At 45.7% G+C, this 72,089-nt stretch overlaps 1 long non-coding RNA gene across 1 annotated transcript; it reads left to right on the forward strand.

Moving 5' to 3' along the window:
* Positions 1 to 7,525: 7,525 nt before the first annotated feature.
* On the forward strand, positions 7,526 to 20,868 carry LOC122927720. Its single transcript, XR_006387816.1, has 3 exons — positions 7,526 to 7,617; positions 16,157 to 16,223; positions 20,760 to 20,868. It is a non-coding gene; the product is annotated as an uncharacterized LOC122927720 (long non-coding RNA).
* Positions 20,869 to 72,089: the final 51,221 nt, after the last annotated feature.

Consider the following 72,089-nt stretch of genomic DNA (forward strand, 5'->3'; position numbering starts at 1 on the left):
CTCTGCCCAATGACTATTTAAACTCACCAAATCCGGCCTAGCACTCCTTGTGCTCTCACACCGTAGTTATTCTCCCTTAGTACCCCCTTCACAATAGATATGCCTCCTTTGTGCTCCAACACAGTAGTTATGCCCCTAGTAAGAAATGGCCATAGACAATAGCTCAATTAAACCCCCAAACAGTGAAAACGCTATTCCATTAATGAACAAAAGAACAAATATTTATTGAAAGATATATTTTTTTTTTTTCAATGAACTTTTCTGTAACTTCTGTCTGTGTAGATGTGGTATATCAGATGTTTTTTTCCCCATGCATTTAAATATGTTTTCTACCAGGAAGGAATCACATGTTCTTTGCAGCTAGATCCTATAGATGAAAACAATGTAAGTACAAGCATTCCAGGATTTAACAATAAATCACAATAGTAAATTCCTGCACCTTATTTTAGGGTTTACTGTTTGGGGGAGCTCACATCGGTCATTATGCAGTCTCCGTCCTTGTCAAATTGGTATTTTAGTTCTACATCTTCCATTTCAATATCATCTGGGTACTGTCACGGAATGTGTACAGGTAACAAGGCAAAACAACATGCATAAATGACTCGCTGGATCCAAAAGCTAAGGAACAAAAGGGAGACCCCTGTAGAAGACCTGGCACTTTCCCTGGCTGCTCAGCCTATGCATAGATCCGAATGGTGGAGGTATGCATATCCACGTACCTTGACTATATAACCCCTGAGCACCCTACAATAGTGAGGGGACACGACCTCCGGCTCCCTACACCAGACACGGAGGGAGTCAGGGTCACCTGGGATCCAGCAAACAGAAAATAACAGATAACAGTATAACACTTAACTTTGTAGAGGAGAGGAGAACCAGATGGGCATGCACACATACTCCAGGAAGAAATATAAGCCGCCCAGAAAAGCCTTCTGGGGAAGAATTTAAAGGGAAGCAATTAGTCCAACACATGACAGCTGAGAGAGACTAACGAGAGGAGGAGCTGAATACCACAACACAGAAACTCAAGGGGGAGGTTCTGAAAGGCCTCTGTCAGAGCTTCTCAGCTGTCTGGTTGTGACAGGTACTGCCTTTCCCCGACCTCCATATCTTCTACTACATCCATCTCTACGCTTGCGAGGGACGACCTCTTCCATTTTCCAATGCTTCACCAATATAGCCTCCATTTCTTCTATCTCTACTCGGCGTCGCTTGCGTGAGCACATTCTGAGCCAGACTAAGACTGACACAGGTGCCAGGAAGTTAGCCGGAACTATCCACATTCTACATTGACATCACAAGAGGTTTACCTCATCCAGATTCTACACATCATGACATCAGAATAAGTGTGGCCAGACCAGATATTGATTATGACATCATAAAGAGTATGTTAGCTTCACCAGGCCTGGAGATTCTACATGATGACATCACAGGGTGTTCTATTTCAGCACCAGATAGTGATCATACATGGATTCACCACATTGTGATACTTTTTATATGTTCAGTAACAGCACTCACTAATTCATGTATACTGTATCTATGTGGTTTATGTGATATACACTACGTGCAGAATTATTAGGCAAATTAGTATTTTGACCACATCATCCTCTTTATGCATGTTGTCTTACTCCAAGCTGTATAGGCTCAAAAGCCTACTACCAATTAAGCATATTAGGTGATGTGCATCTCTGTAATGAGAAGGGGTGTGGTCTAATGACATCAACACCCTATATCAGGTGTGCATAATTATTAGGCAACTTCCTTTCCTTTGGCAAAATGGGTCAAAAGAAGGACTTGACAGGCTCAGAAAAGTCAAAAATAGTGAGATATCTTGCAGAGGGATGCAGCACTCTTAAAATTGCAAAGCTTCTGAAGCGTGATCATCGAACAATCAAGCGTTTCATTCAAAATAGTCAACAGGGTCGCAAGAAGCGTGTGGAAAAACCAAGGCGCAAAATAACTGCCCATGAACTGAGAAAAGTCAAGCGTGCAGCTGCCAAGATGCCACTTGCCACCAGTTTGGCCATATTTCAGAGCTGCAACATCACTGGAGTGCCCAAAAGCACAAGGTGTGCAATACTCAGAGACATGGCCAAGGTAAGAAAGGCTGAAAGACGACCACCACTGAACAAGACACACAAGCTGAAACGTCAAGACTGGGCCAAGAAATATCTCAAGACTGATTTTTCTAAGGTTTTATGGACTGATGAAATGAGAGTGAGTCTTGATGGGCCAGATGGCTGGATTGGTAAAGGGCAGAGAGCTCCAGTCCGACTCAGACGCCAGCAAGATGGAGGTGGAGTACTGGTTTGGGCTGGTATCATCAAAGATGAGCTTGTGGGGCCTTTTTGGGTTGAGGATGGAGTCAAGCTCAACTCCCAGTCCTACTGCCAGTTTCTGGAAGACACCTTCTTCAAGCAATGGTACAGGAAGAAGTCTGCAAGGTAAGAAAAACATGATTTTCATGCAGGACAATGCTCCATCACACGCGTCCAAGTACTCCACAACGTGGCTGGCAAGAAAGGGTATAAAAGAAGAAAATCTAATGACATGGCCTCCTTGTTCACCTGATCTGAACCCCATTGAGAACCTGTGGTCCATCATCAAATGTGAGATTTACAAGGAAGGAAAACAGTACACCTCTCTGAACAGTGTCTGGGAGGCTGTGGTTGCTGCTGCACGCAATGTTGATGGTGAACAGATCAAAACACTGACAGAATCCATGGATGGCAGGCTTTTGAGTGTCCTTGCAAAGAAAGGTGGCTATATTGGTCACTGATTTGTTTTTGTTTTGTTTTTGAATGTCAGAAATGTATATTTGTGAATGTTGAGATGTTATATTGGTTTCACTGGTAAAAATAAATAATTGAAATGGGTATATATTTGTTTTTTGTTAAGTTGCCTAATAATTATGTACAGTAATAGTCGCCTGCACACACGGATATCCCCCTAAAATAGCTAAAACTAAAAACAAACTAAAAACTACTTCCAAAAATATTCAGCTTTGATATTAATGAGTTTTTTGGGTTCATTGAGAACATGGTTGTTGTTCAATAATAAAATTAATCCTCAAAAATACAACTTGCCTAATAATTCTGCACTCCCTGTATGTATCTATGTGTATCACATGTAAGTGTGTGGTAATTGAGGTAATCCATTCCTAATTTCACTATGGAGTCCCATGTTGACCGGTTATGAGATTTAGTCTCCTGTCTTTTGTGTGTTGTGTACTGTCCACTTCGGTGTGTACACAGATCCACGGTGGGGAACAGATTACATCCATGCAATAACTTGTAAAACATGATTATATTACAAGCCATCATTAAGAGCTTGAAGTCAATGGAAAACCAAGAACTGATCAGTGATGGCGACATGAAACCAGCGAGTAGTGGTGGGATGTTCATTCATCACCAATCCAAGCCACTGAGATGGGATAATTGTGTTCTCCACACTTCACTATTATGATACTAAAGGGGGAATTTATCATTCCCCCCTACTCCAGGCATGAAAAAAAGGCAAACATTGTTTGTGACATTTTAAACGCCACTTGCACAAACAGTTTTTGAGCAAATTGCATTTCTCCACCTCCCTGTCACTGGCATATATGATATAATGATTTAAGACTGCTATCCCACAAGTTACTTCTCACTATAGAGCACATAGATATAGATGTAAGAGGTGGGGGATATACTAGACCCAAGGGGGAATACAGATGTCATGAGTCCCATGTAGAGTATAAGCTAGTGTTGATCGAGCATGCTCGGCCAAACACCAGTTCGGCCGAATATCGCGTTTGCTCGAGCGCGATGCTCCAGTCAGTGTATTTAAATCTAATTTAGCCTCTATTTCTATAAAAGTATCTGGCAGGATTCGAACTCACAACCTTCTACATTACAGCCAAGAATGTTAACCACTACACTATAGAGCTGCATGGCCACACTGGGTGTCCCCAAGAACTGACTCCATATATGGACATCGCTATATATGGAGTCAGAGCAGGGACTCCTAAGCCAAACTAGAGTCCCGACACCCTCCCCTCTTCAGAGCAGGGGGTGCCTGGTTTAATGCTCGGGTTCTCTCATTGACTTCCATTGTGCTCGGGTGCTCTGTAGAGCACCCGAACATCAGGAAGTGTTCTACTCGAGCACCAGAGCACTTTGGTGCTCGATCAACACTAGTATAAGCCCTATACAGTATGTCTCCTTGTGGTCCCAATACAGTATAATGTCTCCTTGTGGCCAGTCACCCCATACAGTATAATGTCTCTTTGTTGGATGGGTATTTTTTTTTTTAAATTCTGTTTATTTGAAAGCAGATTCACAAGAAAAACAAAATAAAAGTCATGTACCCAGACATCATACATTTTACATACTTTTCCCCACGTGACCTCCAAGGAAAGCCAGAGAGTCAAATACAGCATCACAGGGAACATGAGTGCGGTACTTACAAATCTGACTGCATTTTTTATTTTAACTGAAAGTAGGTGAAAACAAAAGTAGTAAAGAAAAGAAGAAAAAGGGAAAGAAATGGGAGGGAGAGAGACATGGGGGGGGGGGGAGGCAGAACTATACTGCCAGGGGTCCCAAGGTATTACCCAGAGATTCTTTAAGATACCACGAGGTATACTGAAAGGGTTTGACCAATTCCCCAATCTCTGTCGGGCTAAGGTGCGCCGCAATAAAAGTACGTTGGATGGGTATTTATCGCGGCCCCCATACCATATAATGTTTCCTTGTGCCCCCATACAGTGTAATGTCTAGAGGTATAAACGAGTGCAAGAACCTGGGCGTTTAGACAAGTGAGTGAGTGGCTAATCCTGGGAGTGAATGGCTAATCCTGTCTGCCTGAATTTGCGAGTGCCTGACTCAGGATGAGGGTTTTTATATAATTGTGAACAAGTATCTGGCTCTAGATGTCAGAATGAGGAAGTTCCCGGCCCTGTAAACCTGGACAATTGAGCAAGTACCAGACCACTTGTGGATAGCTAAAAGCTTCACACTGCTCAATTAAGCAGACGATTGTTGGGAAGGAAGCATTCCTTCATGACAAATGCCTGCAATGATCTCCTCCACCGTATGAGGAGGAATGATTGCTAATGCCGGCAGCAGAGCTGTTTAGACGACATGATCTTCTGCCGACAAACAATTATTTAGGTGCCCGCATGAAAGATCCAATTACCCGATGAACAAGCATTTAGCTTGTTCATCTAATAAACTGTGGCGCCTTTACATCAGCAGATTATCGCCAGGTCCGATGCAAGGATTTTTGCCAGCACAAGCAAAGCTACATTTTGGTGCGCCCCCCCCCTGTCACACATCACCCCCTATGTCACATTCCTCCCCCCCATGTCAGATTTCTCCCCCTCCATGTCACATCACCCCACATGTCACATTTCTCCCCCTCATTTTTAAATCAGCCCCTTTGTGTCACATCACATCCTTTGTGTCACATTTCTTCCCCCCCATAGCACATCACCCCCCATGTTACATTTCTCCCCCTCCATCGTGATTTATTTAAAGAGGATTTTTCATGGGTCCAAACATTGTAAGATAACTATCTGGACATGTAGCGCTGCACCCAGGGATCTCCCTGCACTTACTATTATTCCTGGGCGTGGCCCTGTTCGCCCGCTGTGGCCCCCAGCAATTACTGTCTCAGCACTGTATGATAATTACTACTATTGGAGCAATGGGGAGGAGACATCAGCTTCTCTCCTGGGTGTTCCTTCTCCCTGGCTGTAGCGCTGTCCAATCGCAACGCAGAGCATCACAGCCAGGGAGAAGGCGAGTTTTTTTTCTACCTGGCTGTGATGATCTGTGCTGCGATTCGATAGCGCTTCAGCCAGGGAGAAGGAACGCCCAGGGAGAGAAGCTGATGTCTCCTCCTTGTTGGTAAGTTAGTAGTAATTAGCATACGGTGTGGGAGACAGTAATGGCTGGGGGCCACAGCGGGTGAACGGAGCGGCGCTACATATACAGATAGTTATCTTACAATGTTTGGACCCATGAAATTTAAATTTTTCCGCCCCCCTTGGCTCGGCGGCTCGGCGCTCTAAGGCAGCCGCTTGGTCTGCCTTATTATAGCGCCGGACCTGATTATCACTAGCACACCTTCCTAGTAATGTCAGCAATGATCTGCCCAATGTTCGGGCAGTGTAAAGGCAACTTAAGTATCTTGCAATCTGGGCCACATTTATTAAAGACTGTGTGCCTTTGAGTAAATTCGTCCATTTTGTGCTGTTCAAATGTGTCACAATTTGAAATATCTGCCAGTTATGCGATAGCATAGATTTAAATTATAGATTGCAGCACTTTTATGGCGTAAATTATTATATATTTTGCTGGATTGAGAAGACCCCTTACTCTAAGCCTCGCCCACATTTTTTAAAGTGCTAGGAATGGCAAAAATCATAAAAACGCACACATTTCTGTGCAGAAATGCAAGACCTTTTGTAGCGGAGCGCTAGTGCGACATAGGCTTTCTCCGCCGGTATTCCAAGGGTTACTTCGGGATCAAGTAGTTAGCACAGAAAAAAACAGCATCAGTAGTAAAAAAAAATCAATAAAAAAATAACTGGACGACACACAGTATCAGGAGCAGAACACTGTTGTAATGCCACATACCCTGCTTTTATCAACTCTCCCATGCAAGGGTGACACCCACAAAAAAATTATACATTCTTTAATCACAAACTGGTTACAGCCCACACATCCTCTCCCCTCAGCCTGAGAAGTAATCCAATTAGCAGTACAGTTGAAACATACATTGTAGCCATTGTGTTTTTACCGAAAAACCAGACGAATGCTCAGCAGGTCACTGATTACTTTTTGTCTTACAAGTAATGAACCATAGGAAATTTAACATAATATTGCAAATCCAATCAACAGTCCAGTTGAAACATCCACTGTAGCCATTGTGTTTCTACCGAACAACCAGACGAATGCTCAGCAGGTCACTAATTACTTTTTGTCTTACAAGTAACAAACCATAGGGAATTGAACATAATATTGCAACAATAAACGTTATGGACAGCCAAAATTAAGGACGATAGATAGTAGCCAAATGCAATCCGCTACAACTTTTTATGCCACAAAATAGGTGGGCAGTTTTAGTACCTGTGTCCAGGTGAGTGGTCACTTGCTCCTGGTTGCATGGATATCATTGTGCCAGGAATTATCAGGTCACACTTCTACAACTGTATCCACATCCTCAAGAAATTTGCACAGGACAGCACAACGCAATAATGTCATCAGAGCTGTACTCCCCTCCTCACCTACCATAACATAGTGGAGCTGAAGATGAGAGAGGAAGGTTGGAACTATCAGACAACATCTCAGTGTGTGTGAGATGAGAAGGATCAAATGGAGTTGGGGGGGGGGTTAATTGTATGTATCACATGGTGGCGAAATATACTGTGTACACCAGTGGAAAGATGGGCCAGCTCTTCCTTACCATACATGTCATTTTAACTATTGTTGTAGGCCACTTCTGGACAGCATGATGCAGACCACCATGATGCACATTATGCCCACCTGCGTCGGTCTCCAGCCTCAGTTCTACATGTCTGCAGATCACAGTGTATGGACATCAAGGAAACTGACTGCAGAGAACTGAAAGGTCTGACACTTGTACAGCTATTTGTGTTGGCTGACCTGGGAATGGTCACTAAACACTTAATGTTTGGCAAAAGCACAAGGTGAACTCAGGGAGTTTTATAAAGTTTGATTTTCAGAAAAGCATGCTAGACTAGTTTTATGGTATCGGAAAGAAGAGACCTGCTTGAAACAATGCATCATTCTTCTACCCCACACCATAAATCACTCCAGTGTCTTCTCATCATCTTCATCATCCAATTATCAATTATTGTGACTATAAACATATAGATTCAACTACTATTTGCCTTTATTTTTCCACAGTGCCATAACTAAACATTAAGTCACCCAATGCCAGTGGCTTACCTCCCATGGAGGCAGACCACAGTATTGCTACAAACTAGAGGGAAGGGGCAGATGAACTCCTTGTGCTCCTGACATGAAAAGACTGCATTTTTATGCAGTTGCAACTAGAGGAAGCTTACTGCTATGATCATTTTGATTATGGCTGAACTGGGCTATGTGGTGGCTCCATGATGTAAAGAAAGTGCATCTCAGGGAGAATAGCTTTTGTAACATGATATGGTATAAATTATGCTGCAGTCCACATTGATTCCACATGAATTTATGAGAGACTCAGCCTAAATTGTAAGTAAATTGTAAGTATACTGTATGTATGTATATTATAAGCTATTAAAGCAGCCCACCCCAGCCTTTGGTAGCAGGACAAGAATGGTGGCTTTCTCCTGCTTCAGTGCCTTGACGATGGTACTGGTTACCGGTCTGCTAACTCTCCAACCCAAAGTCCCAGAATCGTTTCTCCCTTTTTCCCCCAATAATGACTCAGACACAGCGGTGGATTTAAATCGGCTACAGCAGCAGTTTTATTATTTACAGCCATAATGAACATTAACGACGAAGGAAGGTCCTCGAAACTTCGAGGACCTCTCACCGCCACCAACACGCAGCATTGAAACCTTAAGCCTGCGTGTCCCTCCACATAGATAAGGCCATCTCAATGCCCCCTTGCAACCCCAAACACCATAGGTCAATACCTATAGCATTCAAATGCCCCCCATCTCCTCTCCAAAACTCGCCCACACCTTGTTCCAATTCCCGATGCCGAACCGCCACAGAACCGTTCCGAGCCACAAACCTACCCACTTCCCAATTCACCTTGATTCTTGCCTTATTAATCCAATCCACTGACCGAGCCTCTCTCTACACCTTCCGAGGCACTATGTCTGACCAAACGGTCAACATCCATGGAAATAAAGACCACAAGCACAACAAGTCAAACTTTATATCCCTTAATACTCACGGCACGGTCGTGAACCCAAATCGTTCCCCCCAAACAGAACTTATATATCCGTGGGGCGATCAAGCCTCACAAAGCGATGGACTTCTGGTAAAACCCCACTCCACAGCATACCTCTCCAACCAAGCCATCGCAGCTGTGCTGCCGCTAGCGAAAAACCCAATTGGCGTCCCTCTGGGCGAACCGCTGACCTTAAAGCTCCCCAAAACACATACGAATGTCCCAAGATCCATATGAGAGCCGATGAGGAACCTGAAAGAAACAATAAAAAAAGGAACACACTAGTGCCAACAACAGCAATACCCACCATAAAATAACCTAAACAGAGCCCACAACCCACTCCCCCCCAGCCGGACGTACGAGCAGAATCTTCTCAATTCCCAAATCTCAATGAGCTGCCTGTATATAGTCTGTATCATCCCTAGGATCCACCCTCAACGGCGACAACGCTCAACGTAAAACCGCCATAAACTGAAAACGAGACAAACACGTCCTGTCCGCGTGAACCAACAGGGGTGAACTCACCCAACGCCCAACAACCCCATACTCCGCTAAACACTTCACCGGACACATATCACAACCCGGAACAGAAAAAAGAACCACACGACAACCTCTACCTTCTACGTCAATTTTCAACCTCCTAATCCGAAATTCCACCCGGTCCCCATAAAGGTTGACATCTTCCACAAACAACCCACCCGGACGATTAATACTCCCACTAACTAATTCCCCCAGCCGAAGAGCCCCGAAAAATGCTAACCGAAATAGCTTAACCTCAAAGTCTGAATGACACACTTCCCGTAAACGAGCCCCCAACTCCATCAACTGCTGAAACGAAACCGGTCTATGGCAGTCGTCTGCCAAACGTAAACGTCACCATCCTTTTAATGCTTGAGCCACTAAAAATTATTTTGGGATATCAGGCAACCCAAGCAACTTATAACCGAATGCCAGACACAACACACACCTATTTAACTTTGCCACCAACTACCCCTCCTCCTTACAATTTCCCCAAAACATCAACTCATCACACCAAACCTGCCAAGCAGAAGCATACGCGCCCATGTACCTGGTTCCAAAGTATTACGACCGGCGTGCCGATCACATACGTGACGCAAAGGGAGGGAAAAGGAAGGCCCTGTCCAAGGAGAGAGGGAAAGATGGTGACCCCTAACTCACCTTGAGGATGGCACCTGACTGCCCTGACATCCCTAGACGGGTTTCTCACCCTTACACCGATCACGTGCCTAAATCCTGGCTTTCCCTAAAATGAGCCCTAAGTAGTGAATAGGGCGGTGGGAACACTAGTCCGCACTAGTGTTGATCACGAATATTCAAATTTTTAAATTTTATCGTGAATATAGGTACTTCGAAAATTTGCGAGTATTTCGAATATAGTGATATATATTCGTAATTTTGAATATTCGATTTTTTTATTTTTTATTAGTACACATGATCCCTCCCTGCTTCTAGCTTGTGGGCCAATAATAAGGCTGCAATATACTTGACTTTAGGAGTAGTGTTGTTTGCGAATGTTTTTTGCAAATTTTTCAACTTACAACTATTAGACAAAGAAGATTATAGCACTATATTAGCTAAATTGCTCTATATTCGGGTTTTTTTTCGAATATTCGCTATATTGCTATAACTTAGTTTTTTTCAAATATTCATAATATTCTAAAACAAGAATATATAGCAATATAGCGAATATTAAAAAAAAAAACGAATATAGAGCAATTTAGCTAATATAGTGCTATAATCTTCTTTGTCTAATAGTTGTAATTTTTTTCTCATCTGAAGTTCAGATTGGAAAAAAATTACAACTATTAAAAAAAAGATTATAGCGCTATATTAGCGAAATTGCTCTACATTCTTTTTTTTCGAATATTCGCTATATTGCTATATATTCTTGTTTTAGAATATTACAAATATTCGAAAAAACTAAGTTATAGCAATATAGCGAATATTCAAAAAAACAAATATAGAGCAATTTAGCTAATATAGTGCTATAATATTCTTTGTCTAAAAGTTGAAATATTTGCAATAAAAATTAGCATTACGAAAATTCACATTACGAAAATTTGCATATTACACGATCATTACCTTGACGATTTTTCGAGTAAAAAAATCGTAGAATATAACGAATATTCAAATTTGCAAATATTCGACAAATATTCTACAAAATATTCGCAAAATATAGCAAATTTGAATATGAACCCTGCCGCTCATCACTAGTCCGCACCACTAACACTAAAGGGAAACACTAGGGAGAGGACAGACAATACTGATAAAACATATAGTGCCAGGTGGGCGACAACAAACAACCAACAGGGATCCGGAGGGTAATGCTCTGGTACGACAACCAAGAATAACAGCAACTCAGCTCCAGTGGGTCAGTATGGAAGTCCAGGCAGGAAGCTCTATATCTGGCAACCAGAAAAGTGGGAGAGGGGAATATAAAGAGGTTGGGAGTGCCGGACAAGAAACAGCTGAGTAGAAGAAGCTACGGATCCCTGAGTGAGACAAAAAGGATTGCAAGGCAAACACAGGAAGCTACCATTAAGTAACAGCGCGATCTTTAGAAATAGAGCGCGCAGCCACCCGCTGCGACTTCCTGACCTCGGGTATAATGGAGTCAGACGTGGCTCTTGACACCCTCGTGACACAAAGATGACTTAATCAACTTAGCTACTGTTCTTCCAGAAGGTCCCAAAGAAAACTCGGGCACGCCAAACCATTGTCGTCTGCTCCGGTGCCATTTGCCTGAACTGCTCCCTCTGCAAACGTGAAAGAGCATCAGCAATGCAATTTTGAACGCCCGGTACATGCACTGCCACCACCCAAGCATTCAACGACAAACAGGCCAACACTAACTGTTGTAACAATCGAACAACCAGTGGGAACGAAGCAGACAAACTATTAATCGCTTGCTCCACACCCAAATTGTCACAGTGAAAACCCACTTTTTTGTCCCTGAAAAATTCCCCCCAAAGAGCTACTGCCACCACAATTGGAAATAATTCCAATAATGCCAAATTCCTCACCCAACCCCTAGAAACCCATTGCTCAGGCCAATGTTCTGCACACCACTGAACCTGACAATACACCCCAAAACCCACTCCCCCAGCCGCGCATCCGAATATAGCTCGAAGTCAAAAGAATCCACTACTCCTGTCATAACCAACGTGCAGCCGTTAAGCGAATCTAAAACAAGAATATATAGCAATATAGCGAATATTCAAAAAAAAAACGAATATAGAGCAATTTAGCTAATATAGTGCTATAATCTTCTTTGTCTAATAGTTGTAATTTTTTTCTCATCTGAAGTTCAGATTGGAAAAAAATTACAACTATTAAAAAAAAGATTATAGCGCTATATTAGCGAAATTGCTCTACATTCTTTTTTTTCGAATATTCGCTATATTGCTATATATTCTTGTTTTAGAATATTACGAATATTCGAAAAAACTAAGTTATAGCAATATAGCGAATATTCAAAAAAACGAATATAGAGCAATTTAGCTAATATAGTGCTATAATATTCTTTGTCTAAAAGTTGAAATATTTGCAATAAAAATTAGCATTACGAAAATTCACATTACGAAAATTTGCATATTACACGATCATTACCTTGACGATTTTTCGAGTAAAAAAATCGTAGAATATAACGAATATTAAAATTTGCAAATATTCGACAAATATTCTACAAAATATTCGCAAAATATAGCAAATTTGAATATGAACCCTGCCGCTCATCACTAGTCCGCACCACTAACACTAAAGGGAAACACTAGGGAGAGGACAGACAATACTGACAAAACATATAGTCCCAGGTGGGCGACAACAAACAACCAACAGGGATCCGGAGGGTAATGCTCTGGTACGACAACCAAGAATAACAGCAACTCAGCTCCAGTGGGTCAGTATGGAAGTCCAGGCAGGAAGCTCTATATCTGGCAACCAGAAAAGTGGGAGAGGGGAATATAAAGAGGTTGGGAGTGCCGGACAAGAAACAGCTTAGTAGAAGAAGCTACGGATCCCTGAGTGAGACAAAAAGGATTGCAAGGCAAACACAGGAAGCTACCATTAAGTAACAGCGCGATCTTTAGACATAGAGCGCGCAGCCACCCGCTGCGACTTCCTGACCTCGGGTATAATGGAGTCAGACGTGGCTCTTGACACCCTCGTGACACAAAGATGACTTAATCAACTTAGCTACTGTTCTTCCAGAAGGTCCCAAAGAAAACTCGGGCATGCCAAACCATTGTCGTCTGCTCCGGTGCCATTTGCCTGAACTGCTCCCTCTGCAAACGTGAAAGAGCATCAGCAATGCAATTTTGAACGCCCGGTACATGCACTGCCACCACCCAAGCATTCAACGACAAACAGGCCAACACTAACTGTTGTAACAATCGAACAACCAGTGGGAACGAAGCAGACAAACTATTAATCGCTTGCTCCACACCCAAATTGTCACAGTGAAAACCCACTTTTTTGTCCCTGAAAAATTCCCCCCAAAGAGCTACTGCCACCACAATTGGAAATAATTCCAATAATGCCAAATTCCTCACCCAACCCCTAGAAACCCATTGCTCAGGCCAATGTTCTGCACACCACTGAACCTGACAATACACCCCAAAACCCACTCCCCCAGCCGCGCATCCGAATATAGCTCGAAGTCAAAAGAATCCACTACTCCTGTCATAACCAACGTGCAGCCGTTAAGCGAATCCAAAAGGGAAGCCCAGACCTTCAAGTCCCCCCGCAACTCCCAGCTCAACCGAACAAAGTGATAGGGTCAAGCCACACCCGCAGTAGTCGCTGCCAGTCTTCTACAAAAAATTCTACCCATCGGCATAATGCGACAAGCAAAATTAAGCTTACCCAAGAGAGACTGCAAGTCCCGCAGCCAAATCTTCCTCTTCTGACCCACGCTAGCTACTTCCCACCGCAACCCCAACAGCTTGTCCTCCAGCAAACGACACTCCATCTTAACCGTACCAATGACAATGCCTAAAAAACTAAGTTCCATGACTGGGCCAACCGTTTTTTCCACCGCCAAAGGAACCCCAAAACCTGCAAATCGAGCACCCCATAGGAAGGCCTGGTCCACAAAATAACTCCCATCCCAGTAACAACCTAACAAATGCATACTCCCAGGATACACTGGAAGCAAGCGAAACGCCGCTTGCACATCTACCTTTGCCAGCACTGCCCCAGCCCCCATTCGCTGAACCCATTCCACTGCTGTATCTAATGAAGTATAGACCACAGAACAAAGCTCTGGGTCGATACCGTCATTGACCGACGTGCCTCGCGGGAATAATAAATGGTGAGTGAGCCAAAATGTATTCGGCTCATTTTTAGGCACAACACCGAGTGGTGATACCCTTAAATTTAAAAATGGACCTGCCATCCTATTCAACTGCACCTCCTTTTTCAGCTTATCAGCAACCACCGCCGGATATTCCCTCGCTGACAAACGAGATGCGAAAACCAAACTGAAAACCCTTCTGTAACAACAATGCAGCCTTCTGATCAGAATATCTATTTAGAAAAAGTTCCATCCTTCCCAGCCACAAAGGCATCACCCCCTTTTGTAGAGGCATCTCCCCCTCTTTGCCTTGCCCCTTTAAAACACTGACTCGCCCTATGATTTCCCCCACAGGAGGAGCATTTGTGCTTAAATTTGCACTTAGCTCCGAACAAGCATCCCCCTTCATTAAACAAGAAGCACAATCCTTTTGCTGACGCTGCAGCAAAGCTAGACGGACACGACTCCCCAGCCTGCCCTGACCCCCTAGTGTCCCCCCGAAAGGATTGCCCATACTTAACAGGTGCCGTCACCTTGAGCCATAAGGCAATATACTTATGGTCCCACCTGATATTCAGGCGCACTGCCTTTCGTTGCCTAATTTGCTTGTCATAACGCAACCAGCCTTGCCCCCCATAAAGACTGCGTCTAAATAACATTTTTCCACGCTAGCAAAAATAGAAAACGCCTGAAGCCAATAAGAAAAAGTCCGGGGAATCAAACGATACCGCCTCCTTTCTTCCTCCTCTTTTTTCCTCTCATCTTTCTTTGCCCTATCCAGATTAAAACACTCAAGGGAAAGCAGTAAAAATATCCACGTTCTCACCTTTCCAAACCCGCTCCCTCACCTCCTGCCTTAGATGCTCCCCCAACGGACCCTCAAAACAAACATACACTTCACCTCTTGCTGCGTCATCCAACCGAGGACACTCTTCCGCAGAACTTCCCGCTTGCGTCTGTACTGACACAGATTCCCTTACCGCCAAAACGATAGAACTCCCTGACTCTGTCACAACAGACCCCCCCAACACTCCCAAGCACCAAACCGGATGCCGCCCCAGCACCCCCACTGAACCCTCCGGCACTCCAGGCCTGTGCCGGCGATGGCTGCAAAACCCCAGCCCCCGCTAACAAACTGACTAAGCCTCCCAACAGCTGGCCTAAACCTCTACCTAACTCCCCAGTCCAGATACTCAACAAGCTGCCTGGGCGCTGTGAACCCAGCAGCCGTAATGCCTGAATCCGGCCGCATCGTCCCGCCATCTTCTCCGCTCACCGCTGTCGAATTATCAGGAAATCCGGTGACCTCTCTTGATGGACGCTGGGCAGATCAACTGCTGGAAACTGCCACTCCAGGAACTTGGGAAATTGCAGACTGCCCTCCCACAAATGAACAGCAGGGGCAGTGGTGGATCCAGAGCCTGGTCTCGGGAGGGGTACTTCCAGATTCTTTTCTGTCTGCCGCTACAAAACAATGATGCTTATAGAACAGACTACACAGTGTAGGGGTATACTGTATATTGTGTGGCACAGTGTATGCTATATTTGTATAACATAAACATATTTCAAATGAAAACTTACAATTACTTGGCTTGGCCCTTACTAGCCTGGCTATGAGCTGAGCGCTGCGATTGGCCAGCGCTTCAGCATAGGAGAAAGAGACCGCGGCAGGTTCCCCTGGGTGGAGCCTAAGTAGGAACATACCGGAGGCTATAACCGGAGAACGGAGCGGCGCCCGGGGATAACAGTAAGTGCAGGGGGATCCCTGGGCGACGCTCTACACGTCGGTATAGTCAGTTTACATACTTTTTCTGATGAAAGGTCCTCTTTAAGAAACCTTCAAGTTCAATGAGCCTGTAAGAGAAATGACCGATGTTTTGCATAAAAAGTTCCATTTTCTTATTGATTATTTTTCTTATTTTATCCATGAAGGACAGCTCAGAACGGGACCATGCAAATTTGGGAAGAATGTCCGAAAATACAATAACAGAGTTATGAAGTAAGTGTCTTATTTTGAATATCAATTCCTGGAGTTCGTAGACCAATAAATGCGTTTTTATTTTTCCTACATCGTAAGACCCAATGTGCAGTATGACTAAATCAGGAATGTGAAATTTAGAAAACAAATAATCAACTTCACAAAGAATATTGGAGATTCTGAGGTTAGAAATTGCTCTCCACTCAACAGAAAATTCCTCGGAAAAAAACAATTTTTTTGTGGATTTCCTGATATTGGATCTTTTCATTGCACATCTAATAAGATCGTCACCTAAAATCCATATGTTCCGTTTTGTTCCTGAAATTAATGAATGAGAAGGTTAGGTCTTATATACAGTCGTGGCCAAAAGTTTTGAGAATTACATAAATATTGAAAATTGGAAAAGTTGCTACTTAAGTTTTTATAATAGCAATTTGCATATACTCCAGAATGTTATGAAGAGTGATTAGATGAATTGCATAGTCCTTCTTTGCCATTAAAATTAACTTAATCCTATAAAAACCTTTCCACTGCATTTCATTGCTGTCATTAAAGGACCTGCTGAGATCATTTCAGTAATCGTCTTGTTAACTCAGGTGAGAATGTTAACGAGCATAAGGCTGGAGATCATTATGTCAGGCTGATTGGGTTAAAATGGCAGGCTTGACCTGTTAAAAGGAGGGTGATGCTTGAAATCATTGTTCTTCTATTGTTAACCATGGTGACCTGCAAAGAAACGCATGCAGCCATCATTTCGTTGCATAAAAATGGCTTCACAGGCAAGGATATTGTGGCTACTAAGGTTGCACCTCAATCAACAATTTATAGGATCATCAAGAACTTCAAGGAAAGAGGTTCAATTCTTGTTAAGAAGGCTTCAGGGCGTCCAAGAAAGTCCAGCAAGCGCCAGAAGCGTCTCCTAAAGAGGATTCAGCTACGCGATCGGAGTGCCACCAGTGCAGAGCTTGCTCAGGAATGGCAGCAGGCAGGTGTGAGCGCATCTGCATGCACAGTGAGGCGAAGACCTTTGGAAGATGGCCTGGTGTCAAGAAGGGCAGCAAAGAAGCCACTTCTCTCCAAAAAAAAAACATTAGGGACAGATTGATCTTCTGCTGAAAATATGGTGAATGGACTGCTGAGGACTGGGGCAAAGTCCTATTCTCCGATTAAGCCTCTTTCCGATTGTTTGGGGCATCAGGAAAAAGGCTTGTCCGGAGAAGAAAGGGTGAGCGCTACCATCAGTCCTGTGTCATGCCAACAGTAAAGCATCTTGAGACCATTCATGTGTAGGGTTGCTTCTCATTCAAGGGAGTGGGCTCACTCACAGTTTTGCCCAAAAACACAGCCATGAATAAAGAATGGTACCAAAACACCCTCCAACAGCAACTTCTTCCAACAACAGTTTGATGAAGAACAATGCATTTTCCAGCACGATGGAGCACTGTGCCATAAGGCAAAAGTGATAACTAAGTGGCTCGGGGACCAAACGTTGACATTTTGGGTCCATGGCCTGGAAACTCCCCAGATCTTAATCCCATTGAGAACTTGTTGTCAATCCTCAAGAGGTGGGTGGACAAACAAAAACCCACTAATTCTGACAAACTCCAAGAAGTGATTATGAAAGAATGGGTTGCTATCAGTCAGGAATTGGCCCAGAAGTTGATTGAGAGCATGCCCAGTCGAATTGCAGAGGTCCTGAAAAAGAAGGGCCAACACTGCAAATACTGACTCTTTGCATAAATGTCATTTAATTGTCGATAAAAGCCTTTGAAACGTATGAAGCGCGTGTAATTATATTTCACTACATGACAGAAACAACTGAAACAAAGATCTAAAAGCAGTTTAGCAGCAAACTTTGTGAAAACTAATATTTGTGTCATTCTCAAAACTTTTGTCCACGACTGTACATTTTGAAACAATTGGACTTCCATCTACCTAAGCGTTTTATAATAGAATTATCTAAACCTATTTTTGCCGCAAATGTTGCTGCACCTATACGAAAAGAATGCACAGATTTTTTTTGGGTTTATGTAACCTAATTTTTGCAGACAATTATGAAGAACAAAATTAAATTGGTATTTTGTTAAGTAGAAGCCATCGGTGTGAGTGAATAAAGCCAAGAATTTTTTCTCTTAAACTTATCCACTTTGACATGTTTTCAAAGGGACAGATAGACTTAGAAGAAAATTTGTTCAGTGTAAGCCAAACACCTTTTCCCATTTGATTGGTCTTTGATCTTTTAATGAATAGTTTAATTTGCTCTTTACCAATTAATATGTCGGAGATGAGTAGGGGGGACCAGAATGTTTATTTTCTGCTGCAATTTCACCAATTCGAAGTGCAGTAAAAAATGCTAAAGAATAAGCTGCAGAAAACAAACATGTCTCATAGACAGAGGAGCATACACAAGGTAATTGATTTAAAATTCCTGCTAATTGATGTATGGATAACGGATTGGTTCGTTCTTTAGGAACAGAGGATCTTTTAATACCTTTAATAATCTGTTTGATTTTAAAGTTATTCAAGATGGAGTTGTGACCATTTAATTTGAAAAAGAAAGAAATAGCAAATATCTTTTTTGAAATGGACTCAGCTGTTAAACCTTTTTTCCATAGATGAATTATAAATGAATTGAAATTCTCCATCACAATTTCAGTAGCTGTTAAATTACTTATTTCACAGAACTCCTTCTATTCGAGCTATGCGGCAGAATAGGCTGCCCATGTACTTTTGGCTAACGAAAGGGCCAAAATTTCGTTAGTTAGTCTTCCGTAATACTCCACAAGTGATCTGGACATGGAATTCCTTTCAGAGATGCTTGAGGTGCCATTGTGAAAAAATTTGAGAGCTGCTGACGAGATAAAGCATCAGCAAGATTTATCTTTTTACCTCGGATAAATTTTGCTTTTAACCATATATTGTACTTAAGACAATGTAATACCAATTTTTGTAATAATGACGATACCAAAGGTGACTTGAAGGACAGACAATTTATGGAAAAAACAACTCCCATGTTGTCTGAGCATAATAAAATTTGCCTGTTTTTGAATTCGTAGAACCAAATTAATAACAAAACCATAACAGGGAAGAGTTCAAGAAAAACTAAATTTTTTTAATACTTTTTGTTCTCAATCCAAGATTGAGGCCATTTTTCTGCAGACCAGCTATTGTTGAAGAAGGCTCCATAACCGATGGCACTTGATGCATCTGTATAAAAAGATTTCGGAGTCGACAAATTCTTCTTGCCAAATTGTGTGCCCATTAAAGTCGTTCAAAAATTGTAACCATATAGTAATATCATATTAAAATTCTCTGGTTATTCTTATATGAGAGTAAGGAGTAAACTTACCTGCTCTGGCTGCATAAAGTCTTTTAGAAAAGACCCTTCCCATGGGAATCACTCTAGTAATGAAATTTAAAGATCCAAGTAAAGACTGTAGAAGTTTAAGAGTAGTTTTTTCCTTGCTAGCAATAGAGGTTAGGAGCTGGATAGTTTCAGACATTTTTTAAATCGGTATACTGAACTCCATAGCATCTGTATTGATGTAAATACCTAGAAATTTCAAAGAAGTAGTAGGAAAAACAGCTTTTTCCATTGCCAGCGGGATATTAAAATAATCAGCAATACAGATGAACTTGTGAAGGAGATTCATACATTGTGGAGTATCCCTACGACCTATAAATAAAAAGTCGTCAAGGTAATGTAGAATAAATCCAGAATCTGAATGAACTTCCACTATCTAGTGCAAAAATGTGGAAAAGGCTTCGAAATAGAAGCAAGATAAAGTAAAACCCATGGGGAGGGCCATATCATAAAAGAACTTATTAAGGAATTTAAAACCAAGAGAATTATAACCATTAGGATTAATTGGTAATAATCTGAAAGCAGACTTAATGTCTGCTTTAGCTAGGAGAGCGTGTCGACCAGCTTTTTGAAGAAGATTCAAAGCTTGATCAAACAAAGAATATTTAACACTAGCTTTATTCTTGTCAATTTCGTCGTTAAGAGAAGAATGTTTTGGAAAATATAAATTGTGTATAAGGCGGTAAGAATCAGGCTCTTTTTTAGGAACAACAGCTAAAGTGGAAACACGGAAATTAACAAAGGCAGGAGAATCAAATGGACCCGCTATTCTGCCTGCAGAAATTTCAGACAGTATCTTTTCCTTAAAGGGAACCTGTCACCGGGATTTTGGGTATAGAGCTGAGGACATGGGTTGCTAGATCGCCGCTATCACATCCGCAATATCCAGTCGCCATAGCTCTGTGTGCTTTTATTGTGTATAAAAACCGATTTGATACATGTGCAAATTAACCTGAGATGAGTCAGAGCTTGAAAATATGACTCTTCTCTGGTCACACAAGTAAGATATGACTCTTTTATGTTAATTTGCATATGTATCAAATTGTTTTTTCTACACAATAAAAGCACACAGAGCTATGAGGACTGGGTATTGCAGATGTGCTAGTGGCCATCTAGCAACCCATGTCCTCAGTTCTACACACAAAATCCAGGTGACAGCTTCCCTTTAACAATATCTATATTTTTTTTTACAGAAGATGCAATTTCAACAATAACACAACCTGAACCGTCGAACTGAGGTACGTAAAAACCCCTGGAAAAACGAATATATAGAAGTTTAGCCATCTGTATGATTGGATAAAGCTTTAATCACTGGAGTAATCTTTGTAAATTCAGTGGCATCACCTGACTTATTTGAATAAATGTCTCTGTTGGAATTTGGAAAATGAATCCCTTGGTTTTTTAAGCATTTTTTAGCTGGGTGAGGTACAGCACACTAGGAACATTCGTGGCGGTACCTGCAATTGGATTGCCGTCTGCAGTAAGCCTCATTATAGGCAAAGCAGATACCTTTTTTGAGATTATGGGAATTAGATTGTTGACGAAAAAGGTAGTTTTTATTGGGGAGCATAAAGCTCAACTATAGGCCTACGTCTTTGTTACCGCAGCTTAAATTAATGGATCGCAATCTTTTGGCGAAAAGATTTGTCATAAGAACACCATCCCATGCCTCCAAAGTTCCTGTATGCTTCTAGTATAGAGTCAATGTGATAGAAGAGACCGGTACACAAAGAGGGGTGTTTTTCCCCTAAAACAGTGGCGTAAATGCAAAATGCCTGAATCCAATTGAGAAAAGATTTTTGTAGCGGTCATCTGACTCAGATTTTTTTGTCTTTGGAAGATTCGTTTTTAACAATTTCATTGAAGGAAGGTAATAAGGAAAAAATTTCTATATAATCTCTCCTCCAAATTTTAACAGTTTGAGAGAGGTGAAAACCTAAAGGGGAAACTTGACAAGCCATAACTTCTTTTACAACCATCTCTTTGATCCCAGAACTGTGTTCAAGCGCTGGGACAAAGAGCTCTGATGTGTTAACAGCTGGAGAGATAGGTAAAACTGGAGTGACATCTGTTACATTAATACCAATGTTGGACTGGCTAAAAGTGGCAGGCTCAGACCAAACATTTAGACCAACCTATAAGACAAAACTCAAATTGGGTGTACAAAATACACTGGGGTCTAGTATGATATACTGAGCCAACCAACAAAAGAAAACCAATAACCCCATAGAAATGAGAGAACACACATATAAAATTATATATGTAATTTATTGAAACACAATCAAATAATATAAATATGACACAAAAGGCACACGGTAAAGGAGGGTGGGACGCCCCATGTGATGGGACCATAAACAACCACCCTCACATATACCCGACTAACAAGGGGAAAAGGGGTCACAAACCCTGGGTATGGAGCCGCATAAAAATTGGGAAAATTGTAAGTTCGCTCAAAGTGACCTATAACCATATGTATGCTGCATGCTAATGGAAGGTAAATACGGTCACACATAGCAGTCTTGCCCACCAATGGTAACATAAATGGCCACCTGAGACATGCAGATAGCCAAATGTAACACAAGTCAGACAAAGCAAGAGTGCTATGAGTAAGCGGTAACACTAAAGTAACAAACTAACCAAGCATGAAACAAGACCTAAATTGCCCATGATATGCTGGACCCAAAATCTGTGACCGGAGCTGCACCTCGACGCGCGTTTCTCTGAGAAAGGCTTCGTCAGGAGGTAAAGATAACAAACAGTGTCCATCTTTAAACAGTGTGGTCCACAGCGGGCAGTTGATTAGCGCATACGCCCAGTGATGCAGAGCGTGACATCATAGAGGCGCGCCACCCGACTCCAGAGATCAGGCGAGGCAGGACATGACCAGACAGGGAGGAGGGAGCCGCATTAACACCGCGCAGCCACCCCCTCCCCTCCGATCACATGACATGAGGGCGCGCGTCAGCCGGCTCACAAGGGATCAGGTATGGGAGTGCCACCACGACGCCACCCCGCAGCGCACCAGTGTGATGCGCATTTGCCAGATGGAGATAGGGAATAGAAAAGTAGCAAAATACAGTGTTTGTCAAAATGTGTGTTTAAAGGGGTTGTCCCACTTTGCTGTTTCAATCTTACCAGCAGTAGATGTCCTGATAACTTCCTGCTTCTCAGGCAGTTGAGTGAAGGCCACGCCTCCTCATGACTCACCCTCAGAGCTCAGTCCGTGCTCGTTCATGTGGATGAGTCATCCACATGGAGCCTGCAGAGTATGTAAAGCCCCTCCCCCTGCTGGGGAATCACTCAGTGACCACTGACCAATGCTAGTGAACTAATGGAGTAACTTGTGGCTGTCCTGCATTCTAATACACTTACACATAAAACCTGTGTTACAAACCCATTCTGTGCAGCAAAAACAATAAATCACTACAGCATAAATGCATGTTAGCTAGTAGCCATATGATCTGTGCTAGATATAGATAGATATATTCACTGACTTATTACCCAGCTTTCCCGGTGTACAATATTATTACAGACTTATTACCCAGCTTTCCCGGTGTACAATATTATCACTGACTTATTACCCAGCTTTCCCGGTATCAGATATTATCACTGACTTATTACCCAGCTTTCCCGGTATCAGATATTATCACTGACTTATTACCCAGCTTTCCCGGTATCAGATATTATCACTGACTTATTACCCAGCTTTCCCGGTGTACAATATTATCACTGACTTATTACCCAGCTTTCCCGGTGTACAATATTGTACACCGGGAAAGCTGGGTAATAAGTCAGTGATAATATTGTTCACCGGGAAAGCTGGGTAATAAGTCTGTAATAATATTGTACACCGGGAAAGCTGGGTAATAAGTCAGTGATAATATCTGATACCGGGAAAGCTGGGTAATAAGTCAGTGATAATATCTGATACCGGGAAAGCTGGGTAATAAGTCTTATAGACTTATTACCCAGCTTTCCCGGTGTCTGATATTATCACTGACCTATTACCCAGCTTATATGGAACTCGGCCACATATCAGTGTATTACCCTATCTCTTCACCATTCTTTATATGACATATATTGATAATCCCCACCTCACCAATCACTGAGAATGTACCAGCGCATACCTAGCTCTGCTACATATCCATTTTATGTCGGTCCTACACCTGTACTATCTCTCCACCATTCTTTATATGCCATATATTGATAATCCCCACCTCACCAATCACTGAGAATGTACCAGCGCATACCTAGCTCTGCTACATATCCATTTTATGTCAGTCCTACACCTGTACTATCTCTCCACCATTCTTTATATGCCATATATTGATAATCCCCACCTCACCAATCACTGAGAATGTACCAGCGCATACCTAGCTCTGCTACATATCCCTGTTATCTCAGTCCTACACCTGTAATATCTCTCCACCATTCTTTATATGACATATATTGATAATCCCCACCTCACCGATCACTGAGAATGTACCTGCGCATACCTAGCTCTGCTACATATCCCTGTTATCTCAGTCCTACACCTGTAATATCTCTCCACCATTCTTTATATGACATATATTGATAATCCCCACCTCACCGATCACTGAGAATGTACCTGCGCATACCTAGCTCTGCTACATATCCCTGTTATCTCAGTCCTACACCTGTAATATCTCTCCACCATTCTTTATATGACATATATTGATAATCCCCACCTCTTCAATCACTGAGAATGTACCAGCGCATACCTAGCTCTGCTACATATCCCTGTTATCTCAGTCCTACACCTGTAATATCTCTCCACCATTCTTTATATGACATATATTGATAATCCCCACCTCACCGATCACTGAGAATGTACCTGCGCATACCTAGCTCTGCTACATATCCCTGTTATCTCAGTCCTACACCTGTAATATCTCTCCACCATTCTTTATATGACATATATTGATAATCCCCACCTCACCGATCACTGAGAATGTACCTGCGCATACCTAGCTCTGCTACATATCCCTGTTATCTCAGTCCTACACCTGTAATATCTCTCCACCATTCTTTATATGACATATATTGATAATCCCCACCTCTTCGATCACTGAGAATGTACCAGCGCATACCTAGCTCTGCTACATATCCCTGTTATCCCTGCTGTCCATAGATATAATATAGTTGCCCCCAGTCTGCATAAAATTTATATAGTTGCCCCCAGTGTCCATAGATATAATATAGTTGCCCCCAGTCTGCATAAAATTCATATAGTTGCCCCCAGTGTCTATAGATATAATATAGTTGCCCCCAGTCTGCATAAAATTCATATAGTTGCCCCCAGTGTCCATTCATATAATATAGTTGCCCCCAGTCTGCATAAAATTCATATAGTTGCCCCCAGTGTCCATACATAGCATAGAGTTGCCCCCAGGTGTCCATACATAGCATAGAGTTGCCCCCAGGTGTCCATACATAGCATACAGTTGTCTCCAGGTGTCCATATATAGCATAGAGTTGCCCCCAGGTGTCCATACATAGCATAGAGTTGCCCCCAGGTGTCCATACATAGCATACAGTTGCCCCCAGGTGTCCATACATAGCATACAGTTGCCCCCAGGTGTCCATATATAGCATAGAGTTGCCCCCAGGTGTCCATAGATAGCATAGAGTTGCCCCCAGGTGTCCATACATAGCATACAGTTGCCCCCAGGTGTCCATACATAGCATAGAGTTGCCCCCAGGTGTCCATATATAGCATAGAGTTGCCCCCAGGTGTCCATAGATAGCATAGAGTTGCCCCCAGGTGTCCATACATAGCATAGAGTTGCCCCCAGGTGTCCATACATAGCATAGAGTTGCCCCCAGGTGTCCATATATAGCATAGAGTTGCCCCCAGGTGTCCATACATAGCATAGAGTTGCCCCCAGGTGTCCATACATAGCATACAGTTGCCCCCAGGTGTCCATATATAGCATAGAGTTGCCCCCAGGTGTCCATAGATAGCATAGAGTTGCCCCCAGGTGTCCATACATAGCATACAGTTGCCCCCAGGTGTCTATATATAGCATAGAGTTGCCCCCAGGTGTCCATAGATAGCATAGAGTTGCCCCCAGGTGTCCATACATAGCATAGAGTTGCCCCCAGGTGTCCATACATAGCATACAGTTGCCCCCAGGTGTCCATATATAGCATAGAGTTGCCCCCAGGTGTCCATACATAGCATAGAGTTGCCCCCAGGTGTCCTTAGATAGAATACAGTTGCCCCCAGGTGTCCATACATAGCATAGAGTTGCCCCCAGGTGTCCATACATAGCATACAGTTGCCCCCAGGTGTCCATAGATAGCATAGAGTTGCCCCCAGGTGTCCATACATAGCATAGAGTTGCCCCCAGGTGTCCATACATAGCATAGAGTTGCCCCCAGGTGTCCATATATAGCATAGAGTTGCCCCCAGGTGTCCATACATAGCATAGAGTTGCCCCCAGGTGTCCATACATAGCATAGAGTTGCCCCCAGGTGTCCATATATAGCATAGAGTTGCCCCCAGGTGTCCATATATAGCATATAGTTGCCCCCAGGTGTTGCCCAGTATTCAATAATCGTTGGTGGATTAGTGGGCCAGTAGATATTATACTTACCTTTTAGGAAATAGTATCCCGTTCCTCTGACGTCCGTCCGCTCACTCCGCTGACTCGCCCGAACTGTTCGGATGCCCACGCATGCGCAGCTCTATCTCAGACGCGCTGGATATACTGCGCATGCGCGGACGTGCGCGTTCTCGTAATACTGAAGAGGCTGGCCGATGAATGTCTTCGGCTGTGGTGCGCAGGCGCGGCATATGGATGCGGCCGGCGAGATGAGGCCATATCCATGGGAGACAATAATAAACAAAGGGTTCTCATAGAACCTTTTTTAGGACGAATGCGAACTTTTTGAAAATGACATATATAGGAGGATATGTTCAGTGGGGGGAAATGAATTAGTTAAACCCTATTTAATGAAGTGGGACAACCCCTTTAAGGATCCAGCATACCAAAGCCGCAATAAATAAGCAATATAGTCATGAGAAAATAACATAACACATTTCAGATACAAAAAGTCTAACACTACACCGCATGTAAAGTCAAAGTCCCTGTATACACCCCATATTGATCTAGCCATAAAAAATAATGATACTACAAATAAAATTAAGAAATAAATAAAGGTAAAAATAATAATGGGAAGATATTAACAAGCAGGTTAATCCCCTACTTGATATTACCATGATGGATAGATAAAAATAACCTATGCCATGAGTGGGGAGATGATACTGTGAACATACAGTATACGAAATTATGAACAAGATACAGTGATATGATAGCAAATAATCCTAGTATAATTAAACATGCTAAATTAAATAAATAATGAGGGTGATGACATGATAGTGCAATAATCAGAAACCATACAAAATATATATATATAAAAGTATACATAAAAGTTCATAAACGTATAAACAATATATATAGAGATGACTCTGTGCCGTGCCCATATTACAATATTATATATAAAAAAATTAATTCATATGATCGCTACACCAAACCCAGTAGTAAATCATATATATGTGCAAAAAATCAAATACAAAGACAAAATACATGTGAAAGAGAGGTGAAAGAAAACATGAAAAATATAAAGGTAATAAAGTAACCAAATAAAGTGCATGGTGCATAGAAGCCCTGTACTGAATAGCCACAGAGCTAATAGATACTAAACGAATAATCTGTTCTATTCACTCAACCACTATACATGGTGGCCAGAGTCCAACAAATAGGGTTAAAAGGGGCAAGAGGCGACAACCAAAGGTCCCCACCCACCACATGATGTAGGTGTTGGGGTTTTGATAGATGTCTATTGCTCCATAGAGAGAAATCCTTCTCAAGGCCCGAAGCTCACAAATCTCCAATAGGACCACACAAAGTCGCAGCAATTAGATATACTATGAAATACAAATAACAACAGTAAGTACATAATAAAAGGACAACTAACATAAATTTAAATTAAATGAAAAAGCACGATTTATAGAAAAGACTTGAAGCTAACAGTCTCATTGAGACCTCTAGGGATCTCACTCTTAAGTAGAACTATCCATTTGGTCTCCAGTTGCAGGAGGCGCTTCTTAATATCACCTCCACGGCAGCCCATAGAGACCCTGTCAATACCCATACACTGTAACCCTCGGGGATCTCCCTTATGGTAGTCCCTAAAGTGCAAGGCTATGGGTTGAAACTGGGTCAACTCGTCATGTACAGTGGTAGCTGCCTGGCGGATCTTACTTGCATGTTCAAGTACCCTAACACGCAGCTCCCTGGTGGTCATCCCCACATACAGGAGATTACAGGGGCAAGTCATCAAGTATATCACAGATGCAGTTCTGCATGTAATGTGGTGCACAATATGATAATCATGTCGACCCTCAGAGTCCCTTAATATAGAGGACCGAGCCATGTATCTACATGCCTGACAGTTGTTGCACGGGTAGGAAACCCATTTAGGCCCCTTACTCCCAAAGATGTAAGATGGCGATGGGGATACATAATGGCTGCTGGTGAGCATATCACCCAGGTTTTTGGAACATTGCCACGTGACCTGGGGATAGTCTGGAAGTGTCACTCGCAAGTCGTTGTCTGAGAGCAGTATCGGCCAGTACTTGGTGAGTATTTCACGTATTTTACGCCACTGCATGTTAAAGGGCATTTGTCTATTGCTGGTCAGGAGGGAGTCCCTATTTGTAGATTTGGCACGTGTATATCCTCTCTTAATGTCAGCTTGGTTATATGCCCTATTTTGGAACCTCCTGGACAGCTCCCCAGACTGCACCTGAAAGTTCTTGTCACTTGAACAAACGTCGAAGACGAAAAAATTGCCCCACCAGAATAGCCCTAACCGTCTGTGGATAATGTGCAGATTTGGCATGTAGAAGGGTGGATGTGGGTTTCCTATATAGATTCGTGGAGACCCGGCCGTCCCTGTCTCTATAAATAAGAATGTCCAGAAACTCAATCCTGTCCTGGCTGAAGTCCCATGTCAATCTGATGTTGAGGATGTTGTTGTTAAGTTGCTGGAGGAAAGTCAGAAGCCGGCACTCAGTGCCCTGCCAAATGAAAAGTACATCGTCGATATACCGCGACCACGAGACCACAGAGCCATAGTCTGGGAGGTTCTGGACTATCTCTCTTTCCCACAGTCCGAGAAACAGGTTGGCGTATGAGGGCGCACAAGTCGCCCCCATCGCTGTTCTCCGGAGCAGTAGGAAGAGGCGGTCCTTGAATGTAAAGTAATTATGTCTTAAGATAAAATCCAGAAGCTCAATCACAAACACAATAATTTCTGGATCTAAATTTGCCATATGCATGAAATATTGGCAGGCCCTGATCCCGTGGTCGTGGCATATTGACGTGTAAAGGGCCTCAATATCACAGGTAACCAGCCACATGTCCCCCACCAGCGACACCCCATTGAGTTTCCTGTTTCTGGGGGAAATGTTGTGATCGGCGGCACAGATGCAGAGGTGTCTTACTAGCGGAGGGTGATGCCTCCTGTTCATCCAGTAAGGCCTGTAAATCACTGAGTGCCTGTGTTTCAGCTTCAGTTGTAAATAAAGGAGTAGTCGAGCCCCTCAAAAAATACTTTTTGAAGAGGAGCTTTCTACCAAACAGCTCTAGGTCCTTAACGGCCGTGAAATAGTCAAATTTACCTGATGGCACAAAGGTAAGCCCCTTTTGAAGGACCTGGACCTGTGTGTCAGTAAGCCTATGTGTAGACAGATTTATTACCTTTAGTTCTTCCTGTGCCGTTTGCCTGTCGCCTCCACATTTCTGGTTCTCCTTTTTGGTCTGGGGGTGCATGGGTTATGTTGGTATCCGGCTCTGTCTGTGCCGCCTTCCAGCACCCGCGTTCCTAAAAAAAGGCTCTCCACATGTCTCATCAGACGTCAGTGAAATTCCCGATAGGGATGCTGTAACTGACCCACTCCTATCGCGCCTTTGCTGCCACCTATACACTCTATTGGACTGGAAGTCCGTGAGGTCCTGCTGGAACTTCTTGGATCCGTAAACCCCTGGGAATTATGTTTCTGCTCAGATAGTTTTCCAGGGCCGCCTTGTTCCACCAGAGCTTAATACGTTTTTTGAGGCGATCCCTAATTTTTTGCTTCAAGTCTTTTACATTACGTGCTTCCGAGTCAGCAGCAGTGCCTTCGCAAAATACGGAACCCAGTTTGGATATCCGTGCTACATCACGATTTTTGTAGTCCATGAATCCTGAGAGTTTCTCTGTAATTAAACAAATACATGTGACGTAGTCAGGCTTCGCCTCCTTGGTGTTCGGCCTTCAAAATTAGCTGTTTAAGGAGATCCTCCATGACGAGTAGCAGAGCAGGTCTTTATCTGAATATTTCACTTACGAGAATGAGCCAGTGACAATGTTTTCCGCTTTTATAGGTTCTGAATGTCCGTTGGAGAATCACCAATCAGCAGTCTTGAAGACTCTGAGATCAAGCTGGTGCCTGGTAGTGATGAGCGGGAGGTGCCATATTCGATTTCGCGAATATTCGAGTGAATATTCGTGTCATATTCGTCGAAATCGAATATTCGTAATAAAAATTTTCGCGAATAATATGCGATTCATTTAATCGCATGTTGCGAAAAAAATCTTTTTTCTATTATAACAGTATAAGTCAATGGTATTTTACGAAATTTCGTACTATTGCTCTAACTTCGTCTTTCCGAATATTCGTTATATTCTAAAAGACGAAGTTAGAGCAATATTACGAAATTTCGCAAAATACCCATATATATTGTAATTTAGCTAATATAGTGCTATAATAATTTTTTTTTCTTTAATTTTTTCTTCCCTCTTCTGAACTTAAGTTTTGTAAAATATGTACACTGTTAAAAAAATTAAAATAGCAGTATATTAGCTAAATTACAATATATATGTGTATTTTACGAAATTTCGTAATATTGCTCTAACTTCGTATTTTAGAATATGACGAATATTCTAAAAGACGAAGTTAGAGCAATAGTACGAAATTTCGCAAAATACACATATATGGAATATAGCAGTGCTAAGCTGAAATCGCGATGCGAATAATATAACACGAAATAATCGCATGTTGATTTCTACTTTGTACTGCTATAGTTCATATTCGGCGAATATGGAATATAGCAGTACTATACTTCAAGTTATATTCATCGCATGGCAATTTCAACTGATGGACTATGGCAGTACAAAGTAGAAATCAACATGCGATTATTTCGTGTTATATTATTCGCATCGCGATTTCAGCTTAGCACTGCTATATTCCATATATGTGTATTTTGCGAAATTTCGTACTATTGCTCTAACTTCGTCTTTTAGAATATTCGTCATATTCTAAAATACGAAGTTAGAGCAATATTACGAAATTTCGTAAAATACACATATATATTGTAATTTAGCTAATATACTGCTATTTTAATTTTTTTAACAGTGTACATATTTTACAAAACTTAAGTTCAGAAGAGGGAAGAAAAAATTAAAGAAAAAAAAATTATTATAGCACTATATTAGCTAAATTACAATATATATGGGTATTTTACGAAATTTCGTAATATTGCTCTAACTTCGTCTTTTAGAATATTACGAATATTCGAAAAGACGAAGTTAGAGCAATAGTACGAGATTTCGTAAAATACACATATATGGAACATAGTAGTGCTAAGCTGAAATTGCGATGCGAATAATATAACACGAAATAATCGCATGTTGATTTCAACGTAATTCTCTAATCCGACAGTACATTATAGTATATGGAGCGTCCCCATGGTGATGGGGACGCTCCGTGAGCACGACAACAGGCACTGAATGGAGCATTTAAAAAAAAAAAAAAAAAAGGAATATTCGATTTCGCGAATATATAGCACTATATTCTAAATATTCGCGAAATCTCGAAATCGCGATATTCGAGAAAAATATTCGCAATTCGAATATTCGCGCTCAACACTAGTGCCTGGGATCAATCCAAACTCTTATAATCAGGTAAGTAATTTTATATTAAATACCATAACTTGGAAGTTGCCATGACATCATGGCTCCCCTCAAGTTATGCACATGTGGTTCGCGCCATTCTGCTTACTCTCCGCACACATCTACGGTACTGAATACTATTCCCAATGCTATAACAGCTCTGGAGCATTATTGCTCATAGCTCTGTGTCATGTGGTTCCTCTTTTATTTCTCCAAAATATTTATGAATAAATACTGAAAACTTGGCATTACCATTCTACTTATCATAGGGGTGTATTGTGCAGTTTTAGGTCAGGGAGTTATTCTCTTCAGTTACAGCAGTGAGATAAGTCAGGATTGTGCAGCACAGATCAAGCAGTTACTTCTGCCTCTTCCAGCTACACAGCTGGTTCTCCATGCCTGCAGCCTGCCTCCGTAAATAGAAGATTCATACTTACCTCCCCTGCGCCATTCTGGTCCTCCATGCAAGCTCCTGCCTGTCCTGTTTATATCCAGTGGTACATGGGCATGGTCACATGCTCGACTGCAGCCAATAACTGGCTTCAATAATGATGTGCCAACTTATGGCCCATCATCACTTTCTGTGGGGCACCATGAGATCTCAAACACGTGGGGTCATTTATCAAACTGGTGTAAAGTAGAACTGACTTAGTTACTCATAGCAACCAATCAGATTCCTCCTTTCATTTTCCAAAGGAGCTATAAAAAATAAAATATGTGGAATCTAATTGGTTGCTATGGGCAATTTAGCCAGTTCTACTTTACACCAGTTTGATAAATGACCCCAACTGTATTTTGCAATCATTATTTGTATCTTCATTAGCTTTCCTGTATTGTCCAATTTGGTGGAAGCAGGGGCGTAACAATCGCGGTCGCAGAGGGTGCAACCGCGACCAGGCCCAGCGGGGGGAGGGGGCCCGCTGCACTCACGTGTAATGAGGGAGCGCAGAGGCAAGGAGGGGAGGAGGGGGAGGGCGCACTCACCCGGCCCGGCAGTTCTTGTCACTGCCGGTCTGTTTGTTTTCAAAGTGAAGCAGGGAGACCTCTCCACTCCCTGCTTCACTGTTCTTCAGCGTTCAGGCGCTCCCCCTGCAGGCTGCACATCGCACTGCTGGCTGTGGGAGGAGCGCTGAAGGCCCGGGAATTCACCTCCAGCATGACCAGCCGCGCGATGTGAGTGTGGGAGCGCATCATCAGTGAAAAGGGTAAGTATGTGTTTTTTTTCCATAAAGCAAAAGGGGGGCAACAACTGGAGTGAGGGGGCACAAAAGAACATAACCACTGTGGGGGCACATATCTGGGTATAACTGCTGTGAGGGGGCACATATCTGGCATAACTGCTGTGAGGGGGCACATATCTGGCATAACTACTGTGAGGGGCACATATCTGGCATAACTACTGTGAGGGGCACATCTCTGGCTATAACCACTGTGAGGGGCACATCTCTGGCTATAACCACTGTGAGGGGCACAAATCTGGCATAACCACTGTGATGGGCACATATGTGGCATAACTACTGTAAGGGGAACATATCTGGCATAGCCATGTGAGGGGCACATATCTGGCATAACCAATGTGAGGAGCACATATGTGGTATAATTACTGTGAGGGGGCACATATCTGGCATAACTGCTGTGATGGGCACATATCTGGCATAACCACTGTGAAGGGCACATATCTGGCATAACCACTGTGAGGGGCACATATCTGGCATAACTACTGTGAGGGGCACATAATCTGGAATAACTACTGTGAGGGGCAAATATCTGGCCTAACTACTGTGAGGGGCACATATCTGGCTATAACGACTGTGAGGGAGGCACATATCTGGGCATAACTACTGTGAGGGGGTACATAACTGGGCATAACTACAGTGAGTGGACACAAAAGTAGGCATAACTACTGTAAAAGGAACAAAGGTGGGCATAATTGCTGTGAGGGGCCGCAAGGAGGACATAACTATTTTGAAGGGACCACAAGGTGGGCTTAATTACTGTGAAGGGCCACAAGTTGGGCATTAGTACTGTGATGGGCCACAATGTGGGCATTAGTACTGTGTAGTAGCATTTAGGGGAAATGTCCTAGATTACCCTGCTATACATTGGCATGGCTCAGTCTTACAGGCCAGCACAGCGCCCCCTGCTGGTGATTTCACAGGGGCAGTCACCATCCCTTCCTTATGTGATATTTTTTTTTTTTCTCCATCACCACAGGGACCTTGTTCTGGATCCAGTGGACATCACGCCGACGCCAGTAACACCCTGGATGTAGTAGGACCGGATTTTATTAGGACTGGGTTAGTGTAGCCATGCATTGAGCTTAGGGCTCTTTAACACGAGCGGATCCTGTGCGGGTAATCCGCTGCATGAAAGCAAGCCAAGCCCTATTCCGGACAGCAAAGACACTGAGCATTAACATGATTGATAATGCTCTGTGCCTCTCTGTGATCTTTTTACTACAAAATCACGGTGCCAACTTTATCTCACTGTGATTTTGTAGTAAAAAGATTACAGAGAGGCACAAGCATTATCAATCATGTTAATGCTCTGTGTCTCTGCTGTCCGGAACGGGGCTTGGCTCTCTTTCACACAGCGGATTACTTTAATGTAAAGAAAATCTGCCGCCTCTTTGTAAAAATGGAGGGGGCCCAATCCAAAGTTTGCACTGGGGCCCATAACACTCTAGTTACGCCACTGGTGGGAAGAGATGTCTTCATTGCACAGTTTGGTTTCTCACATGGTACATGTCAGGTTTAGTGCTTATAGCTGTCCTGGGAAGCTTCCTTGGCTTTATCAGAGACTTCTGCATCTGGATGTTTTATTGGTGTTTCTCAGTTTTGGAGTCTGGCAGAATAGTTTTTATTCAACATGGTAGGAACAGTAGTGAGGGCACCTGGGGAAGCAGCAGGAGGTACTGTTATAGGTGAGGGAAGATTGTGTAAAAAGAGGAGAATAAGTGGGGATGGTGCTGGAAAAGTGAGGCTCCCGCCCACCCCTTTAACAGTGACCGCATCTTTAATAGGGACCTACACAGTACCTTCATAGTGGCCGCCACTTTAACAATGAACTCCACAGTACCCGCCCCTTTAACAGTGACCTCAACCGTGAGCGCCACTTTAACATTGACCACCCCTTTAACAGTGACCTACACAGTGCCCACCCCATTAACAATGATCTCCACAGTGCCCACCCCTTTAACATTGACCACCCCTTTAACAGTGACCTCCACAGTTCCTGCCCCTTTAACATTCACCACCAATTTAACAGTGACCTTCACAGTGCCCACCCCTTTAACAGTGACCTCCACAGTACCCACCCCTTTAACAGTTAACTCCACAGTGCCTGCCCCTTTAACAGAGCCCACCCCTTTAACAATGACCTCCACAGTGCCCACCCCTTTAATAGTGAACTCCACAGTGCCTGCCCCTTTAACAGTGCCCGCCCCTTTAACAGTGACCTCCACATTGCCCGCCCCTTTAACATTGACCACCCCTTTAATAGTGACCTTCATAGTGCCCGCCCCATTAACAGTGACTTCCACTGTGCCCGCCCCTTTAACAGTGATCTCCACACTGCCTGCCCCTTTAACATTGACCACCCCTTTTACAGTGACCTTCATAGTTACCGCCACTTTAACAGTGACCTTCACAGTACCCGTCCCTTTAACAGTGACCTCCACAGTGCCCGCCCCTTTAACAGTGACTGCCCCTTTAACAGTGATATCCACAGTGCCCGCCCCTTTAATAGTGACCTCCACAATGTCCGTCCCTTTAACAGTGATCTCCACAGTGACTTCCAAAATGCTTGCCCCTTTAACAGTGACCGCCCCTATAACAGTGACTTCCACATTGCCCGTCCCTTTAATAGTGACCGCACCTTTAACAGTGACCTCCACAGTGCCCGCCCCTTTAACAGTGACCTCCATAGTGCGCGCCACTTTAACATTGACCACCCCTTTAACAGTGACCTCCACAGTGCCCGCCCCTTTAACATTGACCACCCCTTTAACAGTGACCTTCATAGTGGCCGCCCCTTGAACAGTGACCTTCACAGTACCTGCACCTTTAACAATGACCTCCAAAGTGCCTGCCCCATTAACAGTGATCTCAACAGTGCCCGCCCCCTAAACAGTGACCTCCACAGTGGCCACCCCTTTAACATTGACCTCCATAGTGCCCGCCACTTTAACAGTAACCGCATTTTTAATGGTGACCTGCACAGTGCCTGCCCCTTTAACAGGGACCTCCACAGTGCCCACCACTTTAACAGTGACCTCCACAGAGCCCACCCCTTTAACAGAGACCTCCACAGTGCCCGTCCATTGACCTTCATAGTGGCTGCCCCTTTAACAGTGAAATTAAACTTACTTTAAAAAGAGATTAAACCTACTTTAAAAATTAACTTTTAATAGATATTAAGATAAATCCCAAATGACAATACAATATATATATACATTATTATGATGACTGCAGTTTGATATCTAGCATGGAGCATACAAGGGTTTGCAGTATTTCGTGTACACGTATCACAATAAATAAAAAGATTACCACTCACGGTTACCGATATGTAGTATTCGGCGATTCACGGTGAATCCCAGATCCGGTTTACGATCAGCGACTTGATATTGAATCCCAGATCCGGATACCAAAGGTGTTGGTCATCAGATATAGATACAGTTTCTCCACTGCCAGTGTGCCAATGATTTAAGTTAGAGAAAAAAGAGAAACAGATAAGAAAAATAGGGAGGTCTGACCCTACGATACTTGTGGGTTCCTGCCTGGAAGTGGAGAGAACCTCCGCCTAAACGCGGAGGTATCATCCCCTAATGAGGCGACCCCACTTATCGACGGCTAAGCCCTGGACAGTAACCCTAAAAAAATTGCTCCCAGAATAAAGACGAGTCACACAGAGGCCATAGAACATGTGCATTAGTCAAACTGCAGCCGACTCTTAAAGTGGCAGAACGGCAAAGGAAAAATAGTCAGAGAAAGAGCGCCAACCCACCTGCGATCCCTAAAGAAGTAGAAGCATGGTGGGAGGCCAAAGTCCAGAACTAGAATGCCCGCACCACTATCCTCGTAGAGACCACGTATTGCAGCCAGCTAGTGTCCCGCCACTAGGCCCAAGGTCTGCAGCAACATATCCAAGCCAGCGCATCACAAGTCAGCACAAAGAATCACAAGTCAGCACAGAACATCGCAAGCAGCTATCCAAGCCAGCGCATCGCAAGCATTGCAAGTCTGCACAGAGCATCACAAGTCTGCACAGAGCATCATACCAAGAAAGGACACGTCTCCCATAAATTTACATTTGTTCCTGCTCTTCAGAATAAGGTCAGAGCTTTCCTTTTATTACTTATATTATGCATATAGGCTTTGGCATAAAGAGACATTTTTCGTGTTCAGGAATAAAAGAAAAGGTTCATACTTGAGAACTAACTGTGTTTCGGTTGTCTAAGAAAAGGCCACGTTACTAAGGAGTGTAAGAAAAAGGCCACATGCAGCATTTGCAAAGGACGCCATCCTACACCACTACATGAAAAATGTCCAAAGAAAGATGAATCCTCAATACCTAAAGATACTAAGGAAGGAAAGAAAGTATCGGTATTCTCTTGCAGAGTGAGGGAAGGCGAAAGCAACGTCACATCAATGGTTGTTCCAGTTTGCATTTCAAATGCGCTACTGGATGCCCAGAGTGACGACACCTTCATTGATCAAGAAATTTGCAAGAAATTTCAAGTGGCTACAGAACCAGTGAAGCTCAAACTCACCACAATGACGGGGAGAGACACATTAGTGAAAGTTAAAGGGTCAAAGGACTGAGAGTTAGAGGACTTCATTCAAACTACACATTAGATCTACCTACAGCTTATACAAAAGACGATATACCTCTAGATCGAGATCGCATACCTACCTGTGAAACAGCCAATAAATGGGAGCACCTATCTGTCATATCTCATGAAATGTCCCCGATGAAGGAGTTTGGGGTTGGACTGTTGATAGGTTACCATTATGGTCGTGGCTACGGATACTGGTGCTAGCGTGGTGAGCCCAGGAACCTAGACATACCATTGAACTAAGTAGGCCTGGATTGTGCCCATAGCCGTGAAACGTGGGTAGCCTATAAGGGGGCATACCCTGAGGAAGCCGTTGAAAAGGGGAGGGAGGGTGGGGCACGAGATGACGCCGGCGTCGGATGACCGTGGGAGGGGAGTTTATAAAGCCTACGCCCCTCCCACAATCACAGGCTGCAACAGCCTTGACAATTGTCCAGAAGCCTTGGTACCACGAAAGGTAATCACAGGAGGAAAGGGTAAACCCTACGCTGTTCAAACTGATTTAGGGCGGGGTGTTGTTGGAGGAAAACAGCAGATCACAAACTCAAGACAGGTGACAGGATTGTGTCATCGAATATCTGTCCAAGAGTAAGTCCAGCAAAAGTAATCAAGATCCTTGAATCTGACTTTGCAGATATAAGTTCTAAAGAAAATAGTGTATCCCAAGACGACATACACACTCTAGAAGAAAGTATTCAGCAGAATCAACAAGGTCATCTTGAAATGCCCTTACCCTTTAGAGAGCAACCTCGTCTACCAAATAACAGAAATATTGTCCTAGCAAGATTGAAATGTTTGGAGAAAAGGATGGGAAGAGATCCTAAACTCAAGAATGATAATTTGAAATTCATGGAAGGAATCCTTGAAGAAGGACATGCAGAGAAAGTTAATAATCAGCCTAAAGAAAGAGAAGTGTGGTACATCCCACATCAAGGTGTCTACCACTCAAATAAACCAGATAAAATTAGAGTAGTATTTGATTGCTCAGCAAAGTACAATGGTGAAATAGAAAAATGAGCGGGCACTCATACACTTGGCAACCGAATTGAGATTTGCAGAAAATATTTATTGTTCCCCATAAAATTATAAAAACAATATAGTAAAATCAATAACATACATAAAAAGCAATCACATATAATAGATGGTGGATGTAATATATGATGTACAATAATCGATGAAAATATGAAAATCAATACTATATATTCGATAAATTAAGTAATGTTCGATCAATCACATCAAATATCTTCCAGTATTATCCAGATATCTTCCATTAGAGGGTGGGGTGAATCGCTCCATTGAGCTTGCAGCACCATATCATAACTACTAACGAGTGAGCCACCACAACCTACTATTATTTTGAAAGTACAATGGTGTTGCACTGAATGATCATCTACTAAGGACCAGATCTTACAAACACTCTTCCTGGAGTACTCTATAGATTCAGAAAGTACCCCATAGCGGTCATGTGTGACGTTGAAAAGATGTTCCACCAGTTTCATGTGAAGAATGAAGATAGAGACTTCCTGAGGTTTCTATGGTGGGAGGAGGGAGACAGATACAGAGCCTGCAGAATAAAGAATGAAAGTACACTTGTTTTGAGCAGCATCATCTCCAGGTTGCGCCAATTGTGGTATGAAGCACCTGGCAAATCAGAATGAAAAGGATTGCCCATCAGCAGCAAATTTTCTGAAGAAAAACTTTTATGTAAATGATGGTCTCATAAGTTTAGAGTCCACAGAATCTTCAATCAAACTAGTGAAAGAAAACCAAGAGTTATGCGCAAGAGGAAACCTTCGCCATCATAAATTCATCTCAAACAACAGAAAGGTACTGGAATCAATCAGTGTCTCTGAACGTGCAGCAACAATAAAGAATGTAGATCTCAATTATGATCATCTTCCAGTTCAAAACGTACTTGGATTGGGATGGAATGTAGAGAATGACAAGTTCTTCTTTGAAGTATCTATTGAAGAGAAAGTTGCAACTAGACGTACCATTCCTTCCGCAGTGGCTTCTATATATGATCCATTAGGATTCTTGGCCCTAGTGATCCTCAAAGCAAGAAAAATACTGCAAGAATTATGCAGACAGAAGTTAGGATGGGATAAACCCATACCTGAAAATTCGAGGCCAAGGTAGGAGAGTTGGATAAGAGACTTGCAAAACTTGAGAGAAGTTCGGATACCCAGATGTTTTGTACCTCATGATTTCGGAAAGTAAAAAAAAATAGAACGTCATCATTTTTAGGATGCCAGTAGTTATGGTTATGGTCAGTGCTCCTACATCAGAGTAATAGGAGAAGAAAAGATACACTGTGCCCTGGTTATAGGGAAGGCCAGAGTTGCAGCTACCAGTATTTAGACAATACCAAGACTTGAACTGACAGCAGCTGTAGATTTAGCATCAGTAAGCACGTTTATGAGAGAAGAATTGGAATTGAAAATACTCACAAGTTGTCCTAGGATACATAAACAATAAAGCTAGAAGATTCCATATCTTTGTCGCCAACAGAGTTGAGAAAATTCGGGAAATAACAAATCTAGAACATTGGCATCACATTGACACAAAGCATAACCCAGCAGATCATGCTTAAAGAGGCCTGAATGTAACAGAATTGAAAAATTCGAATTGGTTCACAGGTCCAGAGTTCCTTAGGGAAACGGAAATCACACCCAGTAAAGGTTACGCAGAATTGTCTATGGGTGATCCAGAATTAAAAGTTGTACAAACATTGAGCATTGCTGCCAAGTGTCAAGAGGACATACTTGAAAGATTATCCACATGTTTAAAATGGAATACAGTCATAAACATAGTAGCTTGAATTAAACGTTTGGCAAAGGGAATCATAAAGAAGGAATTGTTGACTGTAGAAAAAAGAATGAAAGCTGAAGAAACAGCCAAAAGACTCATTCAATAGAGATTCTACAGTGAAGAGTTGAAGAGACTTAGTTAAGAACCTAAAAGGCTTCCGAACAACCACCCATTGTATAAGCTTAAAGGGGTTGTCCGGGTTCAGAGCTGAACTCGGACATTCCCCCATTTTCACCCAGGCAGCCCCCCTGACTTGAGCGTCAGAGCAGTTCATGCTCCAATGCTCTCCTTTGCCCTGCGCTAAATCCTGCAGGGCAAAGGCATTTTTAGGAGTTCAGGTGACCTACCTGGGCTCTCCATGGGGCTGCCAAGAAGCCTGGTGATGTCACTGGCACTGATGGGTAGGCTTTAGCGCTGCCCTAGCCAGTAAAATGGCTAGGGCAGCACTAAAGCCCGCCCATCAGATTCGGTGACCTCATCGAACACACTGCCAAGCGGAAGCCTCCGCCCAGCAATGTGTTATGAAAAACAAAAGAGCCCGTGCCCTGCGCGATCTAGCTAGCCTCAGGGGGGCTGCTTGGGTGAAAATAAGGGTATGTCTGGGTTTTGCTCTGAACCCGGACAACCCCTTTAATCTTGTTCTGCAGGATGGTATACCGAAGGTGGGAGGGAGACTGGAAAATGCATCGTTACCTAGCAGAGTGAAGCATCCAGCAATTCTACCCAAAAATTCTACCTTCACAAGATTGATTATTGATCACTACCACAACAAATCCTTGCATCAAGGAAGAAGCTTTACCCAAAGCTGTTTGAGAGAAGGTGGTTATTGGATAGTGAAAGGAAGCAAAGTTATAGCAAAGTATATAAGTAAATATGTAGTCTGCAAAAAGGCACGTAGACCTACCGAAGAACAAAGAATGGCAGATTTACATGTCTGAGCTCCAGAGCAATTCACCTGGAAATGTTAGACGATATGTCAACTGACGCATTCATCAATGCCTTGAGATGTTTCATAGCAAATAGAGGTACTGTCAGAGAGCTTAGATCTGACCAAGGATCTAATTTTGTCGTAGCAAAGAATGAATTAAAGAAAGCTCTAAAAGAGATTGATAAAGAAAAAGTAATTGAGTATTTGTTAGAGAAACAATGTGATTTTCATATGAATGCTCCATATGCAAGCCATACAGAAGGAGTTTGGGAAAGACAAATCAGAACTGTAAAAAATGTGTTAGGTTCAGTGTTGAAAAAGAACGCCAGAAGAATAGATGATGCTTCACTTAGGACCCTGTTCTATGAAGTACTCTACCACGTCATCAGACTCGGAGCTTCACGCTGGCACGGCCATAGGCTCAGCGAGATTAATTCCTCCTTAACGTTGTCCACTTCCTGACTCAGTAACTGGCCAGGCCAACAGACCTGGCAGCCTTGTGGATACGACCGTGGGCGCCCTTGCTCTTAGGCACGGGTGCAGTAGTTCCTTCGTGGTGCACGTCTGAGGCTGACATGGCCTGTGCTTGATTTGTAGGTGTCGGTATGGTCACTTGAGCCTGTATTTCTTTTAGTAGGAAGATGTCTCAGGCGTTTCTTCCCGAAGGTTCTTCTTCCTCTCGGGACAGCGGGGAGCAGCAGTCCGAGCAGATGGCGGAGTTACCAGTGAGGTTGTGGACTGTCCCTAAGCTGACGGCAGAGTTGTCTAGGAGGAGAATTTCATTCCCAGCTACCGCGAGGAAGGCAGAACTTTACGGCCTTCTGTCAACACACCCGGTGGCTCCTAGCCAGGATGAAGTGTCCCTTAGCACCATCCTCACATCGCTCAATCAGCTACAGGCGGCTGTCAACACGATGGGTCCATGTCAGACATGCAGGCTAGGCTGGAGACTCTCGACGCCAGTCCTGCGGAGTTCCGCACAGGAGTGCAGACATCATCAGTCGCCGGCTCGTCAGCCTCCGGTGCTCCTGGTGGGTCTGGTCTTTCTCTCACGGTAGCACCGTCCCATTTCATACCTGCTAATATCCGACAGGATATTTTGGAAGGCAAGGACATCAATCTGGCATCCCTTCTCCTGGCTGCACACGAAGCCCCGGACAACAAGACCATTTCATGTGGAGAGGTCTCGGTTGTGCTTAAGTCAAGGGACGTCAGGTTGAATAGAAAGCTGAGTGTCGCTGAGTTTTTTGTTGGCCTTCAGCCTTTATCGGGACGTGGTGTGCTCGGCTAACCCCCTCAGAAGGGAGGAATTAGATTTATATTTGTTTAAGGTGGTCGATTTAGGGTACAAATACGGTGGCACCGCGTTTTACGACTACCACCGTTCCTTTTCGGCCAAGGCGGCAGCCACTCTAACCCAGTGTAACCATTCCGTGGATTGGTCACAGGTTGACACGGAGCTGTTTTGCCGTCACTTTGCGGGGCTTAAGGCTCTGACCTGCTCAGGTTGCGGATCCTACGCCCATACGGTCGGCTGCTGTTCAGTAAGTGGTAGCTCGACAGGGCCTTCTGTAGCTGGCACTTCCCCGGCCCAGCCGGCTAGTAGGGGTTTCTCGTCCTGCGACAAGTTGGGTCGCCCGGTGAAGTTTCTCAGCAAATCGCCATTGTGTAATAATTTCAATTACGCAGTGTGCCACTACAATCAATGCAGGTTGCTTCATTTATGTACTCTGTGTTTCAGGGCCCACCCCCGCGCTGCTTGCACGCAGAAGGGTGGTAGTCATGCATGACTAAGCGTGGTCAACGTGGATCTCCTCGCCTGTTTTCTAGCCGCGCATCCAAACTCAGCTTGGGTACAGTTCGTACTCAACGGCCTACGTTACGGCTTTCACACAGGTTTGCTTGCCCTTCCTCAAGCCCCGCATGAGTGCAGGAACTTGTTGTCGGCAATCAGAGATCCAGAAACAGTCACACAGTTGATACGGCTGGAGCTAGACAAAGGATACTTGGTCGGCCCAGTGGCACAGCCCCCGTTCGATCGTTGGAGGGTTAACCCGGTCGGGGTGGTGACTGGCAAATTTTCGAATAAAAAAAGGTTGGTTTACGACTTGTCAGCCCCGCATTCCTTACCCATTCCCAGTTTAAATTAGTTGATTCCCTCAGATGAGTTCTCAATGAGGTACGCCTCCATCGATGAGGCTATTGAGGTAATACTTAAGTTGGGCAGAGGCGCCTGGTTGTCTAAGGCGGATATCACAGATGTCTTCAAACTGCTCCCCATCCAGCCAGACCTGTAGCAGTGGCATGGCATCAAATGGCAGGAACAGTATTATTTTGCCAATAAGCTGACCTTCAGGTCCAAGTCAAGCCCGTGGCTCTTTGACCAGTTGGCGACCGCCTTGCATTGGATATTGTCAGATGTCTTTCGGGTCAGTCATGTCACAGATTACCAGGACCTACAGCGCTTGCGCACAGTGTTTTCCGATCTGCGCGTGCCTATAGCTTCGCACAAGGTAGAAGGCCCCGATACCACAATCACATTCTTGGGAATTCGGCTAGACACAGTACGCATGCAAGCTAGTCTCCCTCCTGATAAGCTAGACAGGGTTAGACAGGTGGTGCATAGGTGGGCACGAGTGAGGGTGGCGACCAGAGTGGATCTTCAGTACCTCTTAGGCATGCTCAGCTTTGCCATGCGCATCATCCCCCAGGGCAGGTCATTCAGCATTGCTCCCCCAGGCCCGCTCGCAGGACGACATGGTAACTCTCGGTCCGGAGGCCATGGCAGATCTCTTAATGTGGGATAGGTTTTTAACTCAGTGGAACGGAGTGTCACTCTTTGTTCCAGTGATCTCGGACCAGTCTCCTGTAGTCCACACTGATGCCTCGTCATCAGTCGGTTTCGCCGCACTGCACGGCGATCATTGGTTTGCTAGTGCATGGCCAATAGAGGTCGCATCAATCCCGGGATTCTCTTCATGTTCCTCTTTGTTCGAAGTGTATCCTATTGTAGGGGCAGCGGTTGTATGGGGCGAGCAGTGGAGAAACCGGACGGTGCTGTTCCTGACTGACAACGCGGCAGTCGTGGACATCATCATGAAAGGCAGGTCTAGTTCCACACAGATTATGTCGTTTGTCAGGAGGCTCGTTTGGCTGTCTCTGATGCATGAGTTTCGTTTTGTTTTTAGGCATATTAGTGGACACCATAATGTTGCAGCGGATGCTCTGTCCCGCCTTAATGTTCAACTTTTCTTTCAGGTTTGTCCAGGGGCAGATCGGTTACCTACGCCAACTCCTCACCAGGCCCAGTTGCGGTTGGACTAGTCTCCCATCTCGCCGTAGCTAGGAGGCTGATGGCTAAGTCCCTGTCTACTAATACCTTGAGGGCTTACAAGACAGCTTGGCGCCTCTTCCTAAAATATAAGAACACCTATCCGGCCACAGGGCAGGGGCCTATCACTCACCTACTGGGCTTTGTCGAGTTTTGCTACTCTCAACTGAATCTGGCTTATAGCACTATTAAATTGTACCTGGCAGGTGTGCAACACCATTGGTACATGCTGAGTCCAGACCTGCCGTCACTCTTCTCAGTCCACCCTATCAGAGCAACGGTGAAGGGTCTGAGGAAAATGTCCGTTAAGAAACGGCATACTCGTCAGCCGTTCACTGGTGACATGTTTAGGTCTGTGGCTGACAAGTTACAGAATAAACCATTCGGGCCGCAGCTTAGTGCTCTACTAGAGACAGCCATGTACCTGGCCTTCTACAGGTTCCTCAGGCCAGGCGAGCTTACAGACGCCAACACGCCTGCTAAATTCCTGCGCAAGGATCAGCTCCGCCGGCTCGGCTCCATATAGGTCCTTACCTTGGCTTCGTCCAAGACGTCTTGGCCGGAGCAATCGGTAGAGGTCAGGTACTTCCCCTCGGCCAATAGGTGGTGTCCGGTACGGGTGTTGAACGCATGGTGGCTTATGGTTGGGTCCGAGCCTGCAGATTCCCTGTTGCTCAAGCTAGGGGCTTCACCTTTGTCCACGGTATCGTTTCCCAGGTTCATCCGTATTTTGTTAGCTGGTTCAGGTATTGATCCTCTGTCGATCACCAGGCACGCCTTCCGCATCGGTGCGGCGGCTGCTCCATGCATGAGGTGCCCGTACACATTATCAAACAGTTGGGATGCTGGAGTTCCTCCTGCTACATGCGTTACATCCCAGATCCCCAATGTGAGAAGTCACTGGCCTTTCGAAATTTGGTTCTGTAGTACTGTGTTAAATAAAGTATTTCAATTACTAGGCGTTGCATCTTTTTGGCCCCTTTAGGCTACCCTTCGACAGCAGTTCCGGCATAACTCTGCTGCTCTTTAGGTAGGGATGGGGTGAGTAGGTTAGTTAGGGTAACATCTCACCGTGAGCCGATCCAAGCACAAGTGTAGGCAATTAAGGTTGCCGGGTTTGTGAGAGGGGAGGCGGGGCATGACCTATTTAGGCCGACCTCTCCTGCTCACACTCGTCGGTTCGAGTGCTTCGGCCCTCCCAGGTACCCACCCTTCTTCTTAGGCACTCCTTATTGGTGTAGCCCCCTTTAGGCTACCCTTCGACAACAGTTCCGGCATAACCCTGCTGCTCTTTAGGTAAGGATGGGGTGAGTAGGTTAGTTAGGGTAACATCTCACCGTGAGCCAATCCGAGCACAAACCAGAGCTATTTACAGTGAGTTCATGTTTGGATGCCATATAACCTACCGTTTCCATAGAATGGCGCTAGAGGAATTACAGAGTAATAGACAGTCTGGTTTGACTAAAAGGTCAGAGATATCAAAATTCTTCTAATGCCACAGCACAAAAGGCACTTCATAGTGCTGCACCTGCCACACTCAGCATTGAGACCAACATCGATCCGGGTCAAGTATCCAAAACCTTTTGCTGTGAAACAACCTCATATCATCAGGCTTTCTACACCAAACTTGACAGTTCTTTCAATTTACCCTTTCCCTTGTTTCTTAAAGAACCATTTGCACCCATCAGAGCCCAGTCTATTTACTTTCATCTCAAGGCTCCAAATCACTAGATTCCAATCTTCTACTGTCCACTGGTGCATTTTTTTGCAAATTTAAGCTGATGCTTCCTATGACTATATTGAAGTCAAGGCTTCTTTACCTCTTTTCGGGCCACCATTCCAGACTTGTGTAATACGTGTCGCATAGTGCTTGCATAGACGTCTGTGATCTCACTATTACAAAGCATATGAGCCACCTCCACTGCTGTGTTTGTCATGACAGAACTGATAGACATTGTGACATTGTGATGAGCCAACTTGTTGGCTTTGGGATGGATGGACGGACTTCATTTCGTCTTCTTCCAACTATCATAGCACTCACATGAGAGATACTGCTACCGATGAGCTGGAAAATGCTGTTTCTCTTTTCTTGGGAAATCTTCTTCATGACTGCTCTTGGATATGAACCAGTAACTTTTCACTTGGGAATTATCCTAATAACATATGGAGTTATTAGGGAATGTGAGAACAGGTTGTAATTTGTAATACACAAGTAGAAAAATATTGCTCCACCACCAGAAGCAAAACAGTAACAATGCAGTTACATGACAACAATCTGCATAACTAATCATATAATAAATAGCTGCAAGTCTAATTTATGTATGAGATAGCCATGGTGAGATATGGAGTCTGAAAGTCAAAAGTTCAAAACATTGTAACCCTTTTGCTTGTCAGTGTACTATTGCTTCAGCAGAGTCCAGGCTGCCATGGTAATGATCAGAGCCCCGCAATTTCACTGCAGGGGCTTCATTAGAAAGGCAGAGGGAGCCCCATCCCTCTAACTTGCCTCACAGGTGCCACAATTGGTGTTGATGGTGGCACCTGATGGGTTAAATGACGGTGTTCGGCAGGATCTCCATTCCCCATCATTGTGGCCGGGTGCACGCTGTATGATACAATCAGCACCCGCCATGTATGGAGCCAATGCAACATCCGGACATGTGGCTAGGGTCCTTTTAAGATGTGATAAATGTAATTTTTTCGTGACTCCAGTTGCATTTCAGCAACGAGAGACTAAGTCCCCCTATGTAGAAGGTGATGGTGGAATCCAGGTGTAGAAATGCCAGAGTGGTATGAGGGTGGCCTAAGATGTCCCCCTAGGAGCGGCTGTGCACTTGTCACGGTGCTCCTACCTGGATATCCGCGAACCCCCAGGCACTGCTGGATGAAGCAGAGCAAATAGGGTGAATAGGAGGTGTAGAGAATGATGAAAGAAATTGAGTCCAGACTTTGTACGAAGTTCAACCGCAGCTTTAGTTTGAATAAACGTTTCCTCAAACGGTTTACAGACTTGGTCTTGGTTTCTAGCAAGCTTTAGCATGAAAATGGCAGGTCAACCCTCTCGGTTCTGCTGACAGGATTAAATAGGAACTTTTCCTTTTTGCTGCAATTTCTCTCTTTGTTTGACTCTATGGCAAAGGCACAGGGCAACTTCTTCCAGGCTAATGAGACTTCTAGAAGTGGTCTCTCTGCTCCAGCAGAACTCAAGGTGTTCTGGCTGATGTGGGCAACACATGTCCAGGAGAGACACAGCACTGAACGCCTGATTCCTTAGCAGGGGGTCAGCTAGAACAACCCACTGGAACTAACTGGACCCCACCCTTCCTGCAGGACATGGGACTCGCCCACTCCTCCACAGAAGGGGGGGTTAGAATGGACTGGAAGGTTTCATTATATTCTACATACTGCTCTGCCATATTCACTGCCACCTGCTGGTGAACCAGGCACATTACATTTGAACATAAACAGATGCATAACAGGAAATGCACAATATATGGGACCTATAAATGTATAAAATTACATTGAGATTGCATACCCAGATAGAGGCAGGGAGTAGGTATGGTAATGCCACTCAGGTCATTACACCAACTCACTGCAGCAGCCCGCTCCATAAAAGCCCTCAATCATTGTGACATACCAGTACGTGACTTTGGTTGAAGGGGTTAAAGAGCTTTGTATCAGCATCCTGTAAAACAAATTATTTCGGAAGGTAGCTGTAATTCTGTAAATTTCTTTTAAGTTTATTGCTCCTATTTTCCGTTCTGGGCTGTGGTCACATTATCATGTCCATGCAGCTCTTTCTCATTTCCTTTGATGTCATGTCCACGGGCTTGTCACAGCAGCAACAGTGGCAGTGATAAGGGAGTGTCCATGTAACCAGCTGGTGAGGCAGGGGCAGTGATAGCGGAATGTCCATGTAACCAGCTGGTGGGACAGTGACAGTGATAGGGGAGTGTCCATGTAACCAGCTGGTGGAACAGTGGCAGTGATAAGGGAGTGTTCATGTAACCAGCTGGTGGGACAGTGGCAGTGATAAGGGAGTGTCCATGTAACCAGCTAGTGAGGCAGGGGCAGTGATAGGGGAGTGTTCATGTAACCAGCTGGTGGGACAGTGGCAGTGATAAGGGAGTGTTCATGTAGCCAGCTGGTGGGACAGTGGCAGTAATAAGGGAGTGTCCATGTAACCAGCTGGTGAGGCAGGGGCAGTGATAGGGGAATGTCCATGTAACCAGCTGGTGGGGCAGGGGCAGTGTGTCATGGTCTTACCTTCTTGCTGTTCTCCTTCGTTTGACATGTGCTGGCGGCCATCTTGGTTTCTGGGTTTCTTGTAGCCTCCCACCCTGCGGCTTCTCCTTCCCACTGGGAGGAGCTGGATGCCTAGCTCATATATATAGGAGGTCTGTGGCTTCAGTTCCTTGCTTGGTCCTCCTGTGTGCACATGCTTCTAAGACTGCTGCTGCTTCTGGTTCCTGATCCTGGCCTCGTCTGACTACCCCGCTGGTTCCTGATCCTGGCTTCGTCTGACTACCCTTCTGGTTCCTGATCCTGGCTTCGTCTGACTACCCTTCTGGCTCCTGACCTCTGGCTTCGCAAGACCCTGCTCCGGTTTAGCCATCCGTTTGGACTTTTGCTTACAGCTTGATTTGCAATAAAGCCTTCTTATTTCCACGTATCTCTTGTTGTACGTCTGGTTCATGGTTCCTTGACATTAGGACCAAGCCATGAATTCTGACGGTACAGGGCCATCCTCGCTACCTACGCTGGTTGCCAGACTTGATCAGCAGGATCACCTGTTGGGTCGGTTCGCTGTGGCGTTGCAAACCCTGCTTGAACGCACGGCTCATTTCGCTTCCGTTGCCGATGGGTCGGTTGTCGCTCCTGGGCCCGCTCCTACTGCCGCTCCGGTTGTTGCGCCAGAGTCTACCCCGACACCTGTTGCTGCGCCTGCGGTGTCTCGGGGTATGACCGGTTCTGCCCCCCTTCCACAGCGCTTTGGGGGAGAGCCAACTCAGTGCCGAGGTTTCCTTAACCAGGTGGGCATTTATTTCGAGTTGCTGCCACATGCCTTTCCTACTGAGAGATCAAAGGTGGGCTTCTTGATCTCGCTGCTCTCGGACAAGGCCTTGGCCTGGGCCAGCCCTTTATGGGAGAACAACAATCCGGTGGTTGCCGAGTTTTCCGGTTTTGTTGCTTCTCTTCGGAAGGTATTCGATGTGCCGGCTCGTGCTGCCTCTGCTGCGAAGCTCCTTATGTCCATCAGACAGGGTTCACGATCCGTAGCTGAATACGCCATTGAGTTTCGTACCCTGGCAGCAGAGGTGGGCTGGAATAATGAGGCTCTGGTCGCTGCTTTCTCTCATGGTCTCTCGGATGCCTTGAAGGATGAGGTTGCAGCTAAGGACCTACCAGTGGAGCTCGAGTCTCTTATTTCTTTCCTGATTTTGATTGACACCAGACTCAGGGAGAGACCTTCCTTTAAGGAGAGCCTGCGGAGGTCTTCTAACAGATTGGCGCCTACGTTTGCTGTCCCACCCGTGCCTCCCTCTCCTCCCACGCCTCCTGGGGATGACTTGTCTGGGGGTGAACCCATGCAGCTGGGGTTTGCTCGCCTGTCCGAGGGGGAGAGGGTACTCCGGAGACGCGAGGGCCGATGCATGTACTGTGGTCTCGGTGGGCATTTTCGGTTGGCATGTCCGAACCGTCCGGGAAACGCTCGCACCTGAGATCCTGTCGGGGGCAGATCTTGGGTGGAGTCTCCTCGTCCCCGGTTTCCCGTGTTGACAAACCACTGATCACTGTTGTCCTCTCCTGGGTCGGGGGCTCGGTGACGACCCAGGCGTTGGTGGACTCTGGTGCTGGTGGTTTGTTCATTGATAGTGTGTTCGCTGCCGCCAATTCCATTCCTCTGCAGCCTCGAGGTTCCCCACTGGCTCTTGAGGCGATAGACGGCAGACCCCTTCTGCCGCCACACGTGACTCATGAGACCCTTCCAGTGGGGATAGCCATTGGTGCCGTTCACAGAGAGTCGGTCTGTCTCCAGGTTATTTCGTCTCCACACTACTCGGTGGTCTTGGGGTACCCCTGGCTCCAGAAGCATAATCCGACTTTCGATTGGAGATCGGCCGAGATCCTCTCGTGGTCACCGCAGTGTGGGGCTAGTTGCATCCATGGGCCTGTCAAGTTGCTGTGTACTTCCTCGGACTCTCTGTTGCCTCCTGAATACGAAGAGTACCGGGATGTATTCGATAAGGTGCGCGCGGTTGCCCTACCTCCGCACCGCCCATACGATTGTGCCATAGAGTTACAATCTGGTGCCGTTCCTCCTCGTGGCAAGGTCTATCCACTGTCGGTAGCGGAGAATGAGGCCATGGAGGAGTACGTGAGGGAGGCGCTTTCACGCGGACACATCCGCAAATCCTCGTCCCCGGCAGGGGCTGGATTTTTCTTTGTGAAAAAGAAGGGCGGTGAGTTGAGGCCTTGCATCGATTACAGGGGTCTCAATCGCATCACGATCAAGAACGCTTACCCGATACCCTTGATTTCCGAGCTGTTCGATCGCCTCAAAGGGGCCACGGTCTTTACCAAACTCGACCTGAGGGCGGCATATAACCTGGTAAGGATCAAGGCGGGCGATGAGTGGAAGACCGCGTTTAACACCAGGACCGGTCATTATGAATCCTTGGTTATGCCCTTTGGGTTGTGCAATGCGCCCGCAGTCTTCCAGGAATTCATCAACGATGTTTTCCGTGACCTGTTGCAGCAGTGTGTGGTGGTCTATTTGGATGACATCTTGGTATATTCTGAATCCATGGAGGCCCACATTATGGATGTCAGACGAGTGTTGCAACGGTTACGAGAGAACAGGCTGTTCGGTAAGCTTGAGAAATGCGAATTTCACCGATCCCAGGTAACCTTCTTAGGTTACATCATTTCCGCTGAGGGGTTCTCCATGGATCCTGAGAAGGTTTCGGCTGTCTTACAGTGGCCCCAGCCCAGTGGTCTCCGTGCCCTGCAGCGCTTTTTGGGCTTCGCCAATTATTATCGGAAGTTCATCAGGGACTTTTCTATGCTAGCCAAGCCTCTCACGGATCTGACCAGGAAGGGCAGTAATTTCCAGGTCTGGCCGCTCGAGGCCATCCGAGCTTTTGAGGCTCTAAAGTCCGCCTTTGTGTCGGCTCCGATTCTGTCGCATCCCAACCCTGGGTTGCCCTTTGTCCTCGAGGTGGACGCGTCTGAGACGGGAGTAGGCGCCCTTCTGTCTCAGCGTAGAACACCAGAGGGTCCTCTGCTTCCTTGTGGGTTTTACTCCCGGAAACTGTCTTCCGCGGAGTGCAACTATCAGATTGGTGACAGGGAGTTATTGGCCATCGTGCAGGCCCTTAAAGAATGGAGGCACTTGCTCGAGGGTTCGGTGGTTCCGGTTCTCATCCTGACGGACCACAAGAATCTGACCTACCTTTCTGAGGCCAAGAGATTGACACCACGTCAGGCCAGATGGGCTCTGTTCTTGTCACGTTTTAATTACGTGGTCTCCTACCTACCCGGTTCCAAGAACATCAGAGCGGATGCCTTATCACGGCAGTACTCCGAGCTGTCCGGGGAGGAGTCGATTCCGACTTCGGTCATACCTCCGAATCAGATCCTGGCCGCCATTCGCACCAGCCTGACCTCTCCCCTGGGTGAGCAGATTTTGGCGGCTCAATCTGGTGCTCCCTCTGGGAGACCCAACGGCAGATGTTTTGTGCCTGAGGAGTTGCGCACTCGGTTGTTGCGAACCTACCATAACTCCAAGGCCGCGGGGCATCCTGGAAAGAATCAGCTGTCCTGGGCTGTTTCACGTCTGTTCTGGTGGCCTTCTCTACGTTCCGACATCGCCGCATATGTAGCGGCATGCTCCGTTTGTGCCCAGAGTAAGTCCCCTCGGCACCTTCCGTTGGGCCTTTTGCAACCCATAGCCACCGGGGAGCGCCCATGGTCACACCTGGGGATGGATTTCATTGTGGACCTCCCTGCATCCCGAGGCCATACGGTCATTCTCATGATTGTGGATCGGTTTTCCAAAATGTGCCACTGTGTTCCTCTCAAGAAGTTACCCTCTGCACAAGAGTTGGCCACGATTTTCGCCAGGGAGGTCTTCCGGTTGCACGGTTTGCCCAAGGAGATTGTGTCGGATCGGGGGAGTCAGTTTGTGTCCAGGTTCTGGCGCGCCTTTTGCTCCCAGTTGGGGATTCATCTCTCTTTCTCCTCGGCCTACCACCCTCAGTCCAATGGGGCCGCAGAACGATCCAATCAGGCCTTGGAGCAATTCCTTCGTTGCTATGTCTCCGATCACCAAGACAATTGGGTTGACCTCCTGCCTTGGGCTGAGTTTGCCAGGAACACGGCGGTGAACTCTTCCTCTGGGACGTCTCCCTTCATGGCCAATTATGGGTTCCAACCTGCCGTGTTACCGGAGGTATTCTCTCCCCAGGATATTCCGGCTGTGGAGGATCACCTTTCCGTCCTACGTGCTTCATTGGGTACAGATCCAGAGGTCCCTTGAGGTCTCTGCGCAGCGCCAGAGACTCCAGGCTGATCGCAGACGAGCGCCCGCTCCTTCCTACCAGGTCGGAGACCGTGTATGGTTGTCCACCCGCAACCTCAACCTTCGAGTGCCCACTCCCAAGCTGGCGCCTCGCTTTGTTGGTCCCTTCCGAGTGCTTCGCAGGGTAAACCCGGTAGCCTATGCCCTTGCGCTTCCTCCTGGCATGCGGATCTCCAACGTGTTTCATGTCTCCCTGTTGAAGCCATTGGTGTGTAATCGTTTCACTTCCTCGGTTCCTCGGCCTCGTCCGGTCCAAGTGGGCAATCGTGAGGAGTATGAGGTGAGCAATATCCTGGACTCACGCCTGGTCCGCGGTCGGTTGCAGTTTTTGGTCCATTGGCGTGGTTATGGTCCAGAGGAGCGTTCCTGGGTTCCCTCCGCAGATGTCCATGCTCCTGCCTTGCTCCGAGCCTTCCACGCACGCTTCCCTCAGAAACCGTTCCTTACTCCGCGGAGGAGGGGCCCTTGAGGGGGAGGTACTGTCATGGTCTTACCTTCTTGCTGTTCTCCTTCGTTTGACATGTGCTGGCGGCCATCTTGGTTTCTGGGTTTCTTGTAGCCTCCCACCCTGCGGCTTCTCCTTCCCACTGGGAGGAGCTGGATGCCTAGCTCATATATATAGGAGGTCTGTGGCTTCAGTTCCTTGCTTGGTCCTCCTGTGTGCACATGCTTCTAAGACTGCTGCTGCTTCTGGTTCCTGATCCTGGCCTCGTCTGACTACCCCGCTGGTTCCTGATCCTGGCTTCGTCTGACTACCCTTCTGGTTCCTGATCCTGGCTTCGTCTGACTACCCTTCTGGCTCCTGACCTCTGGCTTCGCAAGACCCTGCTCCGGTTTAGCCATCCGTTTGGACTTTTGCTTACAGCTTGATTTGCAATAAAGCCTTCTTATTTCCACGTATCTCTTGTTGTACGTCTGGTTCATGGTTCCTTGACACAGTGATAGGGGAATGTCCATGTAACCAGCTGGTGGGACAGTGACAGTAATAGGGGAGTGTCCATGTAACCAGCTGGTGGGACAGTGGTAGTGATAGGGGAGTGTCCATGTAACCAGCTGGTGGGACAGTGTCAGTGATAAGGGAGTGTCCATGTAACCAGCTGGTGAGACAGTGGCAGTGATAAGGGAGTGTCCATGTAACCAGCTGGTGAGACAGTGGCAGTGATAGGGGAATGTCCATGTAACCAGCTGGTGGGACAGTGGCAGTGATAAGGGAGTGTCCATGTAACCAGCTGGTGAGGCAGGGGCAGTGATAGGGGAATGTCCATGTAACCAGCTGGTGGGACAGTGACAGTGATAGGGGAGTGTCCATGTAGCCAGCTGGTGGGACAGTGGTAGTGATAGGGGAGTGTTCATGTAACCAGCTGGTGGGACAGTGGCAGTGATAAGGGAGTGTCCATGTAACCAGCTGGTGGGACAGTGGCAGTGATAAGGGAGTGTCCATGTAACCAGCTGGTGAGACAGTGACAGTGATAAGGGAGTGTCCATGTAACCAGCTGGTGAGGCAGGGGCAGTGATAGGGGAATGTCCATGTAACCAGCTGGTGGGACAGTGACAGTGATAGGGGAGTGTCCATGTAACCAGCTGGTGGGACAGTGGTAGTGATAGGGGAGTGTTCATGTAACCAGCTGGTGGGACAGTGGCAGTGATAAGGGAGTGTCCATGTAACCAGCTGGTGGGACAGTGGCAGTGATAAGGGAGTGTCCATGTAACCAGCTGGTGAGACAGTGACAGTGATAAGGGAGTGTCCATGTAACCAGCTGGTGAGGCAGGGGCAGTGATAGGGGAATGTCCATGTAACCAGCTGGTGGGACAGTGACAGTGATAGGGGAGTGTCCATGTAACCAGCTGGTGGGACAGTGGTAGTGATAGGGGAGTGTTCATGTAACCAGCTGGTGGGACAGTGGCAGTGATAAGGGAGTGTCCATGTAACCAGCTGGTGGGACAGTGGCAGTGATAAGGGAGTGTCTGTCATGGTCTTACCTTCTTGCCGTTCTCCTTCGTTTGACATGTGCTGGCGGCCATCTTGGTTTCTGGGTTTCTTGTAGCCTCCCACCCTGCGGCTTCTCCTTCCCACTGGGAGGAGCTGGATGCCTAGCTCATATATATAGGAGGTCTGTGGCTTCAGTTCCTTGCTTGGTCCTCCTGTGTTCACATGCTTCTAAGACTGCTGCTGCTTCTGGTTCCTGATCCTGGCCTCGTCTGACTACCCCGCTGGTTCCTGATCCTGGCTTCGTCTGACTACCCTGCTGGTTCCTGATCCAGGCTTCGTCTGACTACCCTTCTGGTTCCTGACCTCTGGCTACGCAAGACCCTGCTTCGGTTTAGCCATCCGTTTGGACTTTTGCTTACAGCTTGATTTTCAATAAAGCCTTCTTATTTCCACTTATCTCTTGTTGTACGTCTGGTTCATGGTTCCATGACATTAGGACCAAGCCATGAATTCTGACGGTACAGGGCCATCCTCGCTACCTACGCTGGTTGCCAGACTTGATCAGCAGGATCACCTGTTGGGTCGGTTCGCTGTGGCGTTGCAAACCCTGCTTGAACGCACGGCTCATTTCGCTTCCGTTGCCGATGGGTCGGTTGTCGCTCCTGGGCCCGCTCCTACTGCCGCTCCGGTTGTTGCGCCAGAGTCTACCCCTGACACCTGTTGCTGCGCCTGCGGTGTCTCGGGGTATGACCGGTTCTGCCCCCCTTCCACAGCGCTTTGGGGGAGAGCCAACTCAGTGCCGAGGTTTCCTTAACCAGGTGGGCATTTATTTCGAGTTGCTGCCACATGCCTTTCCTACTGAGAGATCAAAGGTGGGCTTCTTGATCTCGCTGCTCTCGGACAAGGCCTTGGCCTGGGCCAGCCCTTTATGGGAGAACAACAATCCGGTGGTTGCCGAGTTTTCCGGTTTTGTTGCTTCTCTTCGGAAGGTATTCGATGTGCCGGCTCGTGCTGCCTCTGCTGCGAAGCTCCTTATGTCCATCAGACAGGGTTCACGATCCGTAGCTGAATACGCCATTGAGTTTCGTACCCTGGCAGCAGAGGTGGGCTGGAATAATGAGGCTCTGGTCGCTGCTTTCTCTCATGGTCTCTCGGATGCCTTGAAGGATGAGGTTGCAGCTAAGGACCTACCAGTGGAGCTCGAGTCTCTTATTTCTTTCCTGATTTTGATTGACACCAGACTCAGGGAGAGACCTTCCTTTAAGGAGAGCCTGCGGAGGTCTTCTAACAGATTGGCGCCTACGTTTGCTGTCCCACCCGTGCCTCCCTCTCCTCCCACGCCTCCTGGGGATGACTTGTCTGGGGGTGAACCCATGCAGCTGGGGTTTGCTCGCCTGTCCGAGGGGGAGAGGGTACTCCGGAGACGCGAGGGCCGATGCATGTACTGTGGTCTCGGTGGGCATTTTCGGTTGGCATGTCCGAACCGTCCGGGAAACGCTCGCACCTGAGATCCTGTCGGGGGCAGATCTTGGGTGGAGTCTCCTCGTCCCCGGTTTCCCGTGTTGACAAACCACTGATCACTGTTGTCCTCTCCTGGGTCGGGGGCTCGGTGACGACCCAGGCGTTGGTGGACTCTGGTGCTGGTGGTTTGTTCATTGATAGTGTGTTCGCTGCCGCCAATTCCATTCCTCTGCAGCCTCGAGGTTCCCCACTGGCTCTTGAGGCGATAGACGGCAGACCCCTTCTGCCGCCACACGTGACTCATGAGACCCTTCCAGTGGGGATAGCCATTGGTGCCGTTCACAGAGAGTCGGTCTGTCTCCAGGTTATTTCGTCTCCACACTACTCGGTGGTCTTGGGGTACCCCTGGCTCCAGAAGCATAATCCGACTTTCGATTGGAGATCGGCCGAGATCCTCTCGTGGTCACCGCAGTGTGGGGCTAGTTGCATCCATGGGCCTGTCAAGTTGCTGTGTACTTCCTCGGACTCTCTGTTGCCTCCTGAATACGAAGAGTACCGGGATGTATTCGATAAGGTGCGCGCGGTTGCCCTACCTCCGCACCGCCCATACGATTGTGCCATAGAGTTACAATCTGGTGCCGTTCCTCCTCGTGGCAAAGTCTATCCACTGTCGGTAGCGGAGAATGAGGCCATGGAGGAGTACGTGAGGGAGGCGCTTTCACGCGGACACATTCGCAAATCCTCGTCCCCGGCAGGGGCTGGATTTTTCTTTGTGAAAAAGAAGGGCGGTGAGTTGAGGCCTTGCATCGATTACAGGGGTCTCAATCGCATCACGATCAAGAACGCTTACCCGATACCCTTGATTTCCGAGCTGTTCGATCGCCTCAAAGGGGCCACGGTCTTTACCAAACTCGACCTGAGGGCGGCATATAACCTGGTAAGGATCAAGGCGGGCGATGAGTGGAAGACCGCGTTTAACACCAGGACCGGTCATTATGAATCCTTGGTTATGCCCTTTGGGTTGTGCAATGCGCCCGCAGTCTTCCAGGAATTCATCAACGATGTTTTCCGTGACCTGTTGCAGCAGTGTGTGGTGGTCTATTTGGATGACATCTTGGTATATTCTGAATCCATGGAGGCCCACATTATGGATGTCAGACGAGTGTTGCAACGGTTACGAGAGAACAGGCTGTTCGGTAAGCTTGAGAAATGCGAATTTCACCGATCCCAGGTAACCTTCTTAGGTTACATCATTTCCGCTGAGGGGTTCTCCATGGATCCTGAGAAGGTTTCGGCTGTCTTACAGTGGCCCCAGCCCAGTGGTCTCCGTGCCCTGCAGCGCTTTTTGGGCTTCGCCAATTATTATCGGAAGTTCATCAGGGACTTTTCTATGCTAGCCAAGCCTCTCACGGATCTGACCAGGAAGGGCAGTAATTTCCAGGTCTGGCCGCTCGAGGCCATCCGAGCTTTTGAGGCTCTAAAGTCCGCCTTTGTGTCGGCTCCGATTCTGTCGCATCCCAACCCTGGGTTGCCCTTTGTCCTCGAGGTGGACGCGTCTGAGACGGGAGTAGGCGCCCTTCTGTCTCAGCGTAGAACACCAGAGGGTCCTCTGCTTCCTTGTGGGTTTTACTCCCGGAAACTGTCTTCCGCGGAGTGCAACTATCAGATTGGTGACAGGGAGTTATTGGCCATCGTGCAGGCCCTTAAAGAATGGAGGCACTTGCTCGAGGGTTCGGTGGTTCCGGTTCTCATCCTGACGGACCACAAGAATCTGACCTACCTTTCTGAGGCCAAGAGATTGACACCACGTCAGGCCAGATGGGCTCTGTTCTTGTCACGTTTTAATTACGTGGTCTCCTACCTACCCGGTTCCAAGAACATCAGAGCGGATGCCTTATCACGGCAGTACTCCGAGCTGTCCGGGGAGGAGTCGATTCCGACTTCGGTCATACCTCCGAATCAGATCCTGGCCGCCATTCGCACCAGCCTGACCTCTCCCCTGGGTGAGCAGATTTTGGCGGCTCAATCTGGTGCTCCCTCTGGGAGACCCAACGGCAGATGTTTTGTGCCTGAGGAGTTGCGCACTCGGTTGTTGCGAACCTACCATAACTCCAAGGCCGCGGGGCATCCTGGAAAGAATCAGCTGTCCTGGGCTGTTTCACGTCTGTTCTGGTGGCCTTCTCTACGTTCCGACATCGCCGCATATGTAGCGGCATGCTCCGTTTGTGCCCAGAGTAAGTCCCCTCGGCACCTTCCGTTGGGCCTTTTGCAACCCATAGCCACCGGGGAGCGCCCATGGTCACACCTGGGGATGGATTTCATTGTGGACCTCCCTGCATCCCGAGGCCATACGGTCATTCTCATGATTGTGGATCGGTTTTCCAAAATGTGCCACTGTGTTCCTCTCAAGAAGTTACCCTCTGCACAAGAGTTGGCCACGATTTTCGCCAGGGAGGTCTTCCGGTTGCACGGTTTGCCCAAGGAGATTGTGTCGGATCGGGGGAGTCAGTTTGTGTCCAGGTTCTGGCGCGCCTTTTGCTCCCAGTTGGGGATTCATCTCTCTTTCTCCTCGGCCTACCACCCTCAGTCCAATGGGGCCGCAGAACGATCCAATCAGGCCTTGGAGCAATTCCTTCGTTGCTATGTCTCCGATCACCAAGACAATTGGGTTGACCTCCTGCCTTGGGCTGAGTTTGCCAGGAACACGGCGGTGAACTCTTCCTCTGGGACGTCTCCCTTCATGGCCAATTATGGGTTCCAACCTGCCGTGTTACCGGAGGTATTCTCTCCCCAGGATATTCCGGCTGTGGAGGATCACCTTTCCGTCCTACGTGCTTCTTGGGTACAGATCCAGAGGTCCCTTGAGGTCTCTGCGCAGCGCCAGAGACTCCAGGCTGATCGCAGACGAGCGCCCGCTCCTTCCTACCAGGTCGGAGACCGTGTATGGTTGTCCACCCGCAACCTCAACCTTCGAGTGCCCACTCCCAAGCTGGCGCCTCGCTTTGTTGGTCCCTTCCGAGTGCTTCGCAGGGTAAACCCGGTAGCCTATGCCCTTGCGCTTCCTCCTGGCATGCGGATCTCCAACGTGTTTCATGTCTCCCTGTTGAAGCCATTGGTGTGTAATCGTTTCACTTCCTCGGTTCCTCGGCCTCAGTCCGGTCCAAGTGGGCAATCGTGAGGAGTATGAGGTGAGCAATATCCTGGACTCACGCCTGGTCCGCGGTCGGTTGCAGTTTTTGGTCCATTGGCGTGGTTATGGTCCAGAGGAGCGTTCCTGGGTTCCCTCCGCAGATGTCCATGCTCCTGCTTTGCTCCGAGCCTTCCACGCACGCTTCCCTCAGAAACCGTTCCTTACTCCGCGGAGGAGGGGCCCTTGAGGGGGAGGTACTGTCATGGTCTTACCTTCTTGCCGTTCTCCTTCGTTTGACATGTGCTGGCGGCCATCTTGGTTTCTGGGTTTCTTGTAGCCTCCCACCCTGCGGCTTCTCCTTCCCACTGGGAGGAGCTGGATGCCTAGCTCATATATATAGGAGGTCTGTGGCTTCAGTTCCTTGCTTGGTCCTCCTGTGTTCACATGCTTCTAAGACTGCTGCTGCTTCTGGTTCCTGATCCTGGCCTCGTCTGACTACCCCGCTGGTTCCTGATCCTGGCTTCGTCTGACTACCCTGCTGGTTCCTGATCCAGGCTTCGTCTGACTACCCTTCTGGTTCCTGACCTCTGGCTACGCAAGACCCTGCTTCGGTTTAGCCATCCGTTTGGACTTTTGCTTACAGCTTGATTTTCAATAAAGCCTTCTTATTTCCACTTATCTCTTGTTGTACGTCTGGTTCATGGTTCCATGACAGTGTCCATGTAACCAGCTGGTGAGACAGTGACAGTGATAAGGGAGTGTCCATGTAACCCGCTGGTGAGACAGTGGCAGTGATAGGGGAATGTCCATGTAACCAGCTGGTGGGACAGTGACAGTGATAGGGGAGTGTCCATGTAACCAGCTGGTGGGACAGTGGTAGTGATAGGGGAGTGTCCATGTAACCAGCTGGTGGGACAGTGGTAGTGATAGGGGAGTGTCCATGTAACCAGCTGGTGGGACAGTGGCAGTGATAAGGGAGTGTCCATGTAACCAGCTGGTGGGACAGTGGCAGTGATAAGGGAGTGTTCATGTAACCAGCTGGTGGTACAGTGACAGTGATAAGGGAGTGTCCATGTAACCAGCTGGTGAGACAGTGGCAGTGATAAGGGAGTGTTCATGTAACCAGCTGGTGGGACAGTGGCAGTGATAGGGGAGTGTCCATGTAACCAGCTGGTGGGACAGTGGCAGTGATAAGGGAGTGTTCATGTAACCAGCTGGTGGGGCAGGGGCAGAGATAGGGGAATGTCCATGTAATTTGCTGGGCATTGTTAGGCGGTGCAGGAGCTGTGGCAGAGAAAGGAGAAGTGCATCAGGGGTTTGGTCAGGTATGGCAACCGGAAGTGCTACTACAGGATGTCAACCAGGTTGATTTGTTTATATGGGAAATGGGCCAGGAGAGTCCAAACTGAAAAAAATGCATGGGAAGATGTACATGAGGTAAGCAACTACATGAACATATCTGGTAAACTATAGTAATCCCAAAAATACTCTTTACTACTAGGCTCAGGCAGATAAATTAAGGTTATTGAGTAGATGGATAATATTAGTGCTACTGCTAATCTCACAAAACTCTAATAATAATATTTTGTGTCTGAAAAAAATTGCATCTTCACATAAAGAAGATAACCAAATATTAAATAGAGATCAATTAGCTAGTTTTTTTTTATAACTGTCCTTGTACACAAGAAGGAATGTATGTAGGAGATTAAATATTAAATGTTCAAGGTGAATCTTCTGAGATAACGCTTCTTTGAGATCCATTTTGCCATCATGGACACTACTGCTGTGTAATTGTCGTTTAAGTGTAAATTACATAGTAACAATAAATAAGATGGGGAAGACTTAAGTTTATTTTTCATTTTTGACTTTTTGCACGAATATCAGTATCACATAAGCACACATTGTTAGTGATATTCACTGTGCATGCAAAACAGGAACTTTACACAGAGCTGGCTGCTCAACTGAGAAACCTGTGGCTTTGAGGCTTTAGAGACCCTTCAGACTTCCCCTCACTACGGTTTATTCCCCACAGTATATATATGACAATTACCTGATAATAACCTTTTTTTCTCCAGCAGGTTTAGTAATCTGTACTTCATAATCATTCTGTCTATTCTGTAAAGGAAACCAGCTCTCCATGCACTGATGTCTTGGGGAGCCTCTGATGGGCTTGTGTTTATACACAGTAGCCAATCTGAGGAGGAAGAGCTGCCTTGACCAATGATAAGACAGGAGGAGTGCCTCAGACTACCTCAGCGTCCTGTAGTTAGGGGCGTAAGGGGCAGACCATGCGACTGCTATGGGGCCCAGGGCAAGAGGGGGGTCCAGTCTTAGTTGGGATTATCTTCTCTTCTACTGGAGGTGAAAACTTGGTCTGGACTCTACCCTCTAAAGGAACAGCTTTTAGCAAATGAGGCAGTGGAAAAATGGCCCAAGGGTCATTGAAAAGGGTTTAGGCAGAAACCCTTCTGTCCTGTGGGGGGGGGGGGGGGCTGCTTTGATCCTTGCTATGGAGCCCTTACTTCTCTATGTACGCCACTGCCTGTAGCCAAACTGTAGTCATAGATCACAGCGTTGCAGTAATGGACCTAGGCTAAAAAGCTGTCAATCAGCAAATTCTGAAAAAAATAAATATCAGATATTCATCCCCTTTGTAAACTGGGGACCACCTACATATTAGATGGTTAGTGAGTTTGGCTGACATTCATCTAATGTGTATGGGCACCTTTAGGATACATCAATATGTGGAGTGTATGTTGTAGACTGTCTGCGGATGAATTGTGAGCAGAAAATGCACAGTTTTCACAGTAGCAGCAAAGTAGATAAGATTGTAGCAAATCTCATCCCCATGATATGGAAAATTTCCACAACAAAAGCCGTGAGTAACTCGGAAATGTTAAATTCACAACACGTCAATTTATGTCTTACCTTATTTTTATATGCTGCAGTATATAGACACCTACACATTATACCTACTGGAGCTTTGGCATTTAAAACAGCTTCCACTCTTCTGTGATGGCTTTTTAGAAGATTGTGGAGTGTGTCTGTGGGAATTGTTGACAATTCACCCAGAAGAACATTTGTGAGAGGGTCTGGCTTGCAATCTCCATTCTAGTTCTTCTCAAAGGTGTTGGATGGGGTTGAGGTCAGGGCTCTGTGAGGGCCAGTCAACTTCTTCCATACCACATTTATCCAACAATGCCTTTATGGACCATTCTTTGTGCATTGGGGCACAGACATGCTGGAACAGAAAAGTGCCTTCCCCAAACTGTTGCTACAAAGTTGGAAGCATATAATTGACCAGAATGTCTTGGTATGCTGAAGCATTAAGATTTCCCTCCACTGGAACTAAGGAACCTAGCCCAGGGATGGGCGAATTGCGGCTATTCAGCTGTTGTAAAACTACGAATCCAATCATGCCCTGCTGTAGGCTGATAGCTGTAGGCAGACTGGGCATACTGGGAGTTGTAGTTTTACAACAGCTGGAGAGCCGCAGTTTGACCATCCCTGACCTAAGCCAACCTCTGAAAAAAAAAACTTCCATTATGTCTTCTTCACCAAAGTATACAGTTGGCACAATGATACCTGCAGGTAATGTTCTGCCGGACATTCACCAAACCCAGACTCATCCACCACACTGCCAGATAGAGAAGTGTCATTCATCACTCCAGAGAACATGTTCTCCCTGCTACAGAATCCATTGGTGACATGCTTTGCATCACACCTATCTGATGCTTGGCATTGTGCTTGGAGACATAAGACTTATATTCGGCTGTTTGGCCATGAAGCATAGTTTGGAACTTTGCAGTTATTGAGTGGTGAGTTTAATGTACCATGCACCTCAGCACTCTGTGACCCCAATTTGTAACTTTACGTGGTCTGTGGTTTTTAAATACTCCCGCTTTTCAACAATACCACTCACAGCTGATGGTGGAATACCAAGGGAAGACATTTCATGAACTGATTTGTTACCCTGGTGGCATCCTATTACGGGACCACACTGTAATTCAGTGAGCGCTTCAGAATAACCCATTCTGTCACAAATATTTGTAAGGGCAGACTGCATGATGATAGGCTGGATTTTATACACCTGTGGCAATGGGACTGAATGAAACACATGAATGTAATTCAATGTGTGTCCCAATACTTTTATCCATATAGTGTACGTGATTCACATGATGATGTGGAGCAACTGCAGTTGCCACGACATTCATAAAGCTGGGAGAATGTAAAGTGTGGAAAAAAACTGCACTTGTAATGTGAATAAGAGCATTGTCAATAAAGCTAAATATAGTTGCTGTATAGTTCCATCTGGTTTATGAATGATTTTTCCATTGCTAGGTCTCATGAATAATTCAAGTTCCTTTTTATATAGTCTGATAGTTCAGTAACATTTAAAAATGTCCAGCTTTTCAATAAATAGAAATGTTATTAAAGGGTAAATGTAAGGGTAAGAACAGAGGGTCTGCATGTCACACACGGCAAAAACCCCAACCGCATGATGTAGCAAAAACCTGCACAGTTTTGGAGGTACAAGATAGGTATTACTTTCTAATGGCCCCTTTACACTCGCCAAGCATTGGTCCAGATAATCTCTAATAAGTGTTCGTAGGAATGTTCGTTTGTGATTATCTGGTGATGTAAAGTTGTCACCGATCACCCAATAAACAAGTGAAATGTACATTTATCGGGTAATAGGATCATTAGTGCAGACACCTAAATTTGGCAGCAGATCATGCCGTCTAAACAGCCTCTGATGCCAGTAAATGATTATGTATAGGGAATGAGCGATGGCATTAGCAATCTCTCCTCCCCTTACTGTGGAGGGGATTGATGCATGTAAATACGGCGGTCTCCTTCACTGACGAGCAAGTGATTGTCAGGAATGAGAGCTTCCTTGCTAACAATCATCTGCTATATCTGTCAGTGTAAAGGGGCCTAAGCCATGGCCACCACATGTGGGCAGGGTTAGTGTGTGGCATCTGGACCATCTACATACATACACAGCTGATTAGTGTACTGTAAATCTTAATTAATGTCAGTGTAACTAAAAAGGGTCTCTTTCTTTTTTCTTTCTGAAATAGCGCCACTTTTATTTGAGTGGTGCTCAGTATAGTATCTCCTGTTTAAGAAAGGGTCTGGGCTGTGCTATCAGACAAAAGTGGCGTTACTTCTGGAAACAAAAAGGCCTTTCTTCTTATCATATGCATGCCTTTAAGGCATAAAGTCAGTCTTAGAAGTATCACATGAGTAACAGATGTAGAGCAGTTGCTGGTACCACACTGTTCCCATTCACACATTTCATTCTTTTTCTTCTGAAGTATGCTTTTCGTTGCTTTGTTTTAATTGATGTTGTAGATGTAGTCAAGGACACAGCTTGGATTATTGCTGATAACATGTTTCTTCTGCTATAAGCACAACATACAGATATGTGAACAATCAGTAAAATGAGACAATCAGAATTAACAGGAAAAAGCTAGAGCTTGCCTAGAAAGGGTCTGTGTGCATTGAAATATTAATTTGATTTCATTGACAGTTCAGTTTTAGGGCTCTTTCACACTTGCGTTCTTTTCTTCCGGCATAGAGTTCCGTCGTCGGGGCTCTATGCCGGAAGAATCCTGATCAGTTTTATCCTAATGCATTCTGAATGGAGTGAAATCCGTCCAGGATGCATCAGGATGTCTTCAGTTCCGGAACGGAACGTTTTTGGCCGGAGAAAATACCGCAGCATGCTGTGCTTTTTGCTCCGGCCAAAAATCGTGAAGACTTGCCGCAAGGCCGGATCCGGAATTAATGCCCATTGAAAGGCATTGATCGGGATCCGGCCTTAAGCTAAACGTCGTTTCGGCGCATTGCCAGATCCGACGTTTAGCTTTTTCTGAATGGTTACCATGGCTGCCGGGACGCTAAAGTCCTGGCAGCCATGGTAAAGTGTAGTGGGGAGCAGCATACTTACCGTCCGTGCGGCTCCCGGGGCGCTCCAGAGTGACGTCAGGGCGCCCCACGCGCATGGATGACGTGATCGTATGGCACGTCATCCATGCGCATGGGGCGCTCTGACGTCATTCTGGAGCGCCCCGGGAGCCGCACGGACTGTAAGTATACTGCTCCCCCGCTCCTACTATGGCAACCAGGACTTTAATAGCGTCCTGGCTGCCATAGTAACACTGAACGCATTTTGAAGACGGATCCGTCTTCAAATGCTTTCAGTACACTTGCGTTTTTCCGGATCCGGCGTGTAATTCTGGCAAGTGGAGTACACGCCGGATCCGGACAACGCAAGTGTGAAAAAGGCCTTAGCTTGTCCAAAGAATACAATATGAGCATCAATTACAGGTTGTTTTCTTCTTAAATTGGCTGAAAGTGAATCCTAAACTTCGTGAATAGATTAATTAGTGCATCCAAATGGCTGACCAAATCAGCAAAACTTGGTTCAGGTAAAATAAGTTGTGCAGCACCATCTAAAATTATGTACTTACCAGCAGCTTGGTGTACTACAAATATACAGGAATTGGTACTTTAACCTGTCTTTGAACCAGTAAATATGGTGATTTATGATTCCCAGAGAGACTATAGGGTTGTCTGAACAAGGCAAAACCTTTTCACAATGATTGCTCCAGATCCGTCTTCTGAAACTCTTACAAATGAATAGTTATGCACAATGGAAGTTGTGGTTATCTCTACATTTCATACAATGCAGCATTACATGGTTCCTGTTACAATAAATTGTCCATGAGGGTTAGGAAATGATAACTAGAAATTAGGGATGAGCGAATTTCATATTTTGAAATTCGTTTATTGGCTTGTGTTGTGGTATTTACTGAATTGCATTATGGATTCAGTTACCACTGACCAGAACGCAATTCTATGACGGAATGAATAACGGAATGCCTCTAAAGGCATAATATAAGTCTATGGCCTACATAACGTATCCGTCCGGTTTCCATTATGCAGGTAACAGAATCCATACGCAATTCAGTAAATACCACGAGCCGAAAACGAATTTCAAAATATGAAATTCGCTTATCCCTACTAGAAATGAATAATAAAAGTAAACACAAAAAACATTGGCCCAGATTTACTATTGACTGTGCTGCTGGATTTTGTATTACATTTTGGCACAATTTGGCACAAAAAGGTGCATCTAGTATTTTTCACACCCCGAGTGTCCTTGTCCATACAGTCTACACACCCAAGATACATAACTCAGTGCCACCCCGTACAAATGTACCAATAAAAACACTGTCCCACCCAGCAGTCAAAGGGATAACACAGCAGAGTGCTCATGCTGTAAAGGCCCCCTTATGCGGCTTGATGGAGCAGACAATTGTTGATAAGGAAGCGTTACTTCCTGACAATCGCCTGCTCGTCAGTAGAAGTGCTAGCTGCTATTACATGCAGCGATCTCCTCCACAGTATGTGGTGGAGAGCTCGCTAATGCTATCACCCGTCCCCATACAGAACCATTGTTTGTGGTCAGCAGAGGCTGTTTAGACAGCATGATCTGCTGCCCACAAACGATATTTAGGTGACCTACGCCAACTCTCACTTGTTCATTGGGTAAACTGCAGCATCTTTAAACAGGCTGATTATCGTTAACGAGTGTTTGTACGAATGCCCATTAGCTATAATCTGCCCAAATATCGGGCTGTGTAAAGGGGCCTTAATGAAGGGTATCTTTTAAGCGTACAAGGGCAAACGTGTTTTAAAGTTTTCTACAAAGATAAAGCTTTTATTAGGACTGTAGAGGCATCACTAGTGGTAGCCTACCAGGTCTCCATCCAAAGTCCCAATGTTCCAAGGCAGCAGTTCAAACAACAGCATTGTTACGCCACAGTATTATACCACAGCCTCAGATCTGTAAGCTAAATATGGATGCCGCCTACAATATGCCTTGCTGATGTCAGTCTCCTTGGATTCTGATTCTTCCTGTACATATAGGAAGAAAATAATATAATTACAGTAGTCATGCATGAATCAGGTTTCTACATTACTAAAAATGTTGCAATCTTAACCACTGTATGTGGATATAACCGTTGCTCTTCTCAATTGTGGTCTCCTCCTTTTTCAGTTGAATTTCTGAGCTGGCGTCAATTCTAAAGGGTAAGTTCATGCTACGGTCAGGCATTAGGTTCGGCTGGCCTCTTGATTGTGTATTTATACCTCAGATATATGCCTATACAGTTACAACTGTACTACTGTACTGTGTGATAAACACACCGTTTTACTAAAACCTTTTTGGAATTTCCTGGATTTTTGCATTTATTACTAATAAAATGTGGTTACAAACAAATAAACCCTAAATGAACTAATTTCATACAAAGAGCGATACCATTCACGTCTGTTCTTGAGCTGACCGAATAAAAATCCACAGTGCATCAACAATGCAGGCCGACTAAACAGTGCAGTCCTCATTGAATTAATGGAGGCCTGTAAGACTGTGCGGTACTAGCCTGGAGGGCAGCCGCATTACAACTGCAGCATGGATGTGCTGTGTGGTCATACCCTTAAGGTGATGACATTGGAAGTGTGGGTTTTACAGCTACTTTCAACCTGGTAAGTTTACTTCAACAGCACAATGCGCAATCCTGAAAGGGGTAAGAAAGACCCCATAGGACTCTACAAACTCCAAAAACCTTCTGTTCATGTATCTCAACTATAAGAAAAACACTGAACAAGAATGGTGTTTATGGAAGGATGCCAAAACAAAGCCACTGCTATATTATTGACAGATGTCTGTGTGTGTGTGTGTGTGTGTGTGTGTGTGAGTATGAGTGTTGGTGGAACCATCAGATCTTCCATGCCTTATTTTCCTGATATTCAATTACCAACTCAATTGATATTGCAGTTCTCGAATTATCCTAATATATGTCATGTACAGTCTTCATTTGCATATGATGTACCTATGCCAAAGCAGTAAAATAAACTCCATAAAAAAAATGCTGCTGTCCAAAAAAAAGAAGAAAAAGAAAGGCCTGTTTCAAGTTTGGCCAAGACAAACTGGATGTTTTAGAACGCTTCTGGGAATATGTTCTATGGACATTCGTAACAAAAGTGTCTATGCTCGGGATGTGGGGAGGAAAATAAACACTGCACTACTAACACCAAAACCTCAATCCAGCTGTGAATCATGGAGGAGGGGGCATCATGGGGCTGCTTTGGTGCCTTATTTTACAGGAGTGGTTAAAGGGGTTATCTAGAGTTTAAAGCATGCCCACCAATGCCCAGGCCCCTCATATAGAATATACTCACCCCGCTCCCCGGCCACCAATAAACCTTGGACCCAACTTCCAAGAAGGTACCTTCAACTTAATGTTTCTTGTGGACAGCCACACCAAATCAACCACTCTTAGGTCTGGACCCTTCATACGTTTCCTGTCAGCCACAAGTTTATACTTGTTGCCCATATTCATCAAGGTATTTTGAATTTTCTGCCATATAGATGATAATGATGACGAAAAACATTCCGCCTTAGGAATACCAGAAGTATCTGAACCAGAAAAAATGCCAAACTGCAGGTGAAACCCATATGCCCCAAAATACAGCGACTTATCAGTGGACTCCAGTCTACGATTATTTATGGTAAACTCTGCCAAACACAGAACTAAAGAAACGTAAGTAAAGATGTATACATCCAAAACAATTTTTTGGGGACCAAATAGCTACGGACGTTGAAGAACAAAATAATAAAGTTTTATTTAGTAATACTCATAAAACGTACATAAGAGGTGTGTGACCTAAAAACATATCATGAGCACAGGAGTATACATCACATGAGGCACAGAGATGGCACTCAATGGAGGTATAATCCTGTTTAAAGGCACAGTGTCCAGTGCTGGGCAACAAAAAGTGCCGCAGTCTTACAACTGGATGGTAATACAGTGACCCCAGGGGACGGCACACTTGCCATCCACTAGGGACACAAGAAAGTAAGTGCTAGTCTGGGAGCAGTAACGGACAGCGCCAATATGATTCATACATTTCTCACCCTTCTCCTCCTCCATCATATCAACCAGGGCTGGGACAAGGTCCACCACCAACAGAGGCTGAGCTGCTCAAGTGCGCCCTCCCCCCATTTAGATATGTATGTTTGTTATTAATCATCATCCGCCCAGAGGCTGGGAAGCTGGCCTGCGCCCTGAGGTTGGAGTCTCCCCAGCCTCTGTGTCGGCCCGGCCCTAATATCAACATTCTTTTTAGGCTGCCCTCACTCATAATGTTTTATTGCAGGCATCCTAAAACTGCGGCCCTCTGTCACGGCTGAGGATGGGGAAAACCCTCAGCCGTGCGATGACAGAAGATGGTGGTCGCTGCTCGACCAGGACAACAGAATTAGGGAGCAGGTCACCTCCTAATCGCATCCCTAATCTGACCCTGACTCCTAGCTGTATGAGCCGACCCTGATGGTAGGAGGGCTCATACTCCGGAACCTTGAAGTCCCTGCTAGCCCTCAGGGTGGCCCTAAACTAGGAGCAGGGTAAGACGACCTGTTCCTCCTGGACACGGAGGAACAGGAGTCTCACTGGCCAAGCTGCAAGGAAAAGGGGAACACAAACAGACCTATGGATATGGCAGGTGAACTGCACTAGTTCTACCTACCTGCCATAGCCTTGCTGACTGGATCCCTGTGCTGGCAAGCTGATGTCCACACAATACTAAATGAACACAGCAAACACACATCCACACACAGGAACCCAGATCCATAGCTGCACCAAATAACAAAAGGAAAACATGAACTGAACATCACATATAACATAAACTTATGACCACAAGGGTGGCCCACACTGGCAGATGGTAAATTAGTAGGAGAATGACTCCAGCAAGCATGACTGAAGTACCCCTCTGACTACTGCTCACAGCAGAGACTATATAGGCCCTAAGTAGCCACACCCACACAGACACACCCAGTGTTCAGACACACAAGGAAGGAAGTTAACCCTTCCAACACCAGGGAAAGGAAGACAGCAACTTAAAGTTGAATACAAACAAAACCCCGTGCACACCAGACAAGGAAAGTGCACACATATAAACACACGTTGTCAAGTGCAACCACATGCACAACATAGCAAGCTGCCTCGCAACAGCTCAGGCTGCTATGCTGCCACATAAATAATGTTGCCAGCGGCAACCACAGGTGAGGCAAATACTACAGCCCTCACCTGTGATTGACAACCAGACCAAAACCGCTGAGAACCGCATGCGACCACAGGAGTCACGACCATACCCATGGTCGTGACACCCTCCAGCTGTTGCAAAACTACAACTCCCAGCATGCCAAAACAGCCTACAGGTATCAGTCTACAGCAGGGCATTGTGGGACTTGTAGTTTTACAACAGCTGGAGGGCCGCAGTTTAAGGATGCCTGTTTTATAGGGTCAGCGAAACTCTTGCACAGGTGCCAGAGGTGACACTCAGAGCCCTCTCTGTGGGCACCCTTACCCTTGAAAAAGTCTATGGTGCACCAATATGCCTTACACTTTTCCTGCCATACGGCCGGTGTCGGGTCATGAATGGCACATGCAGCACATTGACTGTAGGCAGGCTATTATAGCTAAATAATAAGGAACATGGAAGATATACTATATTGGACTTTAGTATTCAGGGTAAATGATCGTGTGGGCACTTTGCGATAAATAAGTGTGTTTGTGGTTGCAGTTTGGGCAATCAGTCTCTAAAAGGTTCGCCATCGCCTTCACTGTTTTAGAGGGTTAGTGCACCTGGAGGCCCTCAGCTACATTATTTTACTCTGTTTCACTGAGCCCAGGGCCACAGCCTCTGCGTGAACCATCAGCATCAAGGCCACTACCACGGCCCGTACTGGCCGCCTTCTTACTATTAAATATTATATATGCTTAAAAGTATGTCACACGTACAGTATTATAGGATATGTACAGTACGTGTACGCGCCAATAAATTAAAACAGGTATTTTGGATGCGCACACTTTACACAGGGGATGTAGCTCTGATAATGTCACAGACTACAATACACCGTCTGCGGATGAAGTACAGTATATGTTAGTGATATGTATGAAATGCAAGGCATCACCTGATATTCAAAGTGTCCTGCCGGAGTATTAAACGCTGTCTTCCATTCGTCTCCCTTCTTGATTCGGATTAGATTGTATGCCCCTTTCAGGTCAATCTTGGAAAACCAGGTTGCCCCCAGAACCTGGTTAAATAAATCCAGAATCAATGGGAGGGAGTATCTATTCTGGACAGTGATTTTATTTAATCTCCGGTAATCGATACATGGCCTGAGACCACCATATTTTTTCTTAACAAAGAAAAACCCTGCCCCCATAGGAGAGACAGAAGGTCTAATATGCCCTTTACCAAGGCTCTCCTTAATATAATCTTCCATGGCCTTGTGTTCGGGCTTAGAAAGATTATAAATTCACCCCTTAGGGAACTTGGCTCCCTCTACTAGCTCTATAGTACAATCATAAGGTCTATGGAGGGGTAGAACCTCTGGGGTTGGTGATGAGAAT

This window comes from Bufo gargarizans, chromosome 2 (assembly GCF_014858855.1).
Source record: "Bufo gargarizans isolate SCDJY-AF-19 chromosome 2, ASM1485885v1, whole genome shotgun sequence".
In the NCBI taxonomy this organism is placed as follows: domain Eukaryota; kingdom Metazoa; phylum Chordata; class Amphibia; order Anura; family Bufonidae; genus Bufo; species Bufo gargarizans.